Source organism: Vicugna pacos, unplaced genomic scaffold (assembly GCF_048564905.1).
Source record: "Vicugna pacos unplaced genomic scaffold, VicPac4 scaffold_20, whole genome shotgun sequence".
Taxonomy (NCBI): domain Eukaryota; kingdom Metazoa; phylum Chordata; class Mammalia; order Artiodactyla; family Camelidae; genus Vicugna; species Vicugna pacos.
In genome coordinates, this window is record NW_027328741.1 from 6,631,659 (window position 1) to 6,703,747 (window position 72,089).

Below are 72,089 nucleotides of genomic sequence, written 5' to 3' on the forward strand. Positions count from 1 at the left end.
CCAACACTGACAAGATGCAGCAGCCATTGGGGATGGCAGTTAGCGGTTGGATTCCAGGTGGAATGTTGGTGTGTACCGCGAGGCTTGTTGTGGCTGGTGGATCCTAGGTAACCGGGCAGAGTTCTGTGGGTGGATCAGTGCGATGGAGGGGCTGCCGCCCTCTGTGGAGCTTGGCTTAGGTCTTTGGTCCGGGAAGCTGTGTCAGTTCGAGATACTGCTGCTGCCCAAAGACCTGAGTTCACGGGTCAGTTTCCAGAACCTGAAAGGGCAGACAGTGGAAGATCTGCCTGTCTTCAGCTTACTGGAGAGGCTCCGAGGTCCTTTCAGACTTGCCCAGTCCTGTTGAAGTCGACTTTATGGGAGACACGAAGAGAAGCTGGCCGAAAACATGGCTGCACGGATTGAGGAGAGATGCGAACACATTGATGAGAGATGTTCTGCTACAATACAGAATACTGGCCTGGAGACAGCTGTAGAGGATAGCAGGCTCGAAAGGCATTCATGAGACATATTGAACCTCGCTGATACTAGCAGAAACCTACGGAGGGCCACCGTGGACTGGAGGAAGTTCCTCAATTCTCTGCTCCAAGAACGGGTCCAAGATCCCTGACGTCTAAAGAGAAGAGATGGCAGAGATGATAAAAACGCTCATGTTCTTGAAAGAGGTCAGATAATCCACACGACCCAAGGGGCAATTCCAAGCCATTCAGATCAAAGTGCACCAAGCCCAGGTAAGCCTTTTCCCAGGTTTGGGCCTAGCTATCAAGCACTTGCTCTTCCCTCCCCTCCACTCAGGCATCCATTTTGAGGGATCAGTACCTGAGCTGCAATGAAGCCAGTAAGAGAAGAGCAAGCCCCTCCTAGAATCAGAGTTCCTCTAGCTTCATCCTCTGTGAACAACAGGGAACCCCATAAAGGTCAAATACTCTCGTATGAAATAGATAGGAATTGAATACTTAGCTCCCACAAAGAAACGATGGCCTTCCGCTAGATTCAGCAAATGCTGGGATTATGTCCTCTCTGGGGTGAAGGGAGTGTGGTAAGTGAGGGGAATCTTTGACTGAACTTGAATCTGTATTAGGCCTCCGGTTTTCAAGACAGTCTAGGTAAATATTAGAAGTCAGATAGTGAACGGAACTGTAAAAGTCGCCAATGACATGAAAGACACAGCTTATGTGGACCGTCTTTCAATTGAGTCAAGCCCCCGGGGGCAATCTATCATGGGGGTGCAGACTTGGTTGCATTCAAGTGCTTTACCCAACATGATCGGATGATTAAGCGTTCTCATCACTGATAGAAGAACACCTGGTTCTCAGTAGCCTAGCATAGCTGCAGCAGGGTTCTCATAGCTATAATGCCTCTAGGTTCTTTGGATTCAAAGCTAAATGTATATATTTAGTTCGTTTCCTCTTGTATTTTCCTTGAGAGGGATGTTACACCTTGAAATGCCAACATTGACCAGTAGGTGTCATCGGGACTAAAGGGCACCACATGCACAAGGGAATCCAAGCTTGGGGGTTATTTCATGTTTCCATTAGTTATTTCATGGTTCCTGTTGGTTTCGGAGGCTTCAACAGTAAAGAGCTGACATGACCCCTTTAACAGTTCGGACTGCTAGTTTGCATTCTATCTGTCTATGTTTTCCTTAGAGCTGACAAAATGTTACCGAAATTGACAAGTCTGGCTTCTAGGTCGATTTAGTATGTTTCAGAAACTAACTTCATTTTCGTATAACTCCCAAAACATTTATATCAATTCTATTAAATTTTTAAAGACTGCAAATGAGATATCAACACAATGTCAAAACTGGAGTCTTCGGACAATCCCTCCCACCACGGCTGTATAGAAACAAAGAGATAAAAAGAAATCACATTTCTGTGAAATGTATCTGGAAAGTGTTGATTCATCGATGCCCAGTTGACAGAGAAGCAGTGCAACCTGCGCTCACTCGCTCCCATGAACACAGCAATGGAAACATCCACTCACCCAGCCCTTGGCACAGGACACTTGCCGAAGAGAGGTCTGTTACTTCCAAAGACAGGATGAGGCCTCAGAACACCTGGAAGCAGGAGAAGGAAAAGCAGGGAATGGATACCAGTGCATGGTCTGAGCCCTGTTGATGGAGCAGTAAAGGTGAAACTCTCTTTAACTTGGACGCACACTCTCAAGCGGACAGGAGACATGGGATTGAAGGTGATGTGCTGAGTGTTAGAAGAGTGCATAGCAGATGCTTGGCTGACAGATCTCAAAGAATCCAGTGCAAAATATCCCCACAGTTGATTCTGAGACCAAGCTCCGAGCTGCCAAATTTGAGGTAGCAGAGGCAGCGTTCAGGGAGGGATAGGGCTACGGATGGTGGCACACGCTGAGTCTCAGGGATCCGGAGTGCGTTGTGGGATGTGGTGGGTCCTATCAAGAGAGCAAACCGACCTGGGACCCCAATGAGCAAGCAACCACCCTGGCGCGCGCAGTTGAAATTATCGATATGTCCCATGGCCACACCCAGTGCATCTGCAGGACCAGAGACCAATTTGGCATTTTGCCAATAGAGCATGTGTGGGGCTGAATCAGAGATATTGTGCATCGGGTCTGAGGGATCCAGGGGACCTTGGGTTTGAATTCAGAATGAAAAGCCTTAGGATCTGCTACATTCATAACCTGGGCTGTGATTATGGTTTGGTTTGAGGCACAGGATGTGCAACAGCTCTGTGGTTGGCTTCGTGCACCCGTGCCACAAGGATGAGAGGACAAGGAAGTGTGGTCCAAGACCACAGCGTGAGAAGAGGAAGGATTTCCTTCAGTTTATCTCTCAAAAGCGGATGCTACATTTTGGATGGCACCGGCACGGTTCGGCAGCGAGGACACCAAGTTCGGGCTGCGGGATCATTCCAGCAGGCCCTGATGTGTGACATCCATAGATATGCTTCCACTGGTGTTTCTGTAGACAGAGAAGCTCTTGGAAGAACTGGTTTCAGTGGGACATTCCCGTGGCACTACAAAGCACAAGCGCACTCACACTCTGCTCTTCTGGAAACACTCCAAAATAACAGAGAGTAGAATGCAGAGCTGAGAACCTTTAGAAGCTCCATTTCCACCAGAGGAAGTGTCCTGTGCTCTTTCAGATTTGTGAGATAAGCGTAATCAAAATGAGGTTATCCTAATCGAAATAGTATGGGGGGTTCATCACAACAAAGGCAACACCAGCAATTGGAGATAGACCAGACAACACACACAGGAACAGGACATGGCATCAATGTCTAGGAAAATTTGTCCTCACAGAAATCCCATGCAATTGTGTAGAGCCAAGTGTCTAAAGTTTTCACTTAACCAAGCCCTAGAAGTCTACATTAGATACCTGAAATTACCTGACCAGTAGAGATGAAGAAATACAGTAAAAGGAAAAGGAAGTACCATTTTCAGTTCCAAAGAGATTGAAGGCCCTAAAGATAAGCTTTCAGACAACTAGACTGCAAAACGCTCTCCAGAGCAAGTATTGAAAATGGAGGTGAGGGAAACACTGAAGAACAACAGTGTCTCAGAATCACAAAAGGCAGAATACCAGAAAAGGGGAAGAGAAAGCCTAAAGACGAGCCAAATAATATCAGAAAACTCAGTGGATGAGAAAATATCAGGGCTAACATTCCGTCCTAAGCAGACGAGATATTGCAGAGGGACGCGTGAATGACTTTGAAGACAGGGGAACAGAAATCCCTCGGTCAGAAGCACACATAGGAAAGCAAGTGCAAACCAATGAAAACATTGCTGTTGAATCCTGGTTGAAGACAAGGCATGAAAGACTAAAATTCGAAAGAGTCCCAGATGGAAAAGCAAGAGATAAAGAAACAAACAATGTTTGAAAAGTTATGTGTAGAAAAATCAGACTGAAACTTGCTGAAAGCCAAGATAGAATCATCTAGGCGAATTCAGGAAGTACACAGCGTCCAAAAGAGGTGGAATCCCAATAGACTTAGCAGCAGCTGTATGATCCAAATCAACAAAGTTCATGAGCATCCCAGTGATTTAAAATGCGCCTGGAGGAAAGCAACATAGTCACAAGAGAACCTCCAGAGGGGTTTCAGCTGCTATCTCAGCAGCAATATTGCAGGACAGGGAGGAGTGCCAGGACATAGACCATAGCTTGAATGGCAAAATGCTGCCATCTAGGGTAGCCTATGCCACATGACCACCATTTCTAATAACAGCAGAGCTAGAGAATGCCACAGACCTGCAAATCTTAAAAGAATTCAGCAGTTCGAAACTTATCCTAAAAGAAAGGTTGAGGATTCTCCCCTGAAGGGATAAGCAGCAAGATGAAATGGAAAGAAGAAAACCCTTATTGGAAATGCAAGAAGAGCATGAGTGGAAAAGAAGAAACAAGAAGAAGGCAAGGAGGACATCAAAACCCTAAAGATGGGAGAGGGAAGCAGGAAATCATAGGGGATTGGAAGCACTCTCTTAAGGGAGTCAGCTTATATGACTCTCTGTTGGAAGCAAACGGAGAGATGCATGGCCTGACGTGTTTGCAAAGCAAACGAGAAGCAGACCAAGAAAGAATCAAACAAACAAACAACACAAAAAGGGTAGGGTAACATGAATATTCAAAAGAAATTACTCAAGGTGATGTCAAGGATCATTCAGTACGCATCGACCCAGTATCGCGGCTTGAATGTACTCAGCACACCTGTATTCGGAAATCAGAGGCGTGCATTTATATTCGTAAATATTGATTCATATGAGCATATCGTGACCTAACCCAAATGCCGATTTGGAATCCAATGGATTCCTAGTCCGTGATATAGACTTGCAAGTCTTCCAACAGGATGAATGAATGCCATATTCTACACTACGTCGAGAAGAAATGGCACAAGCCTATAACAAGGAAAAGTAGCTCCGCAAAAGTGTACTAAGATCAAAAGAGACAGGCAGTAAAGTGCACATTGGGGATTGTATCATTCCTAGGAATTTCAGCCCCCTTGAAACAAATGGATAGATGTCCCGTGAATGCGGGTGTTTCAGCAGAAATCAACCGACGGCTATGTATTGCGGGTGTGCCCATATTACAGGAACAATAGTTTCCCTTAGTGGGTCTCTGTGTACTGTGAACTGTTAGAAAGTTTAAAGACGTGTGAAACATTCAACTGAAAATGGACACACTTCCCTCCGTTGCTACAGTGCATACAGATCTGAACAAAAGGAAAGAGGGAAGAAGAAAGGCCCATGGGACGCTAGTGGGTAGAATCACATTTACCTTAGGAACCTCTCGTCGGATGCAGCCCCTCCCCCAACACTGACAAGATGCAGCAGCCATTGGGGATGGCAGTTAGCGGTTGGATTCCAGGTGGAATGTTGGTGTGTACCGCGAGGCTTGTTGTGGCTGGTGGATCCTAGGTAACCGGGCAGAGTTCTGTGGGTGGATCAGTGCGATGGAGGGGCTGCCGCCCTCTGTGGAGCTTGGCTTAGGTCTTTGGTCCGGGAAGCTGTGTCAGTTCGAGATACTGCTGCTGCCCAAAGACCTGAGTTCACGGGTCAGTTTCCAGAACCTGAAAGGGCAGACAGTGGAAGATCTGCCTGTCTTCAGCTTACTGGAGAGGCTCCGAGGTCCTTTCAGACTTGCCCAGTCCTGTTGAAGTCGACTTTATGGGAGACACGAAGAGAAGCTGGCCGAAAACATGGCTGCACGGATTGAGGAGAGATGCGAACACATTGATGAGAGATGTTCTGCTACAATACAGAATACTGGCCTGGAGACAGCTGTAGAGGATAGCAGGCTCGAAAGGCATTCATGAGACATATTGAACCTCGCTGATACTAGCAGAAACCTACGGAGGGCCACCGTGGACTGGAGGAAGTTCCTCAATTCTCTGCTCCAAGAACGGGTCCAAGATCCCTGACGTCTAAAGAGAAGAGATGGCAGAGATGATAAAAACGCTCATGTTCTTGAAAGAGGTCAGATAATCCACACGACCCAAGGGGCAATTCCAAGCCATTCAGATCAAAGTGCACCAAGCCCAGGTAAGCCTTTTCCCAGGTTTGGGCCTAGCTATCAAGCACTTGCTCTTCCCTCCCCTCCACTCAGGCATCCATTTTGAGGGATCAGTACCTGAGCTGCAATGAAGCCAGTAAGAGAAGAGCAAGCCCCTCCTAGAATCAGAGTTCCTCTAGCTTCATCCTCTGTGAACAACAGGGAACCCCATAAAGGTCAAATACTCTCGTATGAAATAGATAGGAATTGAATACTTAGCTCCCACAAAGAAACGATGGCCTTCCGCTAGATTCAGCAAATGCTGGGTTTATGTCTTCTCTGGGGTGAAGGGAGTGTGGTAAGTGAGTGGATTCTTTGCCTGAATTTGAATATTTTTTTATCCTCAGTTTTTCAAAACAGTATTTGTAACTATTATAATTCTCTTATTGAAATGAAGTGTAATTGTTGGCATAGATATGTAGTGACAAATTTTTTGTGGACCATTTTTCCCTTCAGGCATATACCGGGTGCAAATATTTGGTTGCCATATTTGTCGGGTTTAATTGTGTTCCTCAACATAATTGGATGATTAAACATTCTCATCTTTCATAGAAGAGTACATGATTCTCAATAGCCTAGCAAAACTTTTGCAGTGTTCTCGTATCTTTAATTTCTCTAAGTGCTATTGAAACCAAGCCTATATAAAAATACATTGTTTGGATTTCTTTGTGCTTTCCTAAATAGTAATGTTGCCCCTTGAATCGCCAACATTGACCAGTATGTGCCATTATTAGGAAAGGGCACCACATGAACAATGGAAACCCATGGTTGTGGTTGTTAATGATTCTAAGAATTATTTCATTGTTTTTCTTAGTGTTGGAAGCACCAAGAGAAAAGTGTTGACCTGCCTCCTTCATGAATTTTGGCTGCTAACTAGTATTTTCTGTGTATTTTTCTTATTTGGGTATTTCAAGCTGATACCTAAATATGGCAACTCTGTCTTGTAGTTAGATTTAGTATATTTCTAAAACTATCTTTATTTTGATACACTTCCCATAGTATGTAATTCAATTCTGTTAACTATTTGAAAGTCTGCAATGTAGGTATGTACACATTGTCAGACTTGGAATCTTCGAACACATCCTTCCACAATTGATATAGAGAAAAATAGCTAAACAAGGATCAAGTGTCTGTGAGTTATATCTAAATTGTGTTAATTTATCCATGCCAAACTGGCAGAGTACCAGTGCAAACTTCGCTCACTCTCTCCCATGTATACAGCAAGATAAACATCCACTCTCCCGGCCCTTGGCTCAGGATCCCTGCTGAATAATGGCCAAACATCTCTTACTTCAAAAGTCAGAAAGAATTCTCACATAACCTGGAAAGAGTAGAAGGCAAAGTAGAGAATGGAAATCAGTGCAGGACCTGACCTTTGGTGAAGGAGCAGTAAAGGGGAAACTGTGTTTTACTGGGATGCACACTCTAAAGTGGACAGGTCATTTAAGATGGAAGACGATGCGCTGAGGGTTAAAAGAGTGCATAGTGGACGTTTGATTGACATAACTGAAAGCAATAATCACAAAATTTCTCTGCAATTGATTCCCAGACCAAGACTGCATCTGCCAGTTTTGAGCTAGGAGTGCCTGTGGAATCTGTGTGTTAGGGGTGTGGCTGATGTCACAAATTTATTCCCAGGGGTTTGGAGATTGTTTTGGGCTGTGGTTGGTACTATCTAGAGAACAGATCTGCCTGGGTCCTCTCTTAATATTAAATCTGCTGGCATATGTGTTGTGGATTAGCTTAGTAACCCAGGGCCTTAGTCACAGCATTTTCACATCCACATTATAATTGCTCATTTTCTCCATAAAGGAGAAATGGTCTCAATCAGAGCCATCTTTATCTGGTTTCTAGAATCCAGGGCAATTTAGTGTTGAAATAAGATTCTATAGCCAAAAGATCTGCAACTTTCATAGGCAGGATTGAAATTTCTTATTGTCCAGTGCAGAGGTTTTTGAAATGCTCCATGCTTGCCTTTGAGTTCCCATGCCTTATTGACAAGAGTTCTTGGAGCAGAGATCTGAGGAAAAATAGGAGAATTTGAAGCTTTTCCATCAACCTTGCCTACCACATGCTAATGCAACTATAGTTGTGGTGCTGACCCAGTACTACACTTAGGACCCAATTGTGGCACTGCAGGATTGTTTCAGCAGTTTCTAATGTGTGACATCATTAAATTTGTTTCCACTTTTGTCTTTGTTTGCAGAGAACCTGAGGGAACCCATTATAAAATTTTGACTTTTCCGTGGCAACAGTGAGGACGAATGCACTTTCATGAGTGTGTATTGGAACAATTCCCTCTCCACATATCCAGCCTGCAGCCCAGAAACCATTTGGAAACCTCTATTCCAGCAAAAATTAGTAGTCCCAGCACTGTCAGAGCTATGATAAACATTTAACCAAAATGACACTCTGCTAACTTTACTAGAATAGGTTATATTCACCACAACAAAAACCGCAGTAGCAATCATAGATATAACAGGCAACAGACACAGAAGGAATGCATGGCATCATTACATACCAAAAACAATCCTCACAGCATTAAAACTAAATGTGCACAGAAATGATTTCACTTACAAAAGCCGTTCAACTCTATAATAGATAACTGATAATCCTTAACCCATAGCGATAGAGAGATATAATAAAGTTAAAAGAACTATTCCAAATTTTCAAAAGACAGGAGTCTCCTGAAAGAACATCCAATGTATTAGACCCCCAAAATTTACTAGAACATGACTTGAAAAGGGAGGACATAAAACACTGAAGGAAATCTTGAGTCTATGAATACAAATGCAGGCTAGTATAAATGGAAAGAGAAACACTTTAGATGAGCCAAATATAATCAGAAAACTCAATGGTGAGAATAGCTAAGCTAAAGACAGTCCAAATCGGACTAGATAATGCACAGGAACAAATAAATGACTTAGAAAACAGGATAATCACAATCACTCAGTCAGAACACGACATAGAAAAGCTAGTGAAAAGCAATGCAAGCAATGCAACTGAAACCTGGGATAAGAGAAAACATACCAGTGTATGACTCATAGGGATCCCACATGGAAAAGAATAAAGACAAATGATTTGAAAAGGTATTTGAAGAAATCAGACTGAAATTTTCTTAAACCAAAGATAGAACCGGCTATCTCAACACAGCAAGCACAGAGCGTCCAAGCATAATGAACCCCAGTAGGCCTAGAACAATATGTATTCTAATTTAAATGGCCAAAATTGATAATAAGGAAATGATTCTAAATGCACCAAAATAGAAACAAGTGCATTGCAAGAGAACTTTTTAATGTCTTCAGCTGATTTCTCAACAGATAGATTGGTATTTTTTTCTTCCCTCTTTCCTTTTGTGTTGATCTCTATTCCAAGAACTGATGAAAGGCAGATTCCTTCAGTCTAAACAAGATGAATGGGCAGAGATTCTAAAAGTGTTCAAGTTCTTGGAAGAGGTCATCAGAATCAACACATCTCAAGGGTCTTTTTCAGAGAATACAAGAGACCATGCACCAAGCCCTGTTTATCCTTTTCCCAGGAGTGGGCCAATGTATTAAGACTTGCTGTTCCTTCACACTCAACCAGCCATGCAGGTATAACCTCAGTCTGCTACTGCAGGAGAATTAGAGCCAGGTCCAATTTTACCAATACTGTAGGGAGAACCTGAGCCTGCTACTGCAGGAGAGACAGCACTGTGTCCCATTTCACCAATCTTTCAAGGAGACCCTAAGCCTACTCCTGCTGGAGACTCAGAGCCGAATCACATTCCACCAGCTGTGTAGGAAGACCATCATGCCTTCACTTGCAATGGATCCAGGAATGTGTCCAATTACACTAGCCTTGTAGGGAGACCTTGAGCCTGTTCCTGCAGGAGAAACAGATCTCTGTCGTATTCCACCATCCCTCCAGGAAGATGCAGGGCCTCCTCCTGCAGGAGACTCAGGAATTGGTCCAATTTCACCAGTCCTGCAGGAAGACTCTGAGCCAATTCCTGCAGGAGACCCAGGACTGGGTCCCATTCCATCAATCATGCACTAAGACCTTGAAGTGGGTCCAATTCCACTAGCCTTGCTGGGTGACCCACAAGCCTGATCCTGCAGGAAAATTAGAGATATGTCATATTCCAGAAGCCCTGCAGGAAGACTGAAAGCCTGCTTCTGCAGGAGACCCAGGAATAGGTCCAAATACGCCAGCCTTGCTGGGAGAGCACAAACCTGATCCTGCAGGTGATACACAGTGAGGTACAATTCCAACAGCCCTGCAGGGATATCCTGAGGCCACTTCGGCAGGAAACACATGACTAGGTCACATTCCAATACCCCAGAAGGGAGACCGTGAGCCTGCTACTCCAGGAAACCCAGAACTTCGTCCCATTCCACCAAACCTGCAGTCAAACACTAAGACTGCATCTGCAGAAAACACAGTGCGGGTCACATAACACCAGCCCTGTAGTGAGACTACAAACCTGCTCCTGGGGGAGACCAAGCCATTCACAGAGAATATGAGCCAGCTCCTGCAGAAGAACAAGAGTTATGTGACATTCTACCAGCTCTGCAGGTAATCCATAGGCTTGCTCCTGCAGGAGACAGACATCCCAGTCCAATTCCATCAGCCTCTCCAGGGAGAACCCCAGCCTCCTCCTGCAGGAGAGCCAGAACTAGATCCCATTCCACCAACCCTGCATGGAAACACTGAGCTTGCTCCTGCAGCATACCCACAGCCAAGTCATATTCAACAAACCCTCCAGGGAGACACTGAGCCTGCAATTGTAAGAGACCCAGGACTGGGACCAATTCCAACAGCTCTCCAGGGAATCCCTCACCTGCTCCCATAGGAGACTAAGAGCCATCAGTTCTGGTGGGGTCCCTGAGCCTGCATCTGCAAAAGAACCACAGGGTGGAGTCACATTCCACCAGCCCTGCAAAGAGAACAGAACCTGCTACTGCAGGAGACACAGGACTATGTCCCATCCCACCAACCTTGCAGGGATACCCTGAGCCTTGGACCAAGGAATGGGACAAATTCTGCTAACCTTCTAGGGAGACCATGAGCTTCTCCTGCAAGAGAACCAGAGATGGGTCATATTACAGTATTCTTCCAGGAAGAACCAAGGCCTGCTCCTGCAGGAGATGCAAGAACAGGCCCAATTCCACCAGCCTGAAGGCAGAGTCCAAATCTGTTCTGGCAGGTGACCTAGAGAAGGGGCCCATTCCACCAGCCCTGCAGGGAGACTCTGAGCCTACTACTACAGGAGACCCAGGAATGGGTCCCACTAAACCAACCCTGAAGGGAGACACAGAATCTACACTTGCAGGAACCACAGAGCCAGGACACATTTCATCAGCCCTGTAGTGACCCCTGAGCTGGGTCCAATTACACTATCCTTGCAAGGAGACTCTGTGCCTACTCCTGAAGCAGAACCAGTGATGGGTCATGTTCCAACAGCCCTGCAGGAAGACCTGGAGCTGCTTCTGCAGAAGACTCAGGACAGGGTCTGATTCCACCATCCCAGCAGTGAGAAAACTAGCCTGCTCCTGCAAGTGACCAAGGTCTGAGTCATATTCAACTAGCCATGCAGGAAGGACATAAGCCTGCTGTTGCAGGAAACTCAGAACCATGTGCCATTCCAGCAACACTGCAAGGAGACTCTGAGCCTGCCCCTGCAGGAAACAGAAACCCAGTCACATTCCACAAGCCCTACAGGGATACCAAAGCCTGTACATGCAGGAGACCCAGGCCTGGGACCAATTCTACCAACCCTGTGGAAAGACCCTGAATCAGCTCTAGCATTAGACTAAGAGCCATGTCACATTCCACCAGCCCTACAGGTAATTTATCAGCCTGCAACCTACACCTTCAAAAGACCCAAGAATTGGACCAATTCCAATGGCACTGCAGGGAGACCATGAGCCATGTCCAATTCCACTAGCCCTTCAGGAAGGCCCCAAGCCTACTCCTGCAGGAGAACCTGAGATTGGTCATGTTGCAACATGAGCCTGCTCCTCCAGGAGACCCAGGACTATGTCCCATCCACCAGCCCTGCAGGGAAACCCTGAGACTGTCCCTTCAGGAGAACCACAACTGGGTCACATTTCACTAGCAATGCAGGGAGACTTAGAGCCTACACCTTCAAGACACCCAAGAATTGGAACAATTCCAGCAGCACTGCAGGGACACCATTAGCCAGGTCCAATTCCACTAGCCCTGCATGTAGACCCCGAGCATGCTCCTGTAAGAGACCCAGCAATGGGTCTCATTCCACAAGTCTTGCAGGGAGAAATTCTGCCTGTTTCTGCAAGAGACCAACAGCTGAGTCACATTTCACCAGCCCTGAAGGGAGACCCCAGTCCTGCACCTGCAAAGGACCTAAGACTGGAACAAAATCGACTAGCCCTGTAGGGGGACCCTGAGCCTGCTTCTGAAAGAGAATCAGAGATGGGTCATATTCCAACAACCCAGCAGGGACAGTCCAAGCCTGCTCCTGCAGGAGTTATAGAGCAGGGTGAAATTGCAAAACCTTGCAGGGACACCCTGAATCTGCTGCTGCAGGAGAAAAATGATGGGGTCTCATTCCACAAGCATTACAAGGATACCCTGAGCCTGGTCTTGCATGAGATCCTGAGCTGGCTCCTTCAGGAGACCCAGGACTGTGTCCCATTCTAACAACCCTGCTGGGGAACCCGAGCCTGCACCTGCAAAACACACAGGACCGTGTCACATCCCACCAGCTTTGCAGACTGTAAGACTAGCCCTACAGGAGACCTAGAACCAGGTTACATTACCAGTCCTGCAGGGAGACCCTGAGCCTGATTTTGTAGCTCCCCCTGCACCTACACACATACTTCTATGAGACCCAGAGCCAATTCAGGCATCACCACCCCTACGGGCTGAGATGTCTCTGCAACCACCAACACTGTCATCTAATTCTAAGAATCAACCCACTCTCAGACCCGAACTTTACTTCCCTTCTCCTGGCATCATTTTTGTTTCTTTTTTCTGTCATTTCCTTGTTTTCTTTCATGTCATTTAGAGTACCATCTATTTTTATGTTTTAAGTTTACCATAATAAAATTTAGATGTTTTTCCATTTTAAATTGTGCAATTCAGGAGCATTAAGTGCATTCACAATGCTGTGTAACCATCGTCACTGTCTAGTTTCAGACTGTTTCTTTCCTCAAAATAAAACCCCGTATCCAAAGCACACATTCTCTTTTCTCCCTCCCCCAACCCCTGACAAGCCCTAATCCTCTTTCTCTCTGTGTGTCTTTCCCTACACTGGATGTTCCCTATCAATGAAATCATACAAAAGATGGCTGTTTGTGTCTGCTCTCATATTTTAACAAGGGATTGGTGTTTTTTTTTTACTTGAAGTAGCATTTTGGTTATTTCAAAGGGAAATCCAGGTGGATTAAATATGAGATATACAAAATGAATATTTTTAGAAACTATGTGCATAATCTCGAGATAGGCACTGCTATTCTATGTGTGAAACCAGAGCCAGGAGGGAGATGCTTAGCTCTTCCTGTGGCAAAACATAACCTAACAAAATAAAAAAAAATAATAATCAAAATCCATGAAAGACAAACCACAACATGGAAATATCATTTTTCATAACCTAAAGTCAGAGAAAGGTTTCACATCCCTGTGGTCCAAAAATATCTTGAAACACTGTGTTCTAAACAGAAACAGAACAAACACATGCAATTCCAACAAGAGGCAATGCAGGTGGCCAGTGTATATTAGAGATGCTCGACCTCTCAAGTGAGAATGCAAGATGTTCACACTTCGGAGACAGCATTGGTCAACATCACACTGGCAGGCCTTTAGCCTGGTGACAACCAGCTCTAGTGACAACATGAGGAGACAGAGGCCACAGTAGATCCCCTGGAGGGAAGAGTGAGCAGACTCTCCTCTCTGGGAGAACAGTATGCAGGATGCATCACAGTTCCACAAGTGCACCACTTTTCGAGCAGTGCTAATGCTTACCGTTGATCATACTAAAATTCTTGCACAATTGTTCAAAGATGTCTTTTCAAGGATGTTCATCACAGTCCTGCTTAAACTACTAGGGAAATGGAAGCAACACTAATGTTCATGGAGAGGGGGCGGGATTCATCAGTTCTGGTTCAGATGGAGGAATGATTGTTGTGCAGCTGGAAAAATGAGTGCTAGGTCTTTACCTGATGTCAAGGAAGCCCTCAGTTTGGATGCCTGTTAATCCATCATCTACATCCAAGATGCCATCTCTATGACCACATATGTGTCAAATCATCATAGATGTAAATGAATCTTGTGGTGTGTGAGAGACAGAGGCAGAGAGAATGAGAGAGATAGAGACTGAGAGATGTTCACCAAACCATTAATGACGGTCACTTCTGGGAGTGGGATTTGCAAATCTCTGCACTTTTCCTTTAGGCAACATTTCAAGCGTTTATAATGTATCTATATTGCTTTACTAATTCTAAGGTATTAAAAGCATATGTTACTTGAGATTCATTCATATTTCATCTATAGAATAAAGTTTATTATTTTTATTTTAAAATATTTGTTACAAGTACAATCAGCATTTATGAGAGTAAAATGATAAATTCTAAAGAATTAAGAATCAGATAAAGAACAAAACTTTTTGGTGACTCAGACACAGGCCAGCTATTTGGCAGTAAATGGCAGGGTGGGACAGGTTTCTCCAGAAGGTTGTGTATGTTCTGAATCAGCATCCAATAGAGGCAAGGAAAAATTACAAGACATGTACGCTGAAAACTACAACAGCTTGTTAAGAGTAATTAAGAAAGACCTAGCCCTATTTTAAAATTTGAAGGAGCCAAAATGGCAGAGTAGACAGACTCACAGCTTGACCTCTCCCACAAATACGCAAAGAATTACATCTACAAAAACATTGAATTGCACAGAAACCTCCTGAACTCTGGTAGAGTGTCTTTTATTTTGAAATACAGGAAGATTCTCACAAAATATGGTAAGGAATAAAAAGAGAAAAGAAAAATTCAGTGCAGAACTGATCCTGCAGGGAAAGAGTAGCATAGGAAGAAAGGCACACTCACACTGGGACACAACCTCTCTAGCTGGGAGATCAGCTAGGAAAGAAGCAGAGCTTCCAAGGTTTGGAGGAGACAGTGGCAACTGCATGGCAGGCAGAACTGGAGAAAACTGACACAGAGGGTCCCTGTGATGACCAGCCCTAGACATGAGCTAGAAGGGATGAGCCAGAACTGGCTACTGGAGTCAGTGAAGAGCCCAGGCAGAGGGCTGGGTCACACTGCAGACAGGCAGCCTCAGGAAACTAGAGGGCAGTGTGAGCTCTGGCTGTGTGTGTGTGTGTGGAACAGAACAGACTGAAACTCTCATAAAAAAGCACCGATGTTGGTATAATGGGGGAGGAATGAAACACAGCTGTGCCAAAGTCACTTTCTCCACTTGGCTCCATTGTTGGTGTGTTCTCATGAGAAGAGAAATGGGGCTTGGTGATAGGCAACACTTCTGCACAAAGGCAGAGCTGAATGTTGACTCCATACCCTGTGCCATTGCAACTTCACAGGCAGGAATGAGATTTGTTTACAGCCCCAGGCAGAGAGGGTGGATTTGCTGTATCTGGTCACTTTGTGGATCCACACCTCTGAGACTTACAGGCAGTGAGTGGAGTTCTGACTCAAGAAGGGTGGCCAGTGAGGGTATTTACAACAGGGTGGTGTATGGTTCCATATGTGGGTGCGGGATTAGGGTTTGAGCTGAACCTGTAGTGGACCACAAATTCATGTGTGTGACTGCACACTTGCTAAGGCAGGTCCAAGGGACTGACACTGCTGGATCTGCACTGATGTTTCCTGGGGCTCAGAACCTGAGGGGCACCAGAGTAGGTGGCTGACATTCCCATAGCTAAGGCAGGGATAAAGCCAACATCAACAAATAGTACTTTGTAAGTCTGCATAACAAGTGACAGGCAACACCACAGAGAGAACTCCCCAGTGAACATCTTCTGCCTATTCTTCTTCACAACTGAATTGCTCCAACCCTGCCTACTACATATCACAGCTCAGAAATGGGTCTAAAAGAAATACATAGAGCCAGAGAAATATAAGTAAAATAAAGAAGCCGAGGAACCACTTTCAATTAAAAGAACAAGAGAAATCCCCTGAAAGAACAATCAGTAAAATAGACTTTGATAGTCTACTAGACTTCAAAAAGGAAATGATCAACTCACTGAAAGAAATAAAAGAGACTATCAATAGAGACAGAAAACTTTAAAAAGAAAATTTAAACTATAAAGAAGAGCTAGTTAAAAATAGAAAATTCAACTACAGGCAATCAAAAGAAGACTAGATAATGCAGAGGAATGAATAAATGGCTTAGGAGACAAGATAAAAGAAATAACCCAAAAAGAACAGCAGACAGAAAAGTCAATAAAAACCAATTAAAGCAAGATAATATAAAGTGTGCCAGCCTATGCATAATGGTGAGTCCCAGAAGGAGAAGAAAGTGAAAGGGGGATTGAAAAGTTAGTTAAAGAAATCATGACTGAAAACTTTCCAAACCTTAAGAAGGAAAGAATTATCTAACTACAGGAGGCACACAGGGTCCCAAACAAGGAGAAACCAAACAGACCTACACCAAGACATATTATAGTTAAAATGGTTAAAGTAAAATAAAATATTCTAAAGGCAGTGAGAGAAAAACAAAGTGTTTGTTACAAGGGAGTCCCATAAGCATTCAGCAGATTTCACTACCTAAAATCTTCTGGCCAGAAGGGAGTGGCAAGATGTATTCAAAGTCCTGAATAAGAAAAAGGCTGCAAACTAGGATATTCTATCTAGAAAGACTATCCTTTAGAACAGAAAGAGAGAAAGATTTTCATAGACAAGCAAAAACTAAAAGAATTCAGCAGCACTAAATCTATGCTAAAAAACAATTTGAAAGTTCTAATCTAAATAAAAAATAAACAGGAAGCTATAGAAATTAAGAAACCATAATTGGAAATGCGATAAATACAGTGAGTTGCAAGGGAAAACATGAGGATATAAATAAGTCAGTAAGTCAATAAAGAAAACAAGAAGGCAAACAAGAAAGAGAGAATAGCAAAATCATGAAAGGTGGAAGAGGAGAGCAAGAGAATATATATTTTTTTCTCTTTTTTTTCTTTTTTCTCTTTGTCTTCTTTCTTTTTAGGATGCACTTGAGCCCACATGACTATCAACTAAAACCAAACAGATGAAGTAAGGGGTTATCATACTTGAATGACAAGATAACCACAAATCAGAAGTATATAATAGAGTCATAAAACCCAAAAAGAAACCAAGCTAATAGAAAAGGAATTTATCAAACCACAAAAATAAAAATAATTAAAAGAAAGAAACAAATAATTACCAAAATCAACTGGAAAACAAATTTCAAAATAGCAATAAACCCACATCTATAAAATAGCTACTATAAATGTCAATGGACTAAATGTTCCAATCAAAAGAAAAAGAGTGAAGGAGGAGGAAAGATGGTGGAGTAAAAAAGATGCTCAGAGCTCACCCTCTCCCACAAATTCACCAAGAGTGACATCAACAGACACACCCACCACCCAGAACACCTGCTGAACTTTGACAGAATATTGGCTTCTTCAAAAGATAAAATTTTCCACAAATCTGGTGGGAGAACAGGAGAAAAGGAGAAAAAGGGAAATAGTTCTGGACCATTCCAATGGGGAGGGAGCTGCAAAGGAGGAATAGCATTAATACACTGGGTCTCTCCAACTCCAATGGCCAGTTCAGCAGGATGGAGATGGAACCTCAGAGGCTCAGATCTGTATAGAATAGACTTTGACTGACAGAACTAAGTTAATGGGGCACAAAGGGTCCCAACGATCCCCAGCCCTAGAAGCAAACCAGCAGGGGTGGGATGGGACAGGCTCTCTGAGTTGAGCAGAGGACTTGGGCTGACTCTACAGAGGAAACTTTGGGGGACTGCAATGTTCTGTGTGCCATGGCTGGGAGAGTATACAGAACAGCCTGGGTCCCCCATAAAATACAAAAAAAAAAGGCAGAAAACACTGCTGGTGTGCCCTGGGGGGAAGGGTAGCCATAGCCTTTGTGTCCGCAGACCCACAGTGCCATTATTGGAGACTTCTTGGGAGAAGAGAGTCAAGGCTCAGCCATAGCCACTATATTTTCTGGTGCATGGTTCCCAGATAGAGGAGGGGTCAAAACCCAAATCCCTACCTAGGGGCTCCACAACCTCATAGGTGGGAATGAGATTTGTTTACAGTCCCAAGAAGAAGGGACCATTACACACCGATGCCTCTCTGAGTTGGCTCTTCTAAGACAAATGCACAAGAAGCAGTGTTCTGGAACAGAGCAGGGGTGAGGGCTAGTGTAGCTGTTTCCTCTGAGTCCACCTACAAAGCATGGACCTAATGCGGCAGGGGAGCTACCTGCCAACTACCTTGCACAAGTGTGGTCCTGGGACCAGGCATCTGGTGGGGGGTGCAGACCACCCATTTACAGATGCTGGGACACAGACCAGGGGCACGACTAGACGGCCTCTGGAACCAGCAAGTGGAGTTTTCACAGCAGGATATGGGCAGGAGTGTGACAACCACAGGAAAAAAGGAGCTCCTGCTCAATAGCCAGGGCAGATTCAGGCCACCAGAACACCAGCCACACCACCAAAAAAGGGGATAACAGGCAAAAGGCGTAGAAGGAAGACTTGGCAACCACCCATAGTTAAAAATAACCTTATGACAAAATTATTAAGAGTGTATATTCTTGGAGAAAGGCCAAGATATTGGAGTAGAAGGATGCTTGTATCTTATCCTCTCCAATAAATTCACCAAGACTGACATTCACAGACACACCCATCCACTCAGGACATCTGCTGAACTTTGATAAAACATTGCCATCTTCAAAAGACAAAATGTGCCACCAATCTGCTAGGAGAAAAGGAAAAAAGAAGGAAGAAAATGCAAAATGGCTTGGGTTGGTCCTTTGAAGAGGGAGCAGCAAAGGAGGGATAGTGCTGGTTGACTGGGTCTCCCTCTTTCCAATGGAGAGGTCAGCAGGATGGACAGGGAACCTCTGAGGCCCAGATGTGTACGGAACCACCCTTGACTGACAGAATTAAGTTAAATGGGCACAAAGTGTGACAACAACCCCCAAACCTAGAAGTGAATCAGGGATGGGAAGGGACAGGCTGCTGGATCCAGGCAGACTCTGGATGACTGTACATAGGTAACCCTGGGGGACTGCAGTGTGCTGTGGACATCTGCTTGGATTGTATACAGGTCAGAACAGCCTGGGCCTCCCATAAAATAAGAAAAAAAATAAAGCAAAGCAATATTGCTGGCTTGCCTGGGGGAAGGGGTGTTTCGTCCTTTGTTTCTGCTGACTCATGGCAACATAACTGGTGATTTCTCAGAATAAGAGAGATGAGGCTCAGCCACAGCCATCATACCTACCCAGGCAGACATGGGGTTGAAACCTGAATATGTACCTGGCAGTTCGGCAACCTCATAGGTGAGACTGAGACTTGTTTACATCCCCAGACATATAGGAAGTTTCTGTCCTGGTGCCTCTACGAACTCACACCTCTAAGACAAATGAACAAGGAGCAAAGTTCTGGCAAAGAGCAGGGACTAGGGCTGGTGTGGCCATTTGCCTCAAGCCCACCCACAGAGTGTGGAACAGATGTGGAGTGGGGAGTTGCACTGAATATGGGAGCAACCAACCCAACTATTGTGGAGGACTGCTGCACCTGGACACGGCATTGGGAAGGGGCACAACCTGCGCACCTACCATGCAGGAGTGCAGCACCAAGATGCAGCACTGGGAGGAGATGTGACATGTCTATCTACAGGCACTGGGAGCAGCACAGACCAAGAGTGTGACCAGAGGGTCTCTGGAAACAACGAGCTGAGTTCATGAAGCAAGGCAAGGGCAGGAGCTGTGACAACCACAAAACAAAGAGGAGTCCCCATTCAATAGCCAGGGTAGGCTCTGGTTAACAGGTTAATGGCCACATCATTAACCAAAGGGATAACAGACAAAAGGCACAGAAGTAAGACTTGGTAACCACACATATTTAAGAAGGACCTCTTGATAAAATTACTAAGGGCACACAATCTCCACGGGAACATACTCTTTTCTTTTTCTGTTCCATTTTCTTTTACTTTTTAAATGTTACTTCTTAAATAATTTTTATATTTCTATTTTTAATCCCTTTTAAAATTTTCTTTTAAAATACTTTTATTATTATCTTTCAATTGGTCTAATTTCATTTTTATCCTTGTTTTTTTTCTTCTGTTGTGATTATACTCTGTTGTCAAATATTTTTTCTTCCTTTAATATTTTAAAAATTCATCCCAACTCAATTGTTATCTTGTTTCAATATGTTCTTCTGTTATTGATTATACTGCTTTTAAAACTAATTTCTTTGTGCTTAGTTTTATTTCTGCATCCATTTTATATAAATAAGTAAACTCTTAAAAGACCACAGTAGATAATTGATACTCCATAAGCCATAGTGCCAGAGAGATATAAGCAAGATAAAAAAGCAGAGCAACCTGTCTCAATTAAAAGAACAAGATAAACCCCCTGAAAGAACAATCAATGAAATAGACATTGATAGTCTACTAGATGATTTCAAAAAAGGAGTGATCAAAGTACTGAAGAAACTAAAAGAGATTGTGTATAGAGACAGAGAATATGTCAAATAACGAAATTGAAACTCTGAAGAGGAGCCAGTGAAAATTGGAAAACTCATTTGCTGAGATGAGAGTTGAGGTAAAGGATGTAAAATGTAGGCTGGATAATTGAGAGGAATGAATATGTGACTTAGAAGACAGGACAACAAAACAGCTGAGAGACAACAAATAAAAACCAATGAAAGCAATATAAGGGACCTATGGAATAACATAAAGCATGCCAACCTACTCATAATGGGGGTCTCAGAAGGAGAAGAAAGAACAAAGGAGATTGAAAAGATATTTGAAGGAATCATGACTGAAAACTTCCCAAACCTAAAGAAGGAATCAGATATCCAAGTACAGGAAACACAGAGCGTCCCAAACAAGGAGGACCCAAACAGACCCACACCAAGACATATTACAATCAGGATGACCAGGGTTGAGAATGGGAAATGATTCTAAAGGCAGCAAGAGAAAAACAAAGAATGAGATACAAGGGAACCCCCATAAGACTTTCAGCTGATTTCTCTACAAAAACAGTAAAGGCCAGAAGGGAGAAGCAAGGTATATTCAAAGTCCTGAATGAAAAAATGATGCAGCCTAGGATACTTTATCCAGCAAGGGTATCCTTTAGAATAGAAGGAGAGATAAAGAACTTCACAGACAAGCAAAAACTAAAAGAAGTTAGCAACACTAAACCTATGCTAAAGGAAATATTGAAAGACCTACTCTAAATAGAAAAGAAGCAGGATGCTACAAAAAGGAGAAAACCATAATTGGAAAGGTGATTGCTACAATGAATTACAACAGAATAAACATGAAATCATAAAAGAGGGCATCTAAATCATTAAGGGTGGGAGAGGCGAGCAAGAAAATATACAGGTTTCTCTCTCTCTCTCTTTCTCTCTGTCTCTCTCTCTTTTTTGTTCTTGGTAGGATGGGTTTGAGCTTATATTACTATCTGTTTAAAACAAACAGATATAGTAATGGGTTAATATATGTACAAAGTAGGTTAACCACAAGCCAAAAAGTTACAATAGAGTCACAAAACTAAAAAGACACCAAGATAATAAAAAGGAAAATTATCAAACCACAAAAAGAAAAAGTAAGGAACAAAGAGGAAATACAAAATGAACTGCAAAACAAAGTTCAAAGTGTAATAAACACATTTCTATCAATAATTAATATAAATGTCAGTGGACAAAATGCTTTAATCAAAGGACATAGAGTGCAGAGTGGATAATAAAGCAAGTATCTACAATACGCTGTATAGAAGAGACCCACGTTAGGGAGAAGGACACACATAGATTGAAAGTGAGAGGATTGAAAAAGATATTCCACACAAATGGAAATGACCAGAAAGCAGGAATATCAACAGTGATTTCAAATAAAATAGACTTTAAAACAAAGATTATAAAGAAAGATTAAGAAGGATATTTTATAATGATTACAGGAGTCATAGATGAAGATATTTCACTCATTAACATATATGAACACAACATAGGAGCACCTAAATACATAACAGATAACAAGAAAATACTAACAGATAAAAAGGGAAAATTTGATCGGAACACAATCACAGTAGAAGACTTTAACAATCCATTAACATCACTGGACAGATATTCCATACATAAAATTAATAAGACAACATAGAAATTAAATGATACAATAGAACAATTTGTCTTGGGTAATATTTTCAGAACATTATATTTCCCTAAAATAGAACATACATTCTTCTCAAGTGCACATACCACATTTTCTAGGATAGATCATATACTTTGTCACAAAAGAAGTATTAACAATTTGAAGAAGATAGAAAATATTTGAAGCAACTTTTTCTGACCACAATACCATGAAACTAGAAATGAACTACAGAAAAATAAAGGAGAAATAAATGACAGTATGGAGGTTAAACAACATACTACTTTAAAAAAAAATGGGTGGATGATGAAATCAAAGAAGAAATAAAAAACACATTCAGACAAATGATGATGAAAACACAACCATACAGAACCTATGGGATCCAGAAAAGGCAGTGCTTAGAGGGAAGTTTATAGCGAGAGAATCAGGTCTACCTCAAAAACGAGGAACAACTGCAATAAACAATCAAACTTACCACCTAAAAGATTTAGAAAAAGAAGAGCAAAAATAACAAAAGTAAGCAGAAGGAAGGAAATAATAAAGATCAGGGAGGAAAAAAATAAAATAGAGATATAAGGAACATTTGAAAAAATCAAGCCAAGAGATGGTTTCTTGAAAGAGTAAACACAATTGACAAAATTATGTTCTATGCTGGAAATTGACACAACAATGCAAACTGACTATAACTCAATAAAATAAAAATTAAAAAAATAAATATATTAACAAAAGAAAAAAGAAAAGGTAGTTTCTACTCACCAGACTGGAGGAGGGGACTGCAACCCATGCGGGGTCACACCCCATGGGAAAGCCTGGGGTCAGGATCGGAGGAGCAGGGTGCTGTGGACATGATCTGTCACAGGGTTTCTGCAGGAGGGGAGTGTGAGGCATGTGAGCAGGCTGAGGACTGGCCATTTGAGTAAGTTCATGGGCTCTGTGGTGGAGGGGCTCCCCCAAGTTTCTGGACTTGACTCTGGGTGAGTTGGGCAGGTGGACAGTGGCTCAGTGTGAGTCCAAGTCCAGTGGAGGAGGTAGTGAGTTAGATCTAGAAGGACTCCTTCTGGGGTGGGAGGGCCCACAAGGGAGGCAGGAGGCCAAGTCCAGGTGACTGAGAACAGGGTGTGTCCTGCACAGGGCTGCAGGGCAGATGAAAGCATCCAGTCTACAGAAGGTGGAAACACGGTCCATACAAGGGCTCAGCTCAGATGTCACCTCCTCAGAGGAGCCTTCTCTGCCTGCACAGTCTACAGGGACAGCCTCCTCCAAGCACATCTCCCCAGCAGACACCTTCTCCATTTCCTGCATAGCATTCAGGACACGGGCCCCTGCTCCGTACCCAGCCATGGTTCCGCTGCCCTGAGGAAAAGCCCTCACAGGAGCCATAAAGCCCTACACGACCTGGGCCCCACCTCTCTGTCTCCTCTGGCACCACTGTCTCCACCTGGCCCTCTTCTCCTCCACTCCTGCACTCCTGACTTCCCCCAGCCTTATGTGCTCTCCAGAGCACAGGTCCCTCCTAACATGCTGTGTGTGCTCACTGTGTCTAATCCACTGCATGCCTCCCACCCAGGTCAGTAACCAGCACACAGTAGGGCTCAGTAAGTAGAGTATGAATGACTCTTACCATGACTGCTGGGAAGGCTTTTGTCTGTGGCCTACAGTGATCACACACCCGTCACACAATCTCTGAGGTCCTACTGTGTTGGGTGGGTTCCAGATACCGGGCACAGCAGGTAGTGAAGCAGTCAGGTCTCCATCCACATGCAGCAGACAGCCTGGTGGGGGACACAGAGAAAATTAAGTAAAATATATACAATGTCCGGAGGTGATATGTTCCATGGAGAAAAATAAGGTCAGGGAGGACATTTGAGCAGATTCCTGGAGGTGTTTAAGAAGCAGGGGGAGAGAGAGCCTGGCTGAAAGAGCAGCCATCCCAAAGGCCCTAAGGGCAAAGTGGGATGTATGTGGAGGGTCTTAGTTATCCGTGTGAGTTCTTAGTCCTGCCTTGAGTATGTATGTTGCTTTCATTTGTAAACCTTGATTTCACCTTTACAGCAAATTAACCTGCATCATCAGTCTGCATAATTTAGTCAACTCTGTTTCAGGTGTTGTGGGCACAATGGCAGGCTAATTACTTGGGTTGGTAAAGAATTACCAGCGTCTGAGAAGGGTTTAGGAAAGTTCAATAGGGACACTGCTATAGGCAACATCAGGCCACACAGGCAAGAGGTGCCTACACGAGAGCCAATGTTGAGTGTGTGGGGTCTGTTATTGGGGGGGTGCTGTGCACACAAGGAGGAGGGGGCTGCATGATCAATTCATGCACAGGTACCTTGTTGGTTGTGAGATCTGTCAGGGGCTTCTCTGAACAAAAGGCTTTACCACTTTAATAAGGGAAGGATGTGAGTTCTCTCTTCCTGGGGCAATGAGGTTTCATAGGGTAAACACACAGCAAGAGAAGATGTTTTATAGCTTGTGGAAATGCAGGTGTGCAAAGGGTCCTGCAGTGGGGAGTGGGAGGTAAGGGGCCACTGGGCTCTAGGCACACAGAGAGCCCATGGGTGAGGGTGTATGACTCTGAAGAGTGCCTGCTGGCTTCACACCAGGGACTTTATGTGGAAAGAGGAGAATCTAGGTTATCGGCACGTGTCTACTCAGTGACCTCCCTAAGCCTAACTCTGTCAGGCACCAGGTGGCTATGAAATGAACATGAAGGTCCCCACCCTGAGGACCCCAATGAATGAACATCTTGATATCCTCAAGCCCCTTCCCCTGCACCACCGCCCCACCACATCTGGGTCTCAGGCTTTGACCCTGACATCAGTGGCATCTTCGTTCCCTACATCCAGCACCTCTGGACATCTCTGTGATGAGCTGTTCCATGTCAGCAAGCCCCAAACTGAGCTCTGCCTTTACCCCATGTTTGCTTCCTTCCTGTGAAGCCCCTCGTGAAGGAGCCACCACTAGCAGGATCCTACAGCTCTGAGGCTCTGCCTTCCCCACCCCTCTGATGTCTCCCAGCCCATGATCCCCTATGGAGGTCCCTATTATCCTCTCCCTCCCACTTCATTCTTGGGATGCACACCAAATCCCTCTTCACAATCTCCCACAAGACAGGTCCAGGTCCACTTGGGGACACTGAGGTGACACAGGCGGATGTTGCTGGGAATGAAGAGCAGGATACTTTAGCAGAGGAGAGGAAAGGGCTCTAAATCCACCAGAACACACGCTAAAGTGGTGGCAAGACACCCATAAAGGGTGAGGCAGGCATCACACTGCAGCCCCGCCCTCTGCTCCCCCAGGGTGCCCTGTGTTTCCTGCTTTGGCCTAGGGGACTCCCCCCTCACTCTCTGTTAGAGGGGTGCCCATCCATTCATTCACACCCTCATTAACCATGTACATGGGTCCTGCTCAATGCTAGGCCTCAGCTAGATGACAGCTCATCCTTGGGGACACAGCTCAGATCTTACCTCCTCCATGAAGCATTTCTGGATTCCCACCCCCCCTGAAGCTCCTCTGGCCTCAATTGAGACCACTAGGGCTGTGACCACACTCTGATTACATCCCAAGTCTGTGATCTCTGTGAAAGCCCTGGGCCCAATGTAGAAAGAGACTCAGAAAAATGGGGCCAAAACGGGCTAAGAAAAATGTTACTAGTTCTTTATTACAGAGAAGGGCACTGAGCAGAGAGAGGGCAGTGTCCAACCAAAGCCACAGAGGAGGGTCTCAGTGAGCCCTCCCATGGCCCTGTTACTAGTTCTCTGTTACAGATGAGGACACTGAGCCACAGAGAGGGAGCAGAGCCCTGCTATAGCCTTGGCCCCACGACCTGTGTCCTTTATGACTAGCTCCATGCTGCCAGCAGGGGTGTGGGCCTGGAATGGACGTTGAAAGCAGTCTGACCCCCAGGCCCCCTTCATACACAAAGTCAGTCTCAGGAACACCCCTCAAGACCTACCCTATACCCCTGGGATTCGGACCTGATTGCTGTTCCTGGAAGCTGTCTGGGCTTCCCTGTGAATTGCCCCAGGAGGTGCTTGGGACAGCCACAGGGCCCCTGAGGCTTCCTGTCCCCAGCTGAGCAGCTCTGGTCCCCTTGACTGTCCCTGGCCCAGGCCTGATTACACAACGTTTTGGCCGGGTAGCCAGCTGTGGAGATGAGGAAATGGGGGCAACATGCAGATACACGCAGAGGTTCAGGTATTCACTCAACAATCACTGATTCAGGCTTTGCAGTGTGGCTGGCCTGGGCCCAGGCCTGGGTGTCCAGTAGTGAATACAGTCAACCCCTTGAGCCTTCTGGGAAAGCAGTCCTCAGAGAAACGGGCCCTCAGTGCAACCACCCTGCTCCCCATGAACAATCACACTGAGATGAGGCTGCGGCCATGGGTCCCAGTGGAGGATGAAGGGAGGAGGAAAACCCAGAATGGGCACTTACCATGAGCCTGGACACTGGAACCAGATGACCTGGGCTCTGTAATCTGGGGTGGTCACCTCAGCTGTTCTCTCTGCGCCTCAGTTACTTCTGCAGAAATGGGTGATAATGCCTGTCCCTGCCCCACAGATTTTCATGAGGAGTCAGTAAGCTTCTCTAAGGTGTGTAGGACAGTGCCTGGCTATGGGTCAGGATCCTGCTCACCTCACAAGAGTCTGTCCCACTTTAAAGATGATAAAGTCAAATCTAAGGGGGTTATGAGACCAGCCTGGGCTAGCCCCCTTCTCATGGTCTGCTGTCCATGTCTCCTGCTTTTACATCATACCTCTGCCCCCATATCCACCCAGCAAAGTAGGTGCTGAGAATCTGAGCAAATCAGAGTATGAATGGAGGCACACCCTCTCCCCATCTTGGGCACCTGGTGTGGTGGGCAGGTTGGGGATATCGGGCTCCTCCAGACTGTCCAGGAGGCCCAGAATGTCGGTCACCTCATTTCCACTCAACACGGAGTAGGTGTGTGGCCAAGGGCCAGAGGGCGCTGGAGTAACCCAGGGTGGGTGGATGCTAGGTAGGTGTGGGAGGCACAGAGTGGCCCCTGGAAGACAGTGCCCAGGCAGCCAAGGTGCAATGAATGAGGGTCCCCAAAAGGGGCAGAGGACAGAGTCCAGCCTGGACACCACCCCCTGCTGGACCCTGATCTGGGGTGAGAATTGGGACAAGCCAGTGCCCCTCTGGGACTCTACATCCAGCAAAGAGGTGAGGAAAAGTTAAGGAGACCGTGCTCCCTGTGTGAGGGCGCTGCTTCCAGGATCCTGGAGGTTCCATAGACCCTTGTGAAGTGGCTGCTGTTTGCAGCCCCATGTGGGCAGAAGAACTGAGGCAGGGAGGACAGAGTGACTCAGGACAGAGCTAGGATTCATCCAGGAGTGTGTGCTGAGCCTCTTGCTAAGAGCAGCCTCTGGGCATCATGGACTCAGGAAGTATCTTGTCGTCCCTCTTAAGGCTCCTGGCATGTTAGGCAGGAAAGGTCCCAGTGCCCATACCTGGGCCTCTCTGGGTGATTCTGACATGTGGGATCATGATGGTCCTGAGAAAGGAGAGAGAATGTGGGCTGGGCGTCAGGTCTGCATCAGACCCTAATGATGCCCCTAATGTTGTGTGACTTGGAAACTCCCTGACCTCTCTGTGCCTGGCTTTCCAGCCCTGACTCAGAGGACTGCTGTGATTGGCACACAGTAGGACCTCAATCAGAGGAAAAAGCCAGCCCTTCCCCAGGAACCTCTCCTCTTACATTCCCAAAGCTAAGCCCATGTTCCACACATCACCAGAGCTGAAACTTGACAAACAGGGCAAGTGAAATCCAGCAACTCCTCCCTCCTGCCTGAGGCCCTTCCCTCCTCAGTGACAGTGGCTCTGAGCAGGTCTCTGCATCCCAGAAGTCTGAACTGAGCCTTGTGACCTGGAGGAGTCCCTGTTCCACACAACTTTGTTTCCAGGTCCTTCCAACAAGACACAAGATCACCTGGTCAGTGTCTTAGCTACAAGGTCCTCCCTTTGCAAATTGCCCCATCACACCCGGGCTAGATGATGTGAGTTCCAGAGCACATGACCATCCAAATGATGACTTCAGGGAAACATCCCTGCCCACACTGCACTCTTCAGAGCCCACCTTCTAAACTAAGGGGTAGTGACCCACGGTTGTGCACACTTTTATCAGAACACAGCCCTCACCCACCCACCATTGGAAACACGTGAGAAGCAGAGATTCCCAAGTGCCTGGACCCCTGTCATCCAGAAAGCAGAGGGTAGGATAACAGACAGAAGGGGAGAAAGTACTTTCAGACTATATATCTGATAAGGGGTTAACACCCAAAACATATAAAAAACTCTTACAATTCAACAGCAAAAAACAAGCAATCTGATTTAAAAAGTGGGCAGAGGAACTGAATAGACATTTTTCCAAAGAAGGCACACAGATGTCTATCAGGTACATGAAAAGGTGCTCAACATCACTCACCATCAGGGAAATGCAAATCAAAACCCCAGTGAGATACCCCCTCTCACCTGTCAGGGTGGGTGTCATCAAAATACAAGAGATAACAAGTGATGGTGGTGGTGTGAAGTAAAGGGAAACTTGTGCAATGTTGGTGGGAATGTAAATTGGTGCTATCACTCGGGAAAAGAGTAAGAAGGCTCCCCCAAAATTTAAAATTAGAACTTCCATATGACCCAGCAAGTCCACTGCAGGAAATATATCCAAAGGAAATGAAATCACTATGTCAATGAGACAACTGCACCCTCATGTTCACTGTATCATTATTTACAATAACCAAGATATGTAAACAACCTAAGTGTCCATCAGCAGATGAATGGGTACAGAAAACGTGATGCATATATATGTATATAAAATGGAATCTTATTCAGACATTAAAAAAGTGAAATACTGCCATTTGTGACAACTTGGGTGGACCTTCAGGGTATTATGCTAAGTGAAATAAATAAGACAGAAAGACAAATACCTATGATCTCATTTATATGTGGAATCTACAAAATAAACCGAAACACATAGAAACAGAGATCAGGTTGGTGGTTGCCAGAGGTGAGTCAGGGGGTGATTGAAATTCGGGAAGATAATCAAAATGTACAAACTTCCAGTTAGAAGATAAACAAGTCCTGGGGACATAATGTACTGCAAGGTGACTGTAGTTAACAGCACTGCGTTGTGCATTTGTTAGTTAAGAGAGTACCTCTTAAAATTTCTCATCACAAGGAAAATAGTGTGTCACTATGGGTGATGACAGACGTCAAGTAAAGTTAATGAACTGATCATTTCACAATATGCACATGTAACAAGTCATTATGCTGCACACCTAAAGCCAACAAAGTTATGTGAAAATTGTATCTCAGGAATACTTATGTCAGGAAGCGGGGGTGCGAGCCTGGACTACCTACTGCAGGAGCTGCCTTTGCCCTCCAACAGCAGAGGGTGGTAGTTGTGACAGAGACTGTAGGTCCCTCAAAGCCTAGAATGTTTACTGTCTGGACCTTCACAGGGAACGAGTGCAGACCCTGCCCTGGAAGACAGTGGTCATGGCAGCAACAAAGGCCTGCCTGTATGCAGGCTCAGCCCAGACAGCTCCTGTGCTCTGCTGTCACCGCATTTACTTCCCTCCACACCCTCAGAGGGAGAGGCTTCAAAGTTCTCATTTTACACGTGAGAAAACTGAGGCTGATTTGCTCTGAATTATTGACAAAGTGGTGGGGGAAGCTTTGAATTCCAGTGTTCTGATTTCAAAGCCACATCTCAGTCCTGATTTTTAGAAGTTGGAGGTCCAGGCACTGGGGATCCTCCACCTTCCTCACTTGTAGTCGTACTCCAGGGCTGCCACTCCCAAGGCGTCTGGGTGAACACATTTAATCCGCTTACTCTGCACCAGCTGAGCCCTTGGCTGCCAGTCTGTGGTCACTGCCTGAAACCAGCTGAGGTTTTACAAGTGAACCATCACCCCCTGCCAGCCCACCTGCCCTGCCATGTGGAGAAGACCCCTCCTAGCCTGGACATTCTAAACCCTTAGCTCGCACATTTGCACAACTGCATCAAAAGGACCCTACTCCCTGTGTGGAGATATCGACAAGGGGAAGGGAGAGGAGTTTGGGGTGGCCGCTTACTGTGAAGGTGACACATGACAGGGACATGTTCATGTCCATAATGGCACTCAATTTGAAGCTTAGAACATGGTCACAGCGAGGGGTAAAAGCTGAGAGGCTACAAGGCTGCCTAGAAAGAGGCTTGACTATTGAATTGTAAATGTGTAATTTAATTTAAAAATTATCCCCCTGGGTGATAAGAATTTGCCCCTAAGGCCAGAATTGGCCACCTGACCCCTGGGAACCCCTCAATTCCAGGATGTAATCATCTGAGCATGGAGGGGGCTTAAATTGGAGTGCTGTCCTCTCAGTCATGGTGCACCTGCCCACGTGTGCACCCATGATCTGCAGTGCTCACACATCAAGGAGGTCCAGGTCATAAGGAAGGGATGACAGACTGTGAGGTCACACGTGTGCCCCTGCAGGGGTGAATGTTGTATAGAGAAGAGCCCCCCACTCTCACCTCCAGGAGGGGTGATGGAGGGAACAGGACTCCTGAGCCCCGAGGCTTAGCAAGCATCCTGGCTGAGGGTGGGGAGGCTGTCCACTCCGAAGTCATAGGTCAGATGGTAGATTGGGGTCCCACCCCCACATCTCACCAGTGAGAACGTCTAGTCTGTTTTCTCTGTAAACTGGAACCCAGTCACCCTCACCCTCAGAACTGGGGGCAGCCTGTGTAAATTACTACACAAAGCCCTGGGCTGTTTCAGGTGCCCGGGGGTGTCCAGCCCCCCCTAGGCCTGGCAGGTGGGAGAGGAGAGTTGTGGGTTAGCAGGTGTGACAGCAGAGCTGAGACTTGGCTGAGTGCATGCACTCTAATATCCAGGAACTGGGAGCTACCAGTAGCAAATCTGTTCACTGAGGCCATGTGTACTCTCCCTTGTCATTTACAATCCCCTGTTTGAACAGAGGCCTCTGGAGTCTATTTGCCACATTGTTGCCTGTCACCTCACTGTTGCAGTTCCAGGGTCTCCATTTAGCCAGCTTGAAGGAATAGTCAAACTTTTTCTTAAAACCAGTGACAGAAAACCAAAGTGGCTTTAAGAAGCAAACAGGGCAGGAGAGAATGACTTACCTAACTGAGACGTCCACAGGCAGATAGCTTCAGGCAGGTCTGTACCTGGTGCTCAGTGACATCAACAAAAGTCATCCTTCCCCACCTCTGGGCTCTGCCACTGGTGTCATCTTCACATGGCTCTGCCTTTATAAAGCAAGATAGTCACCAACTGCCACAGGCTGACATCACCACCCCTCAACTCCCAACTGAAATAGAACTTCTCTGCTCCCAGGATTCCAGCAACTAGGCCTGACCTCCGTGGAGCCTGATTGGGCTGGTGCCCAGCCTTGAGCCAATCACAGTGGCCAGGGAGGATGGAAAATGCTGATCGGCCAGATCAAGGCCATGTGACCATCCTCTTCAGGAAACCTGTGAGCTGTTCACCTGTTTCCAGCTTGGGAGAGTGTGATGTCTCCCAGAGGATTCTGCTTCTAGCACAACCTGCTGGTGGCACAATGAGCTGGAATGAGCCTGTCTGCTTGGTGACAAGTGACAGGTCACTTAGTGGTTCCTTGCTCCGGGGAGGGAGGCATGTCCACACAGTATTGGGGCTTCAGAGCCAGAATGTAGTAGAAAAGCCTCCTGGTCTCCCAAAAGGTGGGAAAGTGAGCAGTGACACTGGAAAGGCACTCCTCTCTGTGGCCCTTGGCTTTCTCCTTGTTACAGTGGAGAGTGCAGTGCTGCCCCTGACAGCCCACTTCCCTGCTTGGAGGCCTTTGCAACAGGTGGAGAGTGCTTGGAAAAGCCCATTTATTCTGAGGAACTGTTATTGCTCCTGGTGGGATTATTATTTTCATGTCACTTGTGAGGTGGGCCCTGAGGGGTCCCTGATCTGGGGGCACAGACACCCACAGAAACTTGGCCCAGTATTGCTGTTCATTCAACAATGTCTTACCAAGCACCTACTGTGTGCCAGATTCCCAGGGTAGAGCAGTGATGTTGACAGCACAGGTCCCTGCCTCACCTCATCTCTGCATCCCAGGTGGGGTCACCAGAGTGGGAGTTCAGGAAGCAGAGGATGTGGCCGAAGCCTTGTGGGAACCCCTGGGTTTTTCTCTGTGCTGAGGACCCAAGCAGCACACCGGTTGTGGGACTCAGTACCCGCAGGACCCAGCATTGATGGGTAAAGGAGAGGGGCATTTCTACAAGCCCATCCTCACTAACCCCAGGCTCTGGAGGGCAGCTCCAGTCTGCTCAAACCCAGGGGGCATCTTCCTCCATCCTGATCACCCTCTGGTATTACTCCCCGCTCAGATGCAATTTTCCCTGTGATAGCTACACTCAGAATATGTGTTTGTTTCTCTCCCATGTGGTTAAGTGGACTTCACATGCATGATAGCGATGGAGTGGCTAAGCCTCTGGGCAGATTGCTGGGTGACCCGTGGAACTTGCTGCACATGGTGAGCTCCCTTCTGTCAACCAATGGGCCAGGCCCCACCACTGTTCTGTCTGTTCTACCTCACTTAATCTGCACAGACACTCTGTGCGGGACATCCTGTTATCCCCCATCTCTGCTAACCGTGGGTGGACAAAGCTTGGGTTTGAGAAAGTTGCCCAGGTCACATGGTTGACAAGTGCGGAGCTGGGGATTTGCACCCTGGTCCCAGGAGTCTGGATCATGGAAAGGGCTGGGTGGGGCAGCTTATTGCAAAGGGAAGTCCTGCCCAAGCCCCTCCCATGAGAGCCCACCCAACAGCACATCTAGGAGAGTCAGCATTTCCTGGACCAGATGGACAGAACCTCAAAACTTCTTTGCAGATAGTTTCCATGTTCTTTTGCAAGCACAGAAAGGCCGCAGACCAGGGAAGGATAAGGCCAAGAGTGTTTTCACTGGGGAGAGTGAAGGACAAGTGTGAAGACACACAGCACTCCCAGCAGCCCTCTCGGCAGAGCCTGCCACTGGGTGAGCAGCTACCGTGACTACCTACCATAACCCTGTGAGGTTCATGCCTGTACAACTCTGCCTGTGAGAAGAGCAAAGTGAAGCTCAGAGAGGTGTGGGGACATTCCAAAAAGAAACAGATAAGGTGGGATCATCACCACCATGCTGTGCAGGTGTCACACTGTCACACTGCTCATGCATGGCCTGCTGGGAGTAGTGAAGGCCTGATAGGAGCACAGGAACACTGTGGTGAAGGTGACGTTTCTACCTGGGACAGCTGGTACCGGGGACTCTAGCTGGTTCTTCATTGTGCCTGCTTTGAGTGTCAGCGTGTTGCAGCCTCATGTAGGGGAAGGGCTGTCTCCTTTCCACACCGGTGCAAAAGGAAGAGCATGTACACACTGGCATCACCATAGACCACCGGCAGGATCAGGATCTGGAGCTCAGAGCAGAAACTGCCAACACCTCAGGAACTGGTGCAAGAGGAGGACCTGAGTGCCCCCTGAAATATTTCTAGTTTTAAAAACATACTTCATTAGGGGGAAGTGATAAACAGTTGATCCCTTCAAAATATTCTGTTATCCAAGGAACAATAGCACCTCAGCATTGTAAGAGGTTTAACTCAGTCATCAATAACCATCACTATAGGTATGAGAAAACAGAGTGTTAGGAGTTACAAAAGGGTCTCAAGATCATGCAGGTCAGAACTGAGAACCATCCAAAGCATGTGCTGCATGATAGCCTCTCTAAGCTACCTGAGGCTTGGTCTGCTCCTGACACAGGGCAGATGGTTCTGAGAAAACCACACTCCTCAGGGGACCCCAGGGAGTTGACAGAGTTGAGTTTGGGTTCCTGGTCATCTTCTAAGTCTGGAATTTTGAGATTCTTCTTCACCTGTCCTTCCTCCAGAACAGAATCTGATTCAGGCGGGATTCCAAGGACTGAGGCATGTGCCAGGCAAGAGAGCAGGCATGGCTGGATGAGAGCATCACCAGTGCCATTAAAAAAGAGGCCAGGGCACTGAGATTTCCATTGATTTAGCATCATGGCTGGGAGGGGTCATGTGTTCTACAGTGAGTTCCGAGTATCCTGCACCGCCCTCGAGGACCTGCAGGGGGCGAACGAAGCCAGCGTGTCTTAGGTGGCGGTGCGCATGCGCAGTCCGCATCAGCAGCCAGCGTCTTCCCTGGGGGCGGAGCTTGCTTTCCTCAGGCCTGAGAGGGCGGCGCCAAGGAGGCTCCGGGACAGCGCTGCCTGCGTGTCTGCGGGAGGATGCTCCCCACTCTCTGTCTGAAGTTACGCCGGTTTCCCACGGCCTGAGCCCGCTTCCTGCCGGGGTGTGTGTGGACCTGACCGAGCTGGGGCCCCGGCCAGCAGGGCAGGAGGGGACGTGTGCGCTGGCGGGCCCGCTTCGACTATTCTCCTCGCCCGCCGGGAGCGGGTGAGTGTCCGTGTCCATCGGGGCCGCTGGGGTGTCCGCGCCCCTGGTCCTCACCGCCCGGGTCCCCCCTTTCTCCGTGTGAACGGAGGTGTGTACACCAAGGGTCAGAAGCGGGGACGCGGGTGTAATGGGAAAGGGGCTGAGAAAGTACTGAGAGTTAAAGAGAAGTGTGTAAAATTACATTATATTAATTTTTATATTTTAAGTGTGTCAAAGTCAGAGTTTATCATGCTTTTACTTTCTTGTCTTTAAAGGAATGCAATCATTTAGTTTATACTTAAAATATGCTTCTCAGCTTATCTCATTTTCAAGTCAAAATACTGCCACGGTTGACATTTTCTCATAATACAGTGACAATCTTAAACATGTGTGAATATAAACTCATTGAAAAAATCTTGCAGTATTCCATGGTGAGTTGTCTTCTTAAAAATAATATCCAGGCCATTGCTAAATTATTACAAAAATATAAATTTTTTGAAGCACTTTTAGAAGTTCCACACACAGTGGTATTTTTAAAACACCAACCACTGCATAGTGCTTAAGATCATTTAAGATGAAATATATTCAGACCTAAAACTTTAGAATACTCAAAAGGCAGGGTAATGGCTGCTTTTTCATTGCAAATACATTTTTTTCTTCATAAGTGCAAAATACGAAGGTATTCAGCTAAATTTTGTATATCTTAATTCAAAAGGTGAAATTAGAATATAATCTCCTTATTTTTTATTTTAAGGCTATTTCCCATAAAAATTGGTATTTTTATCTGTAGGACCTTAATTGTCTATTCATTTGTTTTTTTCTTTTCGTTTATTTTCTTTAACAGAGAGTGCATTCTTGTGTCTTGTTAGAGTTTTTAATTCTCCTAACTTATTCCAAGACTTTCTGACACTGATAGTAAATAATGGGAAAGGCCTTATAGTAACTGCATCTTTTCATGTAGTCAGGATTTTTTTTTTTTTTTGGATAACTTTTTTTTACAATTTCCACTTGGTTCACAATATTATCCCATTATGACAACTCAATAAAAAATTGTAATCTGTTTACACCAAGACACTTATGTCAGCACAGTGCTTTTGCTGATATGATTTTACATTAGATTATAATATAATATTTGATTTGATTTACATATAGACTAATACCTATTTTATATATTTACACACATATATGAATATCTGCTAAATGTCATTAATTTGCATGGGGTGGTAGCTGATAACATGTGATCTTTCTGACCATTGGCTATTCTTATGTGTGTCTAACGTACTTCTTAGAACAGATACTAGAACATCACACCTCTCATTATACAGTATTTTAAAGGTTATATTTTATTTTATTTATTTTTAAACATTTTTTATTGAGTAAGAGTCATTTTACAATGTTATGACAAATTCCAGTGTAGAGCACAATTTTTCAGTTATACATGAACGTACATATATTCATTGTCACTTTTTTTTTTTGCTGTGAGTTACCACAAGATCTTGCATATATTTAAGATTCCACACATGAGTGATCTCACATGGTATTTCTCTTTCTCTTTCTGTGCTGCTCCACCATGAATAACATTCTTCAGGAGCATCCATATCTCTGCAAATGGCGTTATGTAGTCAGTTTTTGTGGCTGAATAGTATCCCATCATATAAATATCCCACATCTTTATCCAGTCATCTGTTGATGGACATTTTAGGCTGTTTCCATGCCTTAGCTGTTGTAAATAGTGTAGAAAAATCAGCTGAAAACCTTATGGGGGTTCCCTTGTAACTCACTCTTTGTTTTTCTCTTGCTACCTTTAGGATCATTTCTTTATCCTTGAATCTGGCTATCTTGATTAGGATATGCCTTGGTGTGGGTCTGTTTCGGTTCTTCCTGCTTGGGACCCTCTGAGCCTCCTGTGCTTGGATATGATTCCTTCTTTAGGTTTGGGAAATTTTCAGTCATGAGTCCTTCCCATACCTTTTCAATCCGCTTTGTTCTTTTTCCCCTTCTGGAACTCCTATTATGCATACATTGGCACAGTTTATATTACCCCATAGGTCCCGTATATTGTTTTGTTTTTCATTTGTTTTTCTCTCAGCTGTTCTGATTGGGTGCTTTCTGTTGTCCTGTCTTCTAGGTCACTTATTTATTCTTCTGTATTTTCTTGTCTGCTTTGCACAGCCTTTAGGTCAGCTCTCATCTCAGCCAATGAGTTTACTAATCCTACCTAGTTCTTCTTTATAGTTTCTATTTCATTTTTGATACATTTTATATACCTAAACACTATTTCTTTTAGTTCCTTCAGTACTTTGATCACTCTTTTTTGAAATCTTGATTTAATAGACCATCAATGTCTATTTCTTTGTTCATGCTTTCAGGGGATTTCTCTTGATCTTTTCATTGGGAGTGGTTTCTCTGCTTCTTCACATTGCTCATATCTCTCTGGCACCGTGGCTTAAGGAGTAGCAGTTACCTACTTATCCTGGAGATGGTGTGCCCTTAATGATTTTATCGAGAGGTCTTTGTGTCTTTGCCCTGCTTCATGAACTCAGCTTGCTGTTTCATAGGCCTTCTGTTGGCACCCTCATCTGTGCTGCTCTCAGTGGCTGTTGGCCAGCAGATTGTGCCCCCTCCTGACACTAGGTCAGGAGCTGAACTCTTATCCAGTGGGTGGGCAGGTCACTCCCCCTCCTGATGCCACAGTCAGATGCTGTGCTTAGGGGGAAGCAGGTGGGCAGATCACACCCTGTCCCAGCACTGTGGTCAGGTGCTGTGTTCCTGCCAGGAAGGTGGGTGGCTGCCCACCTGCCCTCTCCTGGTGCTGGTCGCTCCGCTGCTCTGTGCAGCTGCCTGCTCTGCCTCGGGTAGGCGGTCTGTAGGTGGGCTCAGGGAAGACCACGGAACAGCCCCGCCTACGCTCTGTGCCAAATCTGAGCTCCTTGTTTCCCTTGGCGGCACAAGTTCTCTGAGGTGTCAGGGTAGAAAAATCCTCTCTGCCTCAGGCTATAAACAAGTCTCAGTCCTGCCTAAAAGGTTGTGGGGCCCCCACGTGCAGATTCAGGTCTCAGCCCTGCCCCCGCCCGGGCAATATGCACAGGAGGAGATGGTAGCTGTGGCTGAGCCCTGCCTCTCTTCTTGCGAGATGTGCCAGTAATGGCACAGGTCTGAGGAGACAAAGGCTTCAGCACCCCTCCCCCTAGGGCACATGCCTGCTTATAGTTTTGTTTACCTTCTGAGTTAAAATTTACCTGACAATGAAATGTATAAATTAGGCTTTTGAGGTTCATCCTTGTATCAGTAGTTGATTCTTTTTTATTGTTGAATTGTATTCCATTGTTTGAATATACTATCATTTGTTTTATCCATTCTCCTACTGATAAATACTTAGGCTTTGGATATCTTTTTTTGCAAGCAAACATTTTTTTTAAAAAATGCAAATATAATATACATGCTTACATGTGAACATATCTTAAGTATACAGCTCAGTGATTTTTCACAAAGTAAACACATCTATGTAACCTTCATCCAGTCAAGAAACAGAACATTGCTGTTCCACTTTGGGTTTCTTCCCAGATACTATGGCACCCCTTTGATGGATTCACCATCCTAAATTCAGCCACCATGGATTGGTTTTTTTGCTTTTGAAATTTTTAGTCCTGTACATTCCACTCAACATTATGTAAGATTCATCCACTAGTGTTTTCTGTAAACTAGTATATTTATTTTTATTGCTTTAAAGTATACAACTTGTATGCATGTGCCACCACTTATGGTTATGTATTTATTGTTGACAGGTGTTTGGGTCATTTTCTATTTGGGGCTATAACAAATAGTGATTATGAGAATTTTCTGGATGTCCTTTTGTGCTCTGATGTAGAAGCTTCTGAAGGGTACACAGGGAGTGTGTGTTTGTATGTATGTATATGTGTGTGTGTGTACATATATACACACACACACATATACATATATAACTTTCATTCAAAAAGCCTACTTTCAAATTATTTGTAAGAATTTATATTCCCACTGGCCATGTGTAAGAGTCCCCATTGCATGTTACCCTCACCAATGCTTCATATCACTTAACAACTAACTATTCTAGTGGATGTCTAATGGTGTTCCAAGTGTGGTTTTAGTACGTATTTTTATTATTACTAACGAGCTCAGCCACTTTTCATAGCTTATTTGGATTTTTCTTTTTTTTTATGAAGCACCTGTTCAATTTTTTTGCACATTTTAATATTGAGGTTTTGCCTTTTTCTCCACTGGTTTTTGTTCTCTATATGCCCTAGATACAAGTCTTTTGGTGGATATAGATATAGCAAATATATTTTCGCACCATGTGGCTTTTCACTTTCTTAATGGTATCTCTTGATAAAAATAATTCTTAATTTTACTGAAGTCCAACTTAAAACTCTTCTTTTATGTTTAGTGCTGTGTCCTGTTTAAGAACTCTTTGCCGCTTCAAAGTCATTAAAATATCTCCTACACTATTTTCTAGATGCTTTATTTTGGTGGGGGATTAGGTTATTTATTTTAATGGAGGTACTGGGAGTTGAACCCAAGACCTTATGCATGCTAAGCACACATTCCACCTGAGCTTTACCCTCCCCCAGATGCTTTGCTTTTTGTTTCAAATTTATTAGACTTATAATCTATCTAAAATTACTGTTCATGTATGGTACAGGGTTTAATTCAATACTGTTCCATTGGTCTATATGTCTAACTTTAGGTAGTTATCACATAGACTTAATATTGTTTTATAATAAGTTCTTTAACATTGTTCTTTAATATCAGCTTGGCTATTGTTGGCTCTTCAAGCTTCTCTATGTATTTAGAATCAGCTTGTCAAGTTCTACAAAGAAACAGTAACAACAATTAAGTTTTGGGGATTTTGATGTGCACATATAAATCTTTGAATCAGTTGAAGGGGAACTGACATCTTTAAAATGTTGAACCCTCCAATCCATAAATTTGGATTACCTCCCCTATACTTATTTTTATCACTGCTGTTACAAATTATCACAAATTTTGCAGCTTAAAGCAACACAAACTTATTATTTTATGATTCTGTAGGTCAAGTCAGGAACAGGTATCACTTGGCTAAAAATCAAGATGTCAGCAGGGCTGTATGCCCTTCTGTAAGTCAAAGGAAGAATATATTTCCTTGTCTTTTCCGGCTTCTAGTGTTCACCCACATTTCTTTACCCATGACCCTTCCTCTATCTTCAAAGCTAACAGCTTTACAGCTTTCTAATCCTTCTTCCAAAGTCATATCTTTCTGACCACATCTGGGAAAGATTTTCAATTTTTAAGGACTCCTGTTGTTAGACTAGGCCCATGTAGATAATCCAGGCTAATCTCCCTGTCTCAGAGTCCTTAACCTGATACATCTGCAAAATACCCTTTGCCATGTAAAATAACATATTCACAGATTTCAGGATTAGAACATGGATATAGGTAGGGGTCAGTGTGGTGCACTATTCTGTTTATCAAACTGTTTAACATTTGATACTTTCTGACAAACGTATAAGATAGAAGATCCTGGTCATGTTTAGAATGCTTCCTCTGCAAAATATTGGGCACTGAGTTTATTTGAAAGGACTGAAAATAATATTACCACAGGAATGGTTTCCTAATTCTACTGACATTTACTTACTTTATACTTAAATACCCAAAATGGTCAGCCAGGAGTGGGATCTTGGCAAATAAAATAAAAGTATAATTCAAGCTTTTATCACTGAATTTATTAGCTAATTCTATTTTAGAAACAGACAGAAAATAAAACAATTTAGAGTAAGCCTGCTTGCTTATATATTAAGTGAAAATAAAGTTTTAAAAGCATGTCTGAATATGGGATAAAGTGAGCATCATAAAATGTAATGTTAATATTTAGTACCTGGAAATCTCAAACTCCCAATTTATAAACAAGTTCATACTGTATAGCACAGGGAACTATATCCAATAAAGTTTTGTAGTAACTTATGGTGAAAAAGAGTATGAAAATGAATATATGTATGTTCATGTATGACTGAAGCATTGTGCTGCACACCAGAAATTGACACAAAATTGAAAACTGACTACATATATATATATGTAGTATATATATACATATATATATATATATATATATATTTGAAAGGACTGAAAGGACTATATATACCAAGAAAAAAATTAGATTGCTAACCAATAAAAAATCTGTCAGTAATATAATGCTAGAAACCCTGAGACACAAAAGAAAATTTCAGGCATACATCTGTTTATAGAGTCATAGAAAAAATAGTGCCTATGCAAGTCCCTGATAAGCATGAGAAAATAGGAAAGGCAATATAAAAGTTCAAAATGCTTTGCTATGTAAGAGCTGCAACATGACTCAGACACAAACTTCAGTGGTCAAAATATCTATATAATTAATGATAACTTAAAGTAATTGAGGGCATCATTTTAAATGAGATAAAAATAGCTGCTCAATTTTCATATTACTAACCAAGTCATTTCTGTTTATAGTAGGTTTATATTATTTTTATATGTATTTATATTTTATAAAGACATATCAACTTAGATCCTGGCAGATAACTGACAGTGGAGCAACTGATTGATTTAAATGGGCATCACAGGCTTATCAGATTTCATATGCTTTAAATATACATTAGATATTAGCTGTCAGGAAGAGTTCAATTTTCATTTATTCTAACATAGCTGTGCCACAGGCAGGTTACTCTGTATTCACAATGGAGGATCATGATAGATATGAAGATATCAAGCCTTATTGATCTTCATAGGGGTGCTTTTATAAGAAAAGGAGAATAAAATAAAAAAAATCTAAAATACTACTTTTTTTTATAGTGTTATAACAGTTATATCTTTTATTTTTTAACTGAGTTATAGTCCATTTACAATGTTGTGTCAATTTCTGGTGTACAGCACAATTTTTCAGTCCTTTATGAATATACGTATATTTGTTTTCATATTTTTTCACCATGAGCTACTACAAATTCTTGAATATATTTCCCTGTGCTATACAGTATAAGCTTGTTTATCTATTCTATATATACCTGTCAGTATTTACAAATCTTGAACTTCCAGTCTGTCCCTACTCACACCCCTCCCCCCTGTAAAATACTATTAAATCAACATATATTTTTGAAGAATTATGAAAAATGGGAAACTATAAGTTGTTTCTTTAAATTGGAGCAAAAAGAACTACTTTAACTGGAAAAATACTTAAAATCTGGCAAGTTTTATGATTTCATGTTCACCCCTGACAGCTTTTCTTTCCTCCTTTCTCCTTCAATCTTTATTGGACCTTCTAAAGAATTAAATTACAAAAAAGAAAAAAAGAAAGAAAGAAAGAAAATTAAGAAACAGCTCTGCATCTAAAATAACCTCCTAACTGGAAAGATGGTATACTTTGTGAAAAATTTACAGCTGCCAACTTATGATCTATGTCTCTGTCCACACTGCCTTACTTGTTAGGGAGGGTCTTAAAAAAAAAGTAAAGAAAAATAGCAAATTATAATGGCTTTTACATTTTAAATGCTTTTCTATGTGTCTACAATCTGCTCTATCATGAGTTATTAAGATAAACATTATCAGCTATACTCTACTTTCCTATCATGCACATTGTGACTCTAAGAAGCACGCACGCTCTAACTTACCATCTGCTGGTGGTGTACAGGTTAATGCAGTTCTTTTGACAATATATGGTTTTGTAGTCTAGTTGTCTAACTACTACATAATGGAAAAGATGTAGAACTACTGGTACCACTGCCCTCCGTCTCTGTCATTTACCTTAAACATACCTGGAAAAGTAGATTCAAAAACTCATTGGCAAGAACATTTTTCACACTCCAGATCTGATATTCTTCTAGAGTTAAGATGGCCATTCTGAAAGAGAAACAATATTTAAGAATATCTTAAATCTTCATTTTCTTATATTATTTGAATTAAATTTGTTTTATTAAACTTGCAATGGTCATTTGTCTGAAAGAAAACTAATGATTTAATGTAGATGCTGTGTATTCATCCGAAAGTAGGCCAGCAAGAATAAGTTCAAAAGTAACCAAACTCTGAAGTAGTCACTCATAACGTGGGCAATTTATCACCAAAAATCTTCCTCCAGTAAGACCTGGGAAATAACTCACAGTATCTTCTGGTTCAAGGTGAAGTTTACTAACAGAACCCACAAAAGGTTCTGGGTAGAGAAAAAGGACTATTTACTAACTTTGAAAGCATTTTTCCAAACTCTTTGGATTATGCCCTTTGACCCTAGCAATTTTCTAAGATCTTTAAAACATCTGGCAATATTATTAGACTTCTTAAGAGATTTAAAAGAACTAAATATATATAATAAATGAGTATCTATATTAACATTTCCTCAAAATAAAATGTAACATTACTTTCACAAGTTGAGTAAAGCAGTATTTTTTTTTTTTTTGGTGTCAAAGTGTACCAAAAATTACATTTATATACAGTAGACAATATTTCTTGGCAGGCAAAAATATAACCAAATGCTTCTTACTTCATGTTTTGAACAATCACCTTAACAATCCTAGATGAATAATAATGTTCTTAGCGTTTATTACTTAATTATATTTTTATTATCTAATGATTTATTATTTAAAGATATTTAATAATATTTACTATTAATGATATTCATGTATTCATTCAATATATATTACCATTTATTACAAGAAAAGATTTTAAAGCACTGTGATGGTAATTAATGGCTTTCATGATGCAACTTCCATTGAAGTATATTAACACCAATGTAATGGTACAAAATAATGGGTAATATTGTCACCGTCTAGTCACCAGTGAATATGGGTAATAGGTTTGGTTGAAAGGTCCAAAATCTATTCTAAATTTTTACCATTTCATTATTATGGTTACACGGAGATGGAGCAGCTAAATGATCTTTTTTTTTAATGTTCAAAAGTACAGCCATATGAAGAAACTCGGTCTTATATAAAAATAGACAGCAATGATAACCTCCATACTTATCAAACACCCAGAAGAAAGGCGATGGAAATTGTATCTCTACATAAGGTATTTCCTAATAGAAACTTTCCTGTGTTTCTGTTTTCATATATACCAAATATAAATGGCTACCTTAGTTTTGGGCAGAAAAGTAAATGAAGACGGTTATCTGAATTGCCAAACAAAGATCAAGCCCTGAAAAATTCATTTCTATTATTTATTTCTATTGAGTGTCAGTTAATAAGACTATGATGATTTCTTCTGGATTTGTGATTGAAAAAAATGTTACTTATTTTTCTAAGCCTGTGTAAGGCCACTATGGTCTACATCCTACCATTTGCAACTTGGTACATGTCAACATTTGAATAGAAAGGGTCAAATTAACTCATATGTGTCTCACATATATGGATTATCTTCAGTTTCACAGGGATACATAGACATTAAGGCAAACCTATTATAATATCTTTAATAAATGTTTTGAAACTAAAAAAATTCAAGGCTTTATTCTTTGTAAAGTACATGCTTGTTTCTGCTATTATACACTTATTCTGGCTGCTATTAAAGAACTTAGGACAGACCCTCACCAATATTATTGAAAAAAAATTTAAAAACTATATACACCACCCAGATTGAGATGAAAAATAATTTCCATCATCCCAGATATCCTATGCTCCTTCTCAGTTAACTCACCCATCTCCAAAATCACTACTGTACCACTTATTAACATTAGTTCTGTCTCTGTTCTAGAACTTCATATAAATTAAATTGTACAATGTGTTCTTTTATTGTGGCTTCTTTTGCTCAATATAAGTTTTGTCTTACCATAATGTATTAAACTGGGAGAAGTAAAGATTATAAACTACAGATGGCAAGGGCTGTCTCTACTTAATTTTTACAAAATGCCTAGCTTATAAAATATAATGTTTTTATGTAAATAACACTTAATGGAGTTGTTTAAAGGTCGAATGGGCTTTCCTTAGGGACAACTTGGAGTTATTGTAACCACAGGTCCAAATAAGCATTTAGCAGGGATGATGCAGAAGAGATTCAAGTATGTATATGTAACGTATGTATACCAATTCAGAATATAATGTATTTTTAGAAAAGAATAAATTAGTCTCTGCTAGACTCACCTTTGTGGTGTCATGTGCATTCTATGTGTCTCTACAATGTTGGATAGATCCACAAGTAATTCCTTTAAAACCAGAAACCCAAATCAGTAGTTAGGAAAGAGAAGGTATCATTTTTATTAGACAGTAGCTGAAGTATAAAATATTTTTTCGGTCAAGTTTTGTTTTTTTTTAATTCCAGAAATAGATTGCTTGTTTACCTTAAAAATTTATGACAATTTTCCAGTGGTTTCATTTTTTTTTTACATAATACATTCAGTTTATTAAATTTTCTAAGGTAAATTCTCTTCCCAATTTTGCATCTTTGGCTATGAATATTTTGAGTAGCATAATATAGAACCTAGAAGTAGAAAGAAATCTTTTTCTCAACCTCTTTTAAAAAATTCTTCACTCTATGTTCCTGTTGGAAGTTTACATGCAAGAAGATGTATACAATCAGACTTTACCAGGGTATCATCGGTGCAGTTGTCCTTCCAGACCTCTGTGCAACCACGTGTCTCTCAGTTCAACCCTACAGAGAACTCCATCACCATCAACATCAAATACCTTGAAGCAAACTAAAGAAAAGAAACTCTTATGGAGGAAAGTTACTTTTATATTCTGAAGTATAATACATTTTATTACAACCTGCCCTAGTGAAATTACTTAGTTCCTCAAACAACTACATTCTGGATTAAGTTCTTATTTGGAGGAGATTGTGTCATTAAAGTCCTTTGAACTTGTAGGAATTCCTGTACACTTCACAAGTCTCTCTCCTTATATAATTAGCCAGCTTAGAGAACTCTATCCTTCATCTAAATCTAAAGTTAAATTTCTTGCAAACTGAAAAAGAAGGGCCAAGTTACTATACAATATCTCACAGATTTTGAGAAGGTAATTCAAGCTTTTAAATTAATTTCTAATATTTATAACTGATCACTTCAGAGTTGATTCTTACAATGCTGAAAATATTCCATCTACATTAAGAATCAACAAAAAGCTGGTACAGTCAGCTCCCCGTATCCATTGGTTCTGCATTCACAGGTATAAACAATAGATCAAAAGTATATATGTATATGTATATGTATATATATATATATATATATATATATAAATTTTCCCAGAAATTTCTCAAAAGCAAAACTTGAATTTGCTATGCACTGACAACTATTCACATATCATTTACATTGTATTTACAAATAATTACATTGTATTAGGTACTAAAAGTAATCTAGAGATGATTTAAAGTATACAAGAGGATGTGCATAGATTATATGCAAATACTATGCCATTTTACATAAGGACATGAGCATCCATGGACTTGGTATCTGAGGGGGTCTCAGAACCAATCCTCAGCAGATAATGAGAGATGACTGTATAAAGATTTTGCCTCTCCAATGTAATTAATGTGCACCCAATATTTTTGCCTAAGAACAATTTCAATTCTTCAATGAAGTTTATATACAACAAGCTAAAAATCCAAAATATCAGCACTTTGCTAATTAACATCAATATCAGCAAAATTGCTAGTTAGTCTATTTGGTTAACTTCCACTAGTCCACTGGCAAAAAAATAAATTAAAAAAAAATTTAAGACAACAACCTCAATTGAGAAACAAAGACTTCAGCCTCTTTAATACCAGAACTTTAATGTGAACAAATAATCTATCACAAAGCCAGGTTAGAGTAATGGTATACTATCAGGGAAGATAAAAGAAATCTAAATTTTTAAGATTAAATAATTATCTACTTCACACACCCATGTAATAATTATGCTATTAAGTTAACGAGTGCATCACAGTACAACATTACTAAAGAATATTGAACTATTAAGTATCATACCCAAAATATGCAGTATTTGTGAAGCTGTATTTTAGAAAGATGCAGAGATAATGACCCTAGTGAATATGTAAGAATTAGGTTCCAATTAAATGTAAACTGCTGCATTTTCCTAAACAAATATGGTTAAGATTTAGGAATGTAATATGCTTATAAATTATGCCATAATATTTTAGATAGGTTTAAAAGATAAATTTAGTATTTAATAAAATTGTTTTATCATAAATTTAATTTTGCTAATAAAATATCAATATACACAGTGATAGAAAATAAGTTGAAATTCAAGTTAAGCAAGACAAATTTTCTATATAGACTACCAGAAAATATTTTCTATATGCTTAACATTTTCAAACACATCATGACTGATGTAGTTCATTTATCATGAATTGTACATTTATCTGGAAAATCAACCATTATTAATAACAAAGATCTTAAATTACTCCACAGTAAAAAAGAATAGATGATTGAACCTTTACACTGACGTCAGTAAAACCTTAGCAAGAGATTGCTATTTGCAAAAGGGATGAAAATTCAAGCCTTAATCAGATGATTTTTTACATGAATGGATGCTAATTTTTTTCTCTGTATAGCTTCCAAATTTTGTGATGTTTAACACACTTACATTTCTGTCTTTCAGCCAGAGGTCCTCTGCAACAAGCTGATAGCCCACAGGATATCTCCTTAAAATCTATGTGGCTGTCATGATTTTCACCAAAAGCATTAAATAAACCTGTAAAATAGGAACACAGACAGAATAAATCACAGCCAACAAACTTTCTGTTAATAATGACATGCCTATGAAAGGAGGCATGACTCGCATAAACTGATTTAGTTTTTAAAAGTTATCAGTAGTTTCCACTGTCTTAGGAAGTTTTTCCCCCACCCCCTGGCATAATTATAACCAACATTTAACTTCCTAGAAGAAAATACTATCATTTAGTGTTTGGTTTTGTCTGCATACCTGTCTCTATCTTATATTAATTCCAAAAGTCAAAAGTGATTGTAGAATGTAAAAAATAAAAATGTATTTTAAAAATTTAACTGGAAAAATGTCAGAGACCACAATTATCCTAATTTGGAAAGACTAAGAAGAAAAAGGAAAAAAGAAGAAGAAAAGTTGAACTCTATCAAAGATATACTGTGTTGTTATTAATGAGATTCATACAGCTCCTTCATGAAGCAAAGAAAACTAACACACTATATTATAAGAGACAGAAATTCTGTACTGCAGTCTTCATTGTACCACTTAATCTGTATAACTAAATATATTAAATTTCAGAAATAAAGGGCAATTTATAATCTAATCCTGTGGTTTTTAAACTTTTCCTAAAAAATAAATGGAATCATTTTATTTTCAAATGAAATGATTTCTCAATCTCTAATTATAAAAAGGTAAAAACATAACTGCACTGCTGAAGTGGAAACCCTGTCTGTTCTAGCTCCCCTAACAAATAAATATTTCTAAAACACACTAGAAACCTGAAGAATACAGACTGTCTATTTCAAGAATCTAATTCTGTGCCCTCAAAGAGCAGAAAATTGAAGCTAAGAAGTAGTTAAATGACTTGCTAAAAGTAAGAAATTTTTTTTAAAAAGGTCTGAATCAGAAGAAGAACCCAAGCTTTCAGATTTCAAATACAGTTTTTGTGATTATCACCCACAACTGCTCCTTGTAAACCTCATTTAAAATATATATATATATATATATATATATGTATATATATATATATAGTAGTGAAAAGTTTAGAGCTAAGTGGGGACCTTAGAGATGGTCTAGTGGTTTCTTAATTTTTTAAGGGTGGGGGAAGTATACAGCAGTGGAACCTTCTTCTATATAAAAGAAATACAATAGACACTCCTCAGCTGAGGAAGAGGTGGGGTCATGTGTGGAAGCTAGAGCTTTGCCTATTCAGTGTCCACCACCCTGACCCTGCACCAGATGCTGAGGCACCACACTGGAGCACACTTTCATAATGATTGTCTTGGTCAAACTGATTTTATATATGAGAATATTCAAGTGCAGAAAGGTAAACCGACTTACACAAGGCTCCAAAGGTGGAACAAGGCTCAGGTGTTTAGCAAAGAACATTTGTAGAAAATAGAAGGATTCCCACCTTCACTCAGAGATGGACGAATTGGTGGTGAAGCCAATGGGCCAAATGTCTCTAAATCAAATCATCCAGTTCAGGATTGAGCCCTCAGCAACCAATAGCATTTCTCCAGATGAATGATGTCTGATTCTTCCACTGACAATCAAATCAAACAAGATTATAAAATCTCACTCTTCTCTTCTGGACAATTAATTAGTTCATCCTGATAATGTAACTTCTAAATACACATTTTAATTTCCCAGTTAAACTGTTAAAAAACTACCTAAAACAAAAACTCTGAAAGTCAAATATATTGTATCTAAAGTGGCATGAAAATTAAATTCAAATTAATGTAAAAGAGGCTTTAGAATGGGAAAAAATTTGCAATTTCCCATTAAGCAGGCTGTTTAATTCCAACATGTAAAATAATAAACTAAGATACTTATTTTTTGCTTCCCACACTTTTATCTGTATACCCTTTGGTGATTTTAATCTCTATCTTGGATTTGAAAATTCTTGATCATAGTCTCTCCTGGCTACACAGGTAACACACTAATAGCAGAAACTATGTTTGATTTATCCTGTCACTATGGTAACCACTTACACATTTAATACTTATTAAATAAATGTACAAAGGGGATAGACCTAAGCTTCTCCTTCTTGGCCCTAAAATTCTTACTACCCCTCCTATAAAGGCAGGAGCCTCCTCTGTAGGACAGAGAGTAAATGTATCTCATGAGAAGGATTCCCCAACAAGGGCTGTCTTTTCAGCGTGCTTTTAGATGTTTTTATGGGACATTTCAATAAAAGGATCAAGGACCTAAGCTTCCCAGTATGGTGGGCGTTGTGATGGGCATGGGAGGATGCTCACTTGGGAGGATGAGATGTTAAAGACACTAACAGTGAAAAGGACAGGGCAAGATGAAGGGCGATTGGGAAACAGGACCACAGAGATGTGACATCTACTTCCCACTGTCATCTAAGTGATACCTACTTGAAAGAAACATTTCTACAGTTAAATTCTATAATGGGGGGTTATTTAAATGAAGCACAAATATACTCAATGAGTAGATCACATAATTTTTAGAGATTCAGAGTGCAGTAGCATTTTCAGAGTAGTTTTTACATCAATAACTAGTATTTATAAATTCCTGTGTGCTAAACAAGTATGTGGAATTATTTCCATTTTGCTTTTAGACTTACTACAGCTTAACGTATTCACTGCACTGATACAGAGTAATTTTTCTAATGAATAAAAATGATAATGTACAACCTTGTTAAAGATTCTTTAATTTCACCATCACCAGATTTATGAACATTTAGGCCTATGTGTCAGGCCCCGTTTCTTACCAGCTTTTTCACCAACACCTTACATTGAGGTTATATTGCATTACCCAGAGGTCAGGAAATGTTCTTTCACACATCCACATCTTTATTAGGTCCTGTGTCCTCTGAGGAGAAACATTCTCCCCACTTTCACATCCTTCCATTTTACAGCCTAACCACTAATCCTTCTCTAAACACCTTCTAATGCTTTCCAACCTCACCAGCTACCCTAGGATTTTAACTTCTCTCTTCTGCAACTGTCCTCCACTGTATATAGTATCCAATATTCAAGTGAAGTATGAGTCCTCATTTACAGGTCTGTGGCCTCTCTAGATTACAAAGTATTTGGATTCAGTAACCTTGTCCTTTTATCACTTTTGCTGCTAGAGTTCCTTTCATAGGACCTGATACATAGTAACCACACAATAAATACTTCCTGAATGAATAAATGAATGAATGAATGAATAGCCAAGGCAATCTTCACAGCCAAGGCTTCCCCAACCCAGCTCAGTATTCTTTCTGTTATATCAAAGAGACTCTGCCCCATGAAACAATAGACCCTGCACATTTTAACAAATGTATACAATTATTAGGAACTATTATTAGAACAGAGACTAGCACTACTGTTCTCATAGTTATGTCACATAAGTAGTGTATTAAAGCTCGTTCTGATTTCTTGTTTATACAAATCAGCTATGTCTGTCACCAGTTTAAATGTTAGTAATTTAGAAAACAAAAGTTATTGATTTATCTACTCATCAGAAATCATTACAACAGATCTATTTACATACCTCTTCTGTCAGTTTATATACCAACTGGAAAAGAAGGGGTGTACAGTCAACTCTGAGAGTATAATTGCCTGCAAAATAAATAAGAGAGAATTTTAATACCTCCAAATGGACTACAAACCTGTATTTAATTCTAACTTTATTTTCTAATTATAAACAATATATAACAGATTTCAAATTCAAGGCATCATTCCTGGAGAATTAAAAATAGGGTGGACCTTACAGATTATCATATTAAGTGAAGTATGTCAGACAGAGAAAGGCAAATATCACATTCTATCACTTATATGTGGAATGTAAACAAACAAAAAAATGATACAAATGAACTTATTTACAAACCAGAAATAGACTCATGACATAGAAAAGAAACTATGGTTACCCAAGGGGAAAGGGGGAAGGGAAGAGATATGTTAGGAGTTCAGGATTAACAGATATACACTATTATATATGAAACAGATAACCAACAAGGACCTACTGTATAGCACAGGGAATTATATTCAGTATCTTATAATAACCTATAATGGAAAAGAATCTAAAAACATGTATATGTATATGTATATGTATATGTATATGTATATGTATATGTATATGTATATAACTGAGTAACTTTGCTGTACACCTGAAACTAATATTACAAATCAGATGTACTTCAGTAAAAAGAAATAAATAAAATTTTAGAATAGACAGATAGGTAGGGAGATAAATAGACAGGCAGACAGTCTGGCTAAAACTAAAACACAAGGTGGAAATAACTCTTCAGGAGCCAGAGAGGCTGCAGCACACACTCAGGATAGGAGACTGCAGAGGCGGACTCTGCTGCTAAGGCTGCAGCTCCTGCAGTAAAAGTAAGGGTCATTGCTCATTACGGCAGCAGTACCTAGGGGTCTTTGCCAAAGGAAGTGGTAAGGCCATAATATTCATGTTTTTATTCATTTATTCAATTCAATATGAAGGCTTTAGACTAGAGCATGTCAGTAACTAACATGTGTCCTGTGACACTTACCTAGAAATAACCATAATACGATGAAAGCCTACAGATGCACATGCCACATGTCAGGGTCAAAAGGAAGTTTGTAGTGGGTGCTTATTTCAGAGTTGTTCCAATACATACAGGAACTATTTCTGTATGAAATATTTTAGCCCAACTTTTAAAAATAGCTCCACAGGAAGAATGTCAAAAGTACTAAAGTTTTAAGTAGTAATCCAAGATAGGCAAATGGTAAATATACTAAAGAAATTAGGATCAATAGCTTAGTTATGAATCATATTGATTCATTTGAATCATAATAATGTTCTCTCTGGTAAAATGGAGAAATGGAGGTATTATTGAGGCATCTCATAGAAAGAGGATAATCCTAGTTTATGAGTTGGAGTTGATAGACTTAAATACTGGTATACTATTTAATGACAATCTGAAATAAAATTTACCTTCTGTGTATGAGTCTGCATTGATATATGCAACCTCTCTCTCCTGGAGTGTTTTCACATTCTCCTGTAGTTGAAGCAAAGCATTCACTTAACTCACAGCGTTTACAATTTTGGAAATACAAGCAAAACAAATTAATTCAGTAAAAGAGTGGTTTGCAGATACCATTATAAATCAAACACCTATGCTTTTGACCATAATTTTAAGAAAATGCTATTAACTGGTTGATAATATTAATGCAATTAAAACAAGAAAGAAAAATATTAGTGATGCTGTAGCCGCTGTTCATAGCAACAGCAGGGAGACCCAGAGGAATACTGCCCCTGATCCCCTGCACCATAATATGAAGGGGGAAGGCTCGGAGATGCTCAGCCTCACCCTGGATCTACTGGAAGAGGACTGCTCAAAGCAAGGGCTGGAAATCTGTACTTTTAAAAGGTCTCTGGAAATCCTTACAGACATTAAAGTATGAGATCCCTTGATGTTGGGGATCCAAGTAACTTTACCATATTAAAAGTGAGGAAGTTGGAAATTTGATTTATCAAGAATTTTTTGAAAGAGAAGATATTGATGAAAAAGAAAAATATAGGAGGGGAGGATAGAGAAAAAAACTAGAGGGAGAGAAGAGTGGCTATTAGGACAAAGACAAGACATTTCTCACACATACATGCACACACGCACACACATTCTAGAAAAATACAGCAGAAGAAGACTAATGCCATCACACAACATGGGAATATGCAGAGAGAACTCTTTTCTTCTCTCTGTTTCTCTCTCTCTCTCTAGCTTGCTACCTTATAAAAGCAGTTACAGTAAAAACATTTAAAGCTGTGAGTGGTCATCCCACAAATGAGAATTCTCACCTCTGCGCTTGACCACATGGGATAGATGACAGCTGATTCTGCGGCAGAGTATCCATTATGACAGAGCTACAGTAGAATTAAAAAAGATTCCTTAATTATATGTAAAGGTAAATGTGCTGCTGAATATGATCAAGAAGCTAGTAGAAAATGGGAAACAATATTCAAATTGTCTTTTAACTCACATGAATTTAAATTAATGCAAGGCATATTATCTTGTATCTTGGATTTATTTTATCTGTATTTTAAGCTGCTTAAATTATAAAAAGACACATGTATTTCTATATACATGTGTTCACAAGAAATTACATATTTCTAAAAGTAAATGACCTTAATGAATAAGCTCTGATTCATCTAAATAAGTGTATTATGAAATGCATGTTCATAACAACAACATAATAATAAGACTTTGCCATATAAATGGAATCAAATGTGATACAAGTAAATGTGATTTTATTCCCATACTTATTTGATTCATATTATTATTTTAAAGTATGCAGAAATGAGTCAGAAGGAAAGCATTTTAAAAACCATTCACAATAATAAGAAAGATATGACATTCTTTAAATCAATTCTATAAAATTTGGACTCATAAATGAACAAAACAGAGGATAGTCACAGGAAAGTGCTTTTTGGTGCGCCTGCCTTTAAAAAAATACACAAGCCTACCTTGAACATGTAAGAACTCAGAGTTACTGGACAGAGAGCATAAGGGAAGAAGATGAAAGAAGGGGGTCTATGAGAGACACTTTAAAATAAAGCATTAAGAGCCAGTGACAAATGAAAATTAATCATAATTGAATTAAAAATAAATCCTTGAAATTTTAGAGTAATTCAATTTACAAAATCATTGTATTACACTCCCCAACCAGGCACTTTTGTAAATGGTAAAATATACCTATGGTTACAATTTAGTGTTGAATCCATAAAGGAGAGACTATAATCAGAGTATAGTCATCTAAGAAGAGCATGTTGTTTTCCTGGATAGAAGAAATCCAAGGAAACTGTAAAAACTTGAAAATTAATGCCAAGGATCTAAATCAGATTTTCAATAGGCTAATTCACTTGTCAGAAGTAGTTTCCTAGGTTTGACTATTTTCTGAGCTTACAGATTTTACTTACTTATCACAAAACCAATATAAATAGAAACTAAAATATTTTAAAAATAATGAAAAAATTGGTTTGTGCTTAGTAATTAAGAGGTTGTTCTGTTTTGCCAAACTGATGTAAAAGCAAAAACAAACTCTATTTCTTAAATTTTCTTGTTTTTATCCAATTTAAAACAGTATCAGGTAATGGAACACATCTGTGATTACCCTGAGATACATGTTGACCAAGAAGATATGTTTACTGTCTTAGTTACCTCAGCCCATTTGTGGAACCCAGAAGTCCAAATTTTTCTGCATCCCAGCTGGCAAAAATGGCAGTTCTTCTCAGTCTTCAGCTTGAAATCATTGTTAACATACATGGTTAGGTACATCTGCCTAAAAACAAAGGAAAATTCACTGAAGTCACTTTCTGTCATCACTTGCCATGGAAACATTATTTACCTCTACTAATCAGTTTTCCAAAATTCTGGACAACTTCTTATAAATCAGCAGTTCCACTGGTTAGGTCAATACCTCCAAATACCCAGAAGTCCTGATGATCTCCCAGAATAACACATCTGTCTGGAAAGGAAGGCATTCAAAAGAATGACAACTTAGAATGTATTATAAAAAGCAGTAATTTATGTTTTTAAATTAAACTTCCTCCTGCTTGAGTTTCCTCCATAGAAAACCATCAAGGTACTGTCTCCTTTTAGAATTTACCTTTTTTTCCCCACATTTAATTATATCACATCAACCAGGAAAAAAATATTAAGAGTTGATTAAGATTTACCTTCTCTTACTCCTGTAATCTTTGTAAAAACAAAATGTTTTAAGACATTTTAAAAAATTCACCAACTCACCAAGTTTCACAGATCCTCAGGTAGTTCTGATTACATCATAAATGCTTGTGACTTTCTTGAAGTTATGAACATGCATTTTAACCTTCCTAGAATTTCACAAAGGGAACAAATTACTTCACATAGAGCATTATGTCTAACAGGTTCCTTCCAATGTTTTATTATAAGTCTCAGAAGTACAGAAAACTGTTTAATAAGATGATAAATTCCCATATGCCCACCACCTAAATTCAATCATTGTTAATACTGTTGAACTATTTGCAAGCGAGTTGTGCAAATCATGACAGTTGTCTCCTATGTATTTAAGAATGCACCTTACGGTGAAATCAAATAAAAAAATCAGTATTTTATATTTTTCCTCCCTCATAGCTCTATTGTTGGTATTTATTTAAACTCCAAAATTATTACTCAACATGAAAAAGAATCTTGTTCTTAGCAATTTTTTTTTAAAAAAAAATGTGTATTTGTCCATTTAGAGCTCAAATCAATTAAGGGATATAAGCCCCAGGTGCTTTTTTTGGTATTTTGACCAGGGAAGATTTCTGTTTCTGACTTTTCTCTTAAACTGTTACTGAAGCTACATGCTCTGTTTTCCTTCTGTCTGTATGTATCTGTTTATAAATCACATTTTTCATTGTGTACCTCTAGAGGGTATTAATACATGAGATAATAAAGTCTCCTATGTTAAAGGAACTCTGTTCTAATTGAGTTAAATAAACACTTTTTAAAAATTCTTATAAAATAAAACTGAACTTCTAATACCTTAAGAGTTCTGAAATTTTAAAACAAGCTTCTTACAGAACTTATAAAATACTTGCAGAATCCAAATTCAAATTGCTAAGGCAAATCATTAATCAACAAGGCTCATTCAACCATTTTAGTTTAATAAAAAACAGCTATCTCCTCTCTGATTCATCAGTGTGAAGTTTCCCTTTCCCTCTACATTTCAAGCCAGTCAAACTAAAGTTCTGATCATGCCATGCTCTTTCCCAGCCCTGCACAAGCTGTCCTCTGCAGCTGGCGTTTACTGCCTGTCTTGATTCCGTGGAAAACTTACTGTTTGTGTAAAATTAAGCTCAATGAGCACATGTTCTGTGGTCATGCCTCCTTAATACCAGAACTGTCTGGGGTTAGTAACAGTAACGACTATGATGGTAAGCGCACTGGGCCATGTAGCAGTTACGCGTTCACCACTGTGACCACTTAACCCTCCCCCACAGAAGTGACCGGTGAACTTCGCTCCTTTCCCCCTTCTCTCCTACTCCTTCCCTTAAGTTAACCTAATATTTTGCATGTACAGTGTTTTGACAGTTATCTGAAACACTGTTTTAAACCGTCAGTTGAAAAGGGAAGACAAAATGTTACACCTGGCCCAGAGGAGGAGAGGGGTGGGGAGTGGCTCAGAGGAAGCCGAACAGGACGCGCGGCCTCGGATCACAACACAGCCCCTTTCCTTCCCAAGTTTCACAGCCGGGAAAGCAGAGGCGTGGGGCCCGGACCGCTTCGGGGCCTTCGTGGGAGGCCGAGGGAGGGACGGAGACACGCGCAGGGCTGGGGAGGGGCCCGCAGGGACTCACCGTCTGTGCAGCGGCTCCTGACCCACAGCTGGGCGGGCGGCGGTGGCAGTTGAGGCGGCGGTGCCGGCTGAAGGGGCTGAGGCGGCAGCAGTGGAGGTACCGGGTGAGGGGGCCGAGGCGGCGGCGGCGGCTGCGGTGCCGGCTGAGGGGGCTGGGGGGTCGGCGGCTGCGGTGACGGCTGAGGGGGGTGGGCGGGCGGCGGTGGCGGTAGAGGCTGCGGTGCCGGCTGAAGGGGCCGATGCGGCGGCGGCTGCGGTGCCGGCTGAGGGGGCTGAGGCGGCATCGGCGGCGGTCCCGGCTGAAGCGGCGGCGGCTGCGGTGCCAGCTGAGGGGGCTGAAGCGGCGGCGGTTGCGGTGTCGGCTGAGGGGGCTGGGAGGGCGGCGATGGCGGTTGAGGCTGCGATGCCGGCTGAAGGGGCTGAGACGGCGTCGGCGGCCGTGCCTGCTGAGGCGGCATCGGCGCCGGTACCGGCTGAAGCGGTGGCGGCTGCGGTGCCGGCTGAGGGGGCTGGGCGGGCGGCGGTGGCGGTAGAGTCTGCGATGCCGGCTGAAGGGGCCGAGGCGGCGGCGGCTGCGGTGCCGGCTGAAGGGGCTGAGGCGGCATCGGCGGCGTTACCTGCTGAGGCGGCTGTTCCGGCTGAGGGGGCCGAGGCGGCGGCGGCTGCAGTGCCGGCTGAGGGGGCTGAGGCGGCATCGGCGGCGGTCCCGGCTGAAGCGGCGGCGGCTGCGGTGCCAGCTGAGGGGGCTGGGCGGGCGGCGGTGCCGGTAGAGGCTGCGGTGCCGGCTGAAGGGGCTGAAGCGGCGGCGGTTGCGGTGCCGGCTGAAGGGGCTGAAGCGGCGGCGGTTGCGGTGTCGGCTGAGGGGGCTGGGAGGGCGGCGATGGCGGTTGAGGCTGCGATGCCGGCTGAAGGGGCTGAGACGGCGTCGGCGGCCGTGCCTGCTGAGGCGGCATCGGCGCCGGTACCGGCTGAAGCGGTGGCGGCTGCGGTGCCGGCTGAGGGGGCTGGGCGGGCGGCGGTGGCGGTAGAGTCTGCGATGCCGGCTGAAGGGGCCGAGGCGGCGGCGGCTGCGGTGCCGGCTGAAGGGGCTGAGGCGGCATCGGCGGCGTTACCTGCTGAGGCGGCTGTTCCGGCTGAGGGGGCCGAGGCGGCGGCGGCTGCAGTGCCGGCTGAGGGGGCTGAGGCGGCATCGGCGGCGGTCCCGGCTGAAGCGGCGGCGGCTGCGGTGCCAGCTGAGGGGGCTGGGCGGGCGGCGGTGCCGGTAGAGGCTGCGGTGCCGGCTGAAGGGGCTGAAGCGGCGGCGGTTGCGGTGCCGGCTGAGGGGGCTGGGAGGGCGGCGATGGCGGTTGAGGCTGCGATGCCGGCTGAAGGGGCTGAGACGGCGTCGGCGGCCGTGCCTGCTGAGGCGGCATCGGCGCCGGTACCGGCTGAAGCGGTGGCGGCTGCGGTGCCGGGTGAGGGGGCTGGAGGTTCGGCGGCTGCGGTGCCGGCTGAGGGGGCTGGGCGGGCGGCGGTGGCGGTAGAGTCTGCGATGCCGGCTGAAGGGGCCGAGGCGGCGGCGGCTGCGGTGCCGGCTGAAGGGGCTGAGGCGGCATCGGCGGCGTTACCTGCTGAGGCGGCTGTTCCGGCTGAGGGGGCCGAGGCGGCGGCGGCTGCAGTGCCGGCTGAGGGGGCTGAGGCGGCATCGGCGGCGGTCCCGGCTGAAGCGGCGGCGGCTGCGGTGCCAGCTGAGGGGGCTGGGCGGGCGGCGGTGCCGGTAGAGGCTGCGGTGCCGGCTGAAGGGGCTGAAGCGGCGGCGGTTGCGGTGCCGGCTGAGGGGGCTGGGAGGGCGGCGATGGCGGTTGAGGCTGCGATGCCGGCTGAAGGGGCTGAGACGGCGTCGGCGGCCGTGCCTGCTGAGGCGGCATCGGCGCCGGTACCGGCTGAAGCGGTGGCGGCTGCGGTGCCGGGTGAGGGGGCTGGAGGTTCGGCGGCTGCGGTGCCGGCTGAGGGGGCTGGGCGGGCGGCGGTGGCGGTAGAGGCTGCGGTGCCGGCTGAAGGGGCCGAGGCGGCGGCGGCGGCGGTACCGGCTGAAGCAGCGGCGGCTGCGGTGCCAGCTGAGGGGGCTGGGCGGTCGGCGGTGGCGGTAGAGGCTGCGGTGCCGGCTGAAGGGGCTGAGGCGGCATCGGCGGCGTTACCTGCTGAGGCGGCTGTTCCGGCTGAGGGGGCCGAGGCGGCGGCGGCTGCAGTGCCGGCTGAGGGGGCTGAGGCGGCATCGGCGGCGGTCCCGGCTGAAGCGGCGGCGGCTGCGGTGCCAGCTGAGGGGGCTGGGCGGGCGGCGGTGCCGGTAGAGGCTGCGGTGCCGGCTGAAGGGGCTGAGGCGGCATCGGCGGCGTTACCGGCTGAGGCGGCTGTTCCGGCTGAGGGGGCCGAGGCGGCGGCGGCTGCGATGCCGGCTGAAGGGGCTGAGACGGCGTCGGCTGCCGTGCCTGCTGAGGCGGCATCGGCGCCGGTACCGGCTGAAGCGGTGGCGGCTGCGGTGCCGGGTGAGGGGGCTGGGTGTTCGGCGGCTGCGGTGCCGGCTGAGGGGTCCGAGGCGGCGGCGGCTGCGGTGCCGGCTGAGGGGGCTGGGCGGGCGGCGGTGCCGGCTGAGGGGGCTGAGGCGGCATCGGCGGCGGTATCGGCTGAAGGGATGAAGCGGCGGCGGCTGCGATGCCGGCTTAGGGGGCTGAGGCGGCGGCGGCGGCTGCTGGAAGGACTTGAGGGACTCGAAGTCCTTCACCATCTTTTCCAGGGTCGCCATGGCGGCCTCCCGCCACGCGGGGACAGCCCCCGGGGTCGCCGATCCGACCGGCGTCTCTGGTCAGCAGCGGTGGCAGTGAACGGGGCTCGGGGCCGCCAGCAGTTGCGGACCCCAAGCGCGCGGCCATCTTGGAATCGTCCCGACAGTCCCCGCGGCCCTGCGTCCTGCCACGCTCCGCCGGTGGGGCGGGGCCGGGCCGCGGGATTGACAGCCAGAGGCAGCGGCCTCCGCCAATGGCTGCCTCGCTCGCCCCTTGGACTCAAAGAGCCGCCACGGCTGCTGGAGTTACTGCCGTTCTTCCCGGCGATGGACGGGGGGTACTACACGGGGATCGGGAGGGCGGTTCGGGGGCGGGGTTGCAAGGCACGGACAGGAGGGTGGGGAGGGCGGGTGACTTGTGATTGAGGGTCTCTCTCAGCGAGGGGCGTCCCCGGATGACGCATAGCATGTGGCAGGGAGGCCGGGCAGTGGGCTGGGAGCCCGAGACCCCTGCGGGGCGCTTGCCCAGCCCGCGGCGCGGGCGGAGGGCCGGCTCGCCGGACAGCCTGCTATAATATGTTGACTGTTACATATTTGGCCTTACCCTTGTTAGTAGCCTCAAATCACTCCTTGTTCACCTTCAGGATCATTACCATAGATATACTTCTGACAATCCTCGTACTTAACTATGTTCCCTCATGCTACAGGGGCATGCACATGCTATTCTCACTCTTAGAAATAATCTTTTACAGATCAATCCCCTACTCCCCTCAAGGGATTTGCCTATCTAATTCCAATCACTCTCATTGCTCAGCTAATTTGTGAATTCATAAAGCCCATTACATTAACATAATTCCTTAACACCATGTAATTCTCCTTTATCACAATTATTAAAGTATACTTTATAATAACATAAAAACTCTTCCATGCATGAAGGTTGATATTCAACAATTAAGTTCACTGTATGAAGTTGTAAGTACATATACTCTATATTATGAAAAATGTTAAGGAATTACATACTATAGTTAAATTCATTCATATTTTTTCATAGAAATATGGAAATATTTATTCCAAGTTGGATCATCACTATATGTGTGTGTGTATATATGTATATATCTTTCATCCTTCATTCACATTATAAGTTCTGATAAAATATTGCCAACAATTAACTTTTATACCAAGGAAGGAAAGAGGAAGGAAGGAAAGAAGGAAATGGAGGGGTTTTAGAACTCTTGAGATTGATACATATTAGATAAAAACTCATATCTGTACATTTTTATATGATAATTATTTTCCTGAAATTATATAAAAACGCATAAAGAAAACTGAAAGCTAAATATAAAATTATTTACAACCCAAATTTGAGGTTAATTTATATCTTCAATTGATATGCATTTTTTTAAATTTAATATTACACTGTTCCATTGCTATAATCAAATTCATAAACAGAAAACTATATATGATATATAATCCTCTCACCATTTATAACATCTCTGAAAGCATTTTTGAAGTAGAATATTTTATATTTAAAGTTTTTATCATTAGAAAGGCTTTGAACATTTTAACACTATTAGATTTAATTTACTTCATCGTATTATTTTTTCCAATACATGTGAAATAATATCTTATATGGTTTTGATTCATTCTTTAAGTAGTTTGTTAATATTGTGTAATAAGTGAATTCATGGAATATTGTTATAGAGTTAGACATTTTTATTTGAAGATGTCATCTTTTGTAGTATAATAATGCCATTATTGTAGGAATGTGAAGGAGTTAGACATTGCTTTTAGTAAAATCATCACTCTAACGGGCATATTGGCAATAGCAGCATGCGGTTAAGATCATGTCAATTTTTTGTAAATCTTTAACAAATTCTGAAATCACTCTGGTTGCTTGCAAATTTATAAAACACAATTACTTAATGGAAGAACAAGGCTGTAGTCAGTGCATGACAAAGGAATGCTGCTTAATAAATAAGTGAGAAGAATTAAGTTTAATTCAAGGAAAGCAGCATTCTTAAAATATTTTGAATTGATTCGAGAAACAGATTTTATGATTATTTAGCAGAGCTTATATAGACATTTATGTGTGTGTATGTATCCTTCATCTCTGTATCAATTCAAATAAGATTTTGCCAAAAAAATAAATTTTAGAGCCAAAAAACCCAATCAAAAAGAAAGAAAAGAAGAGGGAAGGAAAGCAGGAAGGCAACCTAACATCAAAAAATTTCATCATTATTTAGAGTAAAGATCTATATCAACTAAACATTTGTATTGTGACCTCCACATTCCACTAAAACTTATGCCATTTACCTACAAATATAAGCTTTTATTTGCTTCTACAATAAATAATACATAAATTTAATGAAACTGCAGCTCAAAAGACGGAAATAGCATTAGAAATTCAGTCATCCAGTGCAGTAGCTAAAGCATGGGTATGACCTGACTCTAAGCAATCAGAGAACAACCAAGAAAATGTGCCAAACTGTTGGATATCCAGATTTGTTCCCAGGGCAGGGAAATAGGCCTATCAAGATAAGTAAAAGAATATACCATGTTTAAAGCTTAATTATAATGCAAAATAGATATATATCTATATCTATTTCAAAATGTTAAATTTAAAAGTGGACCAGAAAAAAAACAAAAAACAAAATTACTTCTATAGAGAAAACAAAGAATTGCCTTGTCTTCTTCTATTAAAGACTGACTAGCCACCAAATATTATGGAAATAGCTATAAAGCTTTAAGAAAAAATATTATAATTCTATAATTGTGTTACCACTAATGTTGTTATGTTTGTAGTTAAGCCAAAGTAATACCAAGACATTCAAAGAATCAGAAGGAATGGTAACTATATATTTATCCTAAAAAATAAATATAAATACTAAGTAAAGGATACATTTTTTAAAATTTAAGAAGTACGATATGATTATATAAATGCTATGTTAAAGGGTATTGAATCTACAGGTAGACAAAATAAGGATCACGTCTATTTTGAAAATATTTCAAAATAAATGCCAATAAATAAAAGTAATTCTTAAAATGATACTTCCGTCTAACTTGTTTGATTTTGTAAATGCATGTTACTTTATATCAATTTGCATTATTGATTATTATATGGTTAATAACACAGATACAATTAAAAGAAAATTATAAAGAAGTTGAGATAGCAAAAATAACTTTCTTTTCTAATATTTACAAATAAAAGATTTAACAGTGAATTTTTATCAATCATAAGTCTTTATATTTTAAGTATAATATAAAATTATAATGGAGAAAAAAGTAAGCAAAAAATGATTCAAATAAAAATGTTAAGGGGAATAATCGTTTATAACATTTGCCAGCTACCTCTGCTTGGTACTATAACCAATCACAAGCCACTGTAGCCGCTGACCTCCATCACTCCCTAAAAGTTCACAGTGGAGATCAGGAATGGAGCACTTTGTGCTGTGGGGAAACTGACAAAATAGAGCTTCAGATAGATGTTTTCAGGAGAAGATTTTATAAGCCCCAATTCTTGCATCTCCTTATATCTAGAAGAGCACAAAATTCATTAATGGTGACGTCTGCTCCTCATAACTGGCAAAAGAACTCAATGTGTGTTTGATTGCACGTAATCCCCTTCACTAAAATTACATATATAATATTGAATTTCCCCCTGCCTCTTCAGAAAAGGTCCTCAGAGCCATCTGAGGTGCTGTCTCCTAGATTATAGTCCTCATTTTGCCCCAAATAAAACTTAATCCACAACTCTCATGTTATACAATTTTATTTTAGTAAACAGCATGTATATTAAAATAGTTCAAAACATTGATGTAACAATTGGTGAAAAGATACCTCTGCCTATATAATTTCAAATTGAAATAAAAAAAAAAATTGGGCCACCATGATAATGAATCTGTGTAAGGAGAGACATTTTCAGCATGATGAAAGGAAGATAAATCACTCTAAGCTTAAAACTATGCATCTGGACAAATTAGCAGTTGTGAGAGTAATAACCAAATATACTTCTAGAAATAAAAAGGATGAAAAAAAATTTACACCCAGACATCTTCACAGAGAGAATTTCTGGAGGATGTACTTCAGCCCAGTCTGCTTGATGATCCATGAACTGGTCCAACACAGACGGGAAGGAGACCATAGAAAGAAGCAGAGCCCTGCAGCTTAGTGGGCAGCAGGTTTTATCAGCAAGATAACTTAATTATGAGACTTGTCTTGAGCAGCCACAAGAGTCTCCCTGCAACCCCACCAGAATCTTAAAAGTTTATATAGAAGCCTTAAAATACTGTCCGATGGTCTCGGCAACAAGCACATTACTGTCGCAAGGCTGAGTACTTGGTGGGACTTCTGCAGGGAAGGCAAGCGAAACACATTCCAGTAGTCATGTCCTCTTGATGATCCCTTCAAGACTGATCCCTATCAGGTATAAGTAGTGGGGAAAAAGAAGAAAAGGAAAACAGAGTTAATGACTTCTTGGATATGTAAAACATTTTAAAATTTCTGTGCAAAATTTATAATTAAAATAATGAGTATATTTTTAATGATAGCATTCTGGAAGTCTCTATATCAAAGATTAAATTTAGTTAATTATGGGCTTGTGAGTAATAATTTTTCTGTTTCTATATTTCATAATCTATATTATTCACTAAAGATTTTTAATAATTTAATTACAAAGTTAAAATCATTTCAAATGTATAAATAAAGAGATATTAGAATGGTTATTTTAATAGAAAAATTACAGTGTGAAGCATTAAAAACAATGTAACAACATCAGTAAAGCTGAGTAATTATATTTCTTATGGTTTTCACAAATAAAATGTTACTTTGTTATTAATAATTATATTTACAGTCTTTGAAAACAATCAGGGATTCTCAATATAGAATGTCTAATGTTCATAAAGCAAAATTGTGTGCATAATTTGATTCTAGGACAAAAATATACATATATATAATATACACACACATAATACCCAGGAATTACATACAAAAAAGAATGTTTAATTCTTTATTTGTTACATTACAGTAAGATTTGATTATATTTTTTATTTGCATTTCTAAATTATGAAACATTTGATACATACAGGTTATGATTATAAAATATTTATCCATTACTCTACCACCCAAACTGAGAAATAAAACATGACATTTCCAATATATTTACCCTTGCTCATTTATGTTGCTTAAAACTAAAACTGATATAACTACATTTTATAGTAATAGGTATTTCTTTCTGGTGTTTCTTTTTCTATATTTTTATTTTCAATAATTTTTGCAGCATGTTTAAGTGTTCCTTTTGCAAATATCCTAGAGATTCCCCCCAAATATCTGAGAATTTATGCATTTTAATGTCTTTTAATAGGGAAATTGACTTAATTTAGGCTTATCCATATGTATTATTGACTAATTTATTTATGACTTTATTTTGTTTTCCACATATAACTTTGTTCATTAATTTTCTTTTTTTTTGAGTGACTTTCTTTTGTTTTTCCTTCAGATGCGTTTTTCAGGCATTAAACACCTCATTCATTATACCACTGAAGATAATTTCATTTATTTCATACTTGTATAATATTTTGGCCTTTTCTAGATTTTAAAATTCAGGATGACTTTTCTACAAAACATACATTTCAAGAAGCTGTCTTCTAATCCAGTTTTGCCAATATTATATAAAAAACAACCTGTTTATTGTTATTTTCTGATAGTTATTATTCTATCCTACACAAGGATAGTTAAATTTTTTCTAATTATATATTTTTATATATATTTTCTACTTTATATCAAGAAAGTAGTCATGTTAACTGTTTTTTATATTATAAGTTCATTATGGTATTTTGCTCCATCTTTGGAAATTAGTTTCTGCTATTTAAAGGATTATCTAGTCCATATTTTGACTTTGTTCACTTTACTTTTTGATATACCATCAAAGGCATGATCAATGAAAGGAATAATTTCTAAGCTGAACTTTAAAAAAAATTACAATTTGTTTTCTTTGCAAAAGACATTGTCAAAAGAATGATAAGACGCCACAGATTGGGAGGATGCATATTCAAAAGATATATCTGATAAAAGGCTATTAGCCAAAATATACAAAGAATTCTAAAAAGCTCAACAATAGAACATTAAACAACCTGATTTAAAAAATGAGCAAATTACCTGAGCAGATACCTCACCAAGGATGATGACAGATAACAAACATACGAAAATATGTTCAGCATTGTATGCCATTAGGAAACTACAAATTAAAACAAGAAGATACTACTACATACCTATTAGACTAACCAAATGTAGAACACTGACAACACCAAACATCCTGCCACGATGTAGAGCAACAGGAACTCTTACTTATTGCTGATGGAAATATAAAATGATTAAAACAGTCTGGAAAGTAGTTTGGCAGTTTCTTACAAAACTAAATGTGCTCTTACCATAAAATCCTTCAAGTCTACTCTTTACAGTTTACCTAAAGGAGCTGAAAACTATGTCCACATGAGAACCTACACAAGGATATTTACATCAGATTTGTTTGTAATTATCAAAACATGGAAGCAACAAAAAATCCTTCAGTAGGAGAATGGATAAACCATAGAACAATCAGACAATGGATTATTATTCAGTGCTGAAAATAAATGAGCTATTAAGCCATAAAAAGATAATATAGATCCTTAAATGTATAATGATAAGTGAAAGAAGCCAATCTACAAAGGCTATGTATTATATGATTCCAACCTCATGATATTCTGGAAAAAACAATACTATGGAGATAATAAAAAGATGAAAAGTTGCTAAGTGTTATGAGAAAGGGAAGATTGATTAGGTAAAGCATAGAGGATTTTTAGGGCAGTGAAACAATTGTGTGTGGTACTGTAACAGTGGATAAATACCATTGTACACTTGTCCAGACACATAGAGTATTCAACACCAAGAGTGAGTCCAAAGGTAATTATGAGTGATTATAATGTGCCAGTGTAGATAAGTATATATTTATATATGCTGCTGGGTCCTATAGATCCCAGGACATGGGCTTTCTCTGGGAAGAATGATTGTTGCATCAGGGTCTTGGTCCTCTCACATATGTAGATATAGGGTAGACTGACAAAAAAAGAATGTCTGGATACTGAGAAACTCAAAATTAAAGTGAGAAGATTTACAATAATAAAAACCAACTAATCCCTTGAAGATTTCTAGATTAATTAGACAAAAAAGAACAGGGAGGACTTTCTTATAGAGTTTCCAACCTTTGTCTAACAATTTGTACACCTCACAGAATATATATTTTTAAATGTACATATAAAAATGACAAAAAATAACTATATAGTAAGTCAGAAAGGAAGTGTCCACAAATTTCATGATGCTAAAGTTGTACTATTTTTATAAAAATAAGTAAGATAAAATTTAAACAACAAAAATGGCTAATTGTCTGGCTAACTGAAATTTATCAACCTTCTTTTTGAAATTAACTAAAACATGTACTTTATTATTAAAGCCCTTAATGTGCTTTTATTTTATCCTATTTACCTCTCTTTCTTCACTACGGAGTATCCTGAGATTTTAAAATGCATTCTCCTGCTTTTCTTTATAATTTCTTGAACACACTTATATATCAATAAAATGATATCATTTAGTTTAAGTTGCCATTTATATTTATTAAATGTTATATTGTTGTTCAATTTCCCCTGAAACATTCTCTTTACTGCAATTTTTATATTTAGAATTATTAATTTTTATAAAACTGAAATTTTTAGAATGCAACTTAAAAATTACTCCATTAATCCATTTTCCAAAAAGTGGATGTTTGAGTTATTTATGATGTTTGATTACTATAAGCAATGATGTTATAAACATACTTGTATATTTATCTTGGTGCACACTGAACACAGGCAGAAGGTTGAAGGTAACTTAGGAAAGAAATTGCTAGAGTTTGTGTGTTGAAACCTTTAATTTATAAGGATATTATAATTTTCTGAAGTTAATGTAATAGAGGAGAAAAAATCTGACTCTATATTAGATCTGTTCCTTTAGCTTTGACCACTGTGCCCTGTTTCCTAGGCTTGGTCTTGCTAGCTTTGCACTCACATAAAGATAACAAGCTGTAGAATAGAGAATAACATTTGTTTTTTGGAGGTTTACAGGGACACCATGAACTGCCCCTCATGGACAGCTGCAAGAACAAAGAATTTCTACAGCAAGATGTTTGCAACAACCTACCATACACCTTCCCTTGTTTTTTATTTGTTTGTTGTTGTTGTTTTTTTTTGTTTTTGTTTTGTATAAAAGAAGCCTGTATTGTGACTGGACCTGGATGGTTCTCCAAGACATTATTCAGCCATCCTCTCGGTCTGCCAGCTTTCCAAATAAAGTCGCTATTCCTTGCCCCAACACCACATCTCTTGTACTTAAAGTTTAAAGTTTAAACTTAAAGTTTCAAGTTTGGGTAAGTGTTTTTCTAACTTTTCTGCTAAGTGTTACTGCCTAATATTTATGGCTGGAATTTACACTCACCTAAATTTCTTCAAGAATAACTTGACTATCATTGGCTGTGTCTTTTTCCATATAAATTTTAGAGTAAGTTTGTTGAGTACCATTCAAACCTCTGCCAGCATTTAATCATAGAGATTAAATCTGTGAATCACTTTGGTAAGATTTTATATGGTTAAAATATAGGCTTTCCATATTCATGAAGAAGCTATATTTCTCCATTTACTTTTGTATCTTTAATGCATTTCCACACAGTCATTTTTTTTTCTGATGGCTCACAAGACATTTACTTGGTGAATTCCTTTTCTTCATATTTTCTGTGGTTAAAATTGTATCTGTTTATTGTATTTCTAACATTTTGTTTCTAGGCATAGAAAGACACCTGATATTTAGTCCCTGAAAACTACTCTTTTATATTTATTTTTTTAAACATAAACAGTTTAGATTATTTCTTTCAGATTCTAGTAAATAATACATTTGATTCTGTTTCTTACTAAGTTCTTATGTACCTCCCTTACAATGATGAATGGAAGAGGTCATAGAGGATATTGTTATCTTGTTTCTAATTTTGAATTTAATGTTTTTACCTTTTTTGTATTAATCACAATAGTTTACTTTGGGTGTTTTTTTTTTCCAGATATTCTTTGTCAGAATAAAGAAGTTCTTTCATTTCTTGTTTTCTAAGAGCTTTTTATCAGGAATAGTATTGGACTTTAATCACGTACTTTCTCTGCATCTTCTGAAATGATCAATTGCTTTTCCCCTTGTAGTTTTGTAATCTATTAATGTGCCATAATACATTAATTTATTGTATACAGGCAAACTAATTTGCATTGTTGGAATAATCCCATTTATTTTTACAGGTCAATTTTGCCTACAGATTCATATTTTTCTACTGTATTTACTTATTTTTGTTCTGTTATTTTGTGTGATAGTAAATATGAGACAGTTTACGCTTTAAGAATTAAATATGCAATGCTGAATCTCACTTTTTTCATAAGGGGTACCTGAGCTCAAACTATTTAAATTGTGAGTTATGAACAAGTAACATTTAGTCAACCTGTGATGAAAGATTCATGGTGAAAAAACGCCCACTATAAAACTATGTAAAGTGAACGCTAGGTCCTTGCTTCACCTAATCCACATAACTGGATATTTACATTTGCTTTTCTCACAGGAGGGTACATCCTTCTTTTAATTTTATATTTATATATAATATGCTGGAAGGAGCATATTCTTGTCAGAGATTTTATAGTTACTAAAAATTTAATCTAATTTTAAGGGGGTCGATGTCAAAGTGTACCAAATAACTACTTCCAGAGATTTGAGGTGTGACCATAATCACTGAAAATACACAGTTAATTTATGCCAAATGACTTTCTATTATTAATGTACATATGTACATGAAAAGGTTGTTTTAGTAAATTTAGTACATTATACAAGGACTAACAATACAAAGGTCCCTAAACATTTAAATTTTCATTAGTAATATATTTATGTGTGATCATTGTTTTAATCACGTAATACTATTTATTGCTCATACATGATATACCAAAATCATGAAAGACATAGCTCTAAGGACTAGAGGTGTATAATATAAAATAAGAGTGTGCTTTATTTTAAGGAGTTAACAGTTACATATTAATGGCTTTAAGTCTAGCATATATTTCTTTCTCTTAGTGGCCTTGAATTTTTATATTTACATTGCCTATTTGTCATTTTTTGAGCCAACTCAGATCAAACACAAACACAACTCTAAAAAATTACCTAAACACACTGACACAACTTTTTTTTTAAATCAAGAAGCAACTCCATCACTGTCTTCCATGTTTATGTAAACTGGTTAACTACACAGGGAGCTTACAGGGCCTTCTGAGGAGAATAATTTGCCTATACTTTGATGATCACTTAAGAAATTGTCATGGATACATTTGGTAGAATATAATCATTCATATTATTACATTTATACCATTGATGTTTTCACTGTTTCTGCCTTTGTTGCTTGGTTCTTAAATTATAGTTAAATAATGATGAAGCCTCTGTTTCCTTAAAACAGGGAACACATATTTATACTCCTCTAAATATTTTTAAATAGAAGATCTAAAAAGAAAAACATATCTGATATTGCAATCACTGTAAAACACAGATTCATTTGTGTCTGTCAGCTATGGGTCTGCAACAAAACATCCCATAACTTAGAGGCTGATAAAGATAAATATTCTTATGCACTGACTAATTGTTCAGCTGGGGTTCTAAATCAAACTGCTGACCCACTAGGCCAGCTCTGCTGAGACCTCTGATGCCCTCACTTTTGTTTAGTTCTAGGACATGGGTTCAGTTCAGGTCTAATCTTAAGTGCCTTTGATTTGTTTGAAACCAATCAGCCTACTCAGCATGTCTTCATGGTAGAGGTAGAGTACAAGAGAGAAAGCCCAGTGCATAGGCACATTTCAAGCCTTGGCTTGCATCACATCATATCTGCTGATAGCCTAAGGGCCAAAGCAGGTTACAAGTTCAAGCCCAAAAGTAGGAGAAGATAAATACTCCTCATGTGGAAATATAATGGCAAAGGATATTCTAATATGCACCATAACCTTCCCTGACCTCCACTCAAAAGTTCCCCACTGAAAATTAGAAGCTTAATTGTAATGGTTAGTAATTTTAAAAAAGATCTTTTTTAGAAAAAGGACTCTATATTAACACTTTCTATATCACTGACATTTAAGACAGTGCTGGTCACGTATTAGGCACTCTCTAAATGTTTACTGGCTAGCTGGCTGGGTGACCTGGTGTCAGACACATAGACATGTTATCAATATAATAATGTCCAACTAAAAGAAAGTTACATTATTGTACCAAGAACTGGATTGTCTTGCCCACGAGTTTTTAAAAAATATGCATATAAAATACAATATACAGTATAATTCACTCAATTCACAATATGAAACACAACAATGAAGGTAATATTCCCACTGGATATTCCCTGTTGACATTCTCTGATGTATTAACTCTCCTGGAAGGAGTTGCATTAATTATTAGATATTTAATTAGATTTTCACTAATGGTGTAAACACAATATGAAAATTGACTTTGATTTGCATTGTCATTTAGATTCATTAATCAACTGAGAGATATGAACAATCATGGCAGGAGACTGAAACTTCAGCATTGAGGGGTTTTTAAATTATGCTTGGCATCATTAGATGAACATATAGTCTCGATTACAGAATGTGAAATTCCATTAAATTACCCCATATGAGTCAATGCCCAGAGGACCATTTTTGATCAGGGTAGAATAACTCATTCTCTAGGACCTTAGGATGGAAAATTTTATATTTTAATGAAAAGTAACATCATGAATACTCTTTATTCCTTCACTGTAAAAGGCAGGAACTGTTATTCCCCTTCAGTAAGTATAACAGTTGCTTGAAAGAATAAACAAACTTTGAATTTAAAAACTAGAAAAATTCTTTGTTTTTGTTTTTGTGATTTAGATTCCACGTATGAGCGATCTCATATGGTATTTTTCTTTCTCTTTCTGGCATACTTCACTAAGAATGACATTCTCCAGGAGCATCTATGTTGCTGCAAATGGCATTATGTTGTCAGTTTTTATGGCTGAATAGAATTCCATTGTATAAATATACCACATCTTCTTTATCCAGTCACCTGTTGATGGACATTTAGGCTGTTTCCATGTTTTGGCTTTTGTAAATAGTGCTGCTATGAACATTGGGGTGCAGATGTCATCCTGAAGTAGATTTCCTTCTGGATACAAGCCCAGAAGTGGGATTCCTGGGTCATATGGTAAGTCTATTCCTAGTCTTTTGAGGAATCTCCACACTGTTTTCCATAGTGGCTGCACCAAACAGGACAGAAGTAGACTCACAGACAGAGAATACAGACTTGTGGTTACCAGGGGGGTGGAGGGTGGGAAGGGTAGACTGGGATTTTAAAATTGTAGAATAGATAAACAAGATTACACTCTATAGCACATGGAAATATACACAAAATGTTATGATAACTCACAGAGAAAAAAATGTGACAATGAGTGTGTATATGTCCATTTTTGACTGAAAAATTGTGCTGAACACTGGAATTTGACACAACATTGTAAAATGATTATAAATCAATAAAAATGTTAAA

General features: G+C 41.3%; 1 protein-coding gene across 1 annotated transcript; it reads right to left on the reverse strand.

The window, feature by feature from the left end:
* Nucleotides 1-5,635: 5,635 nt before the first annotated feature.
* LOC140694098 (uncharacterized) lies at nucleotides 5,636-54,978 on the reverse strand. The gene is made up of 17 exons (XM_072957542.1): nucleotides 54,806-54,978; nucleotides 54,547-54,667; nucleotides 53,187-53,252; nucleotides 52,326-52,389; nucleotides 50,901-50,968; nucleotides 48,808-48,939; nucleotides 47,316-47,423; nucleotides 45,323-45,433; nucleotides 44,880-44,941; nucleotides 42,570-42,654; nucleotides 33,628-33,872; nucleotides 31,496-31,621; nucleotides 27,816-27,859; nucleotides 26,776-26,862; nucleotides 23,962-24,112; nucleotides 23,097-23,204; nucleotides 5,636-5,894 (listed from the first exon to the last, which is right to left on the reverse strand). The coding sequence occupies exons 1-6, from the start codon at nucleotides 54,847-54,849 to the stop codon at nucleotides 48,892-48,894; spliced, it is 411 nt and encodes a 136-aa protein (XP_072813643.1). The 5' UTR covers nucleotides 54,850-54,978; the 3' UTR covers nucleotides 5,636-5,894; nucleotides 23,097-23,204; nucleotides 23,962-24,112; nucleotides 26,776-26,862; nucleotides 27,816-27,859; nucleotides 31,496-31,621; nucleotides 33,628-33,872; nucleotides 42,570-42,654; nucleotides 44,880-44,941; nucleotides 45,323-45,433; nucleotides 47,316-47,423; nucleotides 48,808-48,891.
* Between the last annotated feature and the right edge of the window lie 17,111 nt (nucleotides 54,979-72,089).

What these genes read in the sequence shown, in the direction of transcription:
- LOC140694098 (XM_072957542.1), bottom strand. Translation starts at nt 54,849, where the DNA reads ATGTGTTATTCTGGGAGATCATCAGGACTTCTGGGTATTTGGAG. An exon ending in GGACTTCTGGGTATTTGGAG is followed by an intron (nt 54,668 to 54,805) that starts GTATTGACCTAA and finishes CTTTGTTTTTAG; the next exon opens with GCAGATGTACCTAACCATGT. An exon ending in CCATGTGGTCAAGCGCAGAG is followed by an intron (nt 52,390 to 53,186) that starts GTGAGAATTCTC and finishes CTTCAACTACAG; the next exon opens with GAGAATGTGAAAACACTCCA.